We start from the raw sequence: 72,089 nt of genomic DNA, 5'->3' as shown, positions 1-72,089 counted from the left end.
CCCTCAAAGAAACTGCGTTTCACAGGCCTTTGTAAGAGATGTTCCCTGTAGGCTGTTAGAGAACTGTGCAGAGCGAGTTGTTTCTTAGCTTCCCAAGGAGCTGGAAGCAAGATGCTTTTGGGGCCATCTGCCCTTAAGGAAAGAAGGCAGCACATTGTGCCTTGCATCTCTAGGGCAATGTAGCACACCCAGAGCAGTTGTTCTACTTCTGCCAGGTCAGGCCTGCAAAGCAACTGCGTTTCACAGGCCTTTGTAAGAGATGTTCCCAGTAGGCTGTTAGAGCTCTGTGCAGAGCGACTTGTTTCTTAGCTTCCCAAAGAGCTGGAAGCAAGATGCTTTGGGGCCTTTCTCACCCTTTGGAAAGAAGGCAGCACTTTGTGCCTTGCAGCTCTAGGGCAATGTAGCACACCCAGAGCCGAAGTTCTACTTCAGCTAGATCAGAGCTGCAAAGAAACTTCGTTTCACAGGCCTTTGTAAGAGATGTTCCCTGTAGGGTGTAAGAGCACTGTGCAGAGCGACTAGTTTCTTAGCTTCCCAGAGAGCTGAAAGCAAGATGCTTTGGGGCCCATCTGCCCCTATGGAAATAACGCAGCACTTTGTGCCTTGCAGCTCTAGGGCAATGCAGCACACCCCGAGCAGAAGTTCTACTTCAGCCAGATCAGGCCTGCAAAGAAACTGCGTTTCACAGGCCTTTGTAAGAGCTGTTCCCGGTAGGCTGTTAGAGCACTGTGCAGAGCCAGTTGTTTCTTAGCTTCCCAGAGAGCTGGAAGCAAGATGCTTTGGGGCCCGTTAATTTTATACCCTGCTACTTTGCTGTAGTTGTTGATTATTTCTAATAGTTTTTCTGTGGATTCTTTGGGGTTTTCTATGTATAAGGTCATGTCGTCTGCAAACAACGCGAGTTTTACTTCTTCGTTACCTATTTGGATTCCTTTTATTTTTTTTTCCTGCCGAATTGCTCTGGCCAGCACCTCCAGTACTATGTTGAATAGGAGTGGTGAAAGTGGGCACCCTTGTCTTGTTCCTGTCCTCAGAGGGATGGCTTTCAGCTTTTGTCCATTGAGTATGCTGTTGGCTGTGGGTCTATCATATATGGCCTTTATTATGTTGAGGTACTTTCCTTCTATACCCATTTTACTGAGGGTTTTTATCATAAATGGGTGTTGGATCTTGTCGAATGCTTTCTCTGCGTCTATTGAGATGATCATGTGGTTTTTGTTTTTCATTTTGTTGATGTAGTGTATCACGTTGATTGACTTGCGGGTGTTGAACCATCCCTGTGTCCCTGGTATAAATCCCACTTGATCATGGTGTATAATCTTTTTGATGTATTGCTGTAATCGGTTTGCCAAAATTTTGTTGAGGATTTTTGCATCTATGTTCATCAGTGATATCGGCCTGTAGTTCTCCTTCTTTGTGTTGTCCTTGTCAGGTTGGGGGATCAGAGTGATGTTGGCTTCATAGAATGTGTTAGGGAGTTCTCCATCTTTCTCAATTTTCTGGAACAGTTTGAGGAGAATAGGTACAAAGAACTCACACTGCTTAACAACAAAAAAACAAACAACCCGATCAAAAAATGGGCAGAGGACATGAACAGACATTTCTCCAAAGAAGATATGAATATGGCCAATAGACACATGAAAAGATGTTCATCATCGCTAATCATCAGGGAAATGCAAATCAAAACTACACTAAGATATCACCTTACCCCCGTTAGATTGGCAAAAACATCCAAAACCAAGAACGACGAATGTTGGAGAGGTTGTGGAGAAAGAGGAACCCTCATACACTGTTGGTGGGAATGCAAACTGGTACAGCCACTATGGAAAACAGTATGGAGATTTCTCAAAAAGTTAAAAATAGAAATACCCTATGACCCAGCCATCCCATTACTGGGTATCTATCCTAAGAACCTGATATCAGATATCTCAAGAGTCCGTTGCACCCCTATGTTCATCGCAGCATTATTTACAATAGCCAAGACGTGGAACCAGCCTACATGCCCAGAAACTGATGATTGGATAAAGAAGATGTGGTATATATACACAATGGAATACTACTCAGCCATAAAAAAAGACGACATTGGCCCCTTCACAACAATGTGGATGGACCTCGAGAGCATTATGTTAAGCGAAATAAGTCAGTCAGAGAAAGACGAACTCTATATGACTCCACTCATAGGTGGAAATTAGCATATTGAGAAGGAGATCTGATCGGTGGTTACCAGGGAAAAGGGGGGGTGGCGGGAGGGCACGGAGGGGGAAGTGGTGTTCCCACAACATGACTAACAAAAATGTACAACTGAAATTTCACAAGCTTGTAATCCATCATAACATTAATAAACAAAAAAAAAAAAAAAGAAGCTATGGGGACCATCTGCCCCTATGGAAACAACGCAGCACTTTCAGCCTTCCAGCTCTAAGGCAATGTAGCACACCCAGAGCAGAAGTTCTACTTCAGCCAGATCAGGCCCGCAAAGAAACTGCGTTTCACAGGCCTTTGTAAGAGATGTTCCCGGTAGGCTGTTATAGCACTGTGCAGAGCGAGTTTTTTCTTAGGTTCCCAAACAGCCGGAAGCAAGATGCTTTGGGGCCCTTCTCACCCTTTGGAAAGAAGGCAGCACTTTGTGCCTTGCAGCTCTAGGGCAATGTAGCACACCCAGAGCAGAAGTTGTACTTCAGCCAGATCAGGCCTGCAAAGAAACTGCGTTTCACAGGCCTTTGTAAGAGATGTTACCGGTAGGCTGTAAGAGCACTGTGCAGAGCGACTAGTTTCTTAGCTTCCCAGAGAGCTGGAAGCAAGATGATTTGGGGCCATTCTCACCCTTTGGAAAGAAGGCAGCACTTTGTGCCTTGCAGCTCTAGGGCAATGTAGCACACCCAAAGCAGAAGTTCTACTTCAGCCAGATCAGACCTGCAAAGAAACTGCGTTTCACAGGCCTTTGTAAGAGATGTTCCCTGTAGGCTGTTAGAGAACTGTGCAGAGCGATTTGTTTCTTAGCTTCCCAAGGAGCTGGAAGCAAGATGCTTTAGGGGCCATCTGCCCTTAAGGAAAGAAGGCAGCACTTTGTGCCTTGCATCTCTAGGGCAATGTAGCACACCCAGAGCAGTTGTTCTCCTTCTGCCAGGTCAGGCCTGCAAAGAAACTTCGTTTCACAGGCCTTTGTAAGAGAGTTCCCGGTAGGCTGTTAGAGCACTGTGCAGAGCGACTTGTTTCTTAGCTTCCCAAAGAGCTGGAAGCAAGATGCTTTGGGGCCCTTCTCACCCTTTGGAAAGAAGGCAGCACTTTGTGCCTTGCAGCTCTAGGGCAATGTAGCACACCCAGAGCCGAAGTTCTACTTCAGCCAGATCAGGCCCTCAAAGAAACTGCGTTTCACAGGCCTTTGTAAGAGATGTTCCCGGTAGGCTGTTAGAGAACTGTGCAGAGCGAGTTGTTTCTTAGCTTCCCAAGGAGCTGGAAGCAAGATGCTTTTGGGGCCATCTGCCCTTAAGGAAAGAAGGCAGCACATTGTGCCTTGCATCTCTAGGGCAATGTAGCACACCCAGAGCAGTTGTTCTACTTCTGCCAGGTCAGGCCTGCAAAGCAACTGCGTTTCACAGGCCTTTGTAAGAGATGTTCCCAGTAGGCTGTTAGAGCTCTGTGCAGAGCGACTTGTTTCTTAGCTTCCCAAAGAGCTGGAAGCAAGATGCTTTGGGGCCTTTCTCACCCTTTGGAAAGAAGGCAGCACTTTGTGCCTTGCAGCTCTAGGGCAATGTAGCACACCCAGAGCCGAAGTTCTACTTCAGCTAGATCAGAGCTGCAAAGAAACTTCGTTTCACAGGCCTTTGTAAGAGATGTTCCCTGTAGGGTGTAAGAGCACTGTGCAGAGCGACTAGTTTCTTAGCTTCCCAGAGAGCTGAAAGCAAGATGCTTTGGGGCCCATCTGCCCCTATGGAAAGAACGCAGCACTTTGTGCCTTGCAGCTCTAGGGCAATGTAGCACACCCAGAGCAGAAGTTCTACTTCAGCCAGATCAGACCTGCAAAGAAACTGCGTTTCACAGGACTTTGTAAGAGATGTTCCCCGTAGACTGTTAGAGCACTGTGCACAGCGAGTTGTTTCTTAGTTTCCCAAAGAGCTGGAAGCAAGATGCTTTAGGGGCCATCTGCCCTTAAGGAAAGAAGGCAGCACTTTGTGCCTTTCCGCTCTAGGGCAATGTAGCACATCCAGAGCAGTTGTTCTACTTCTGCCAGGTCAGGCCTGCAAAGAAACTTCGTTTCACAGGCCTTTGTAAGAGATGTTCGCGGTAGGCTGTTAGAGCACTGTGGAGAGCGAGTTGTTTCCTAGCTTCCCAAAGAGCCGGAAGCAAGATGCTTTGGGGCCCTTCTCACCCTTTGGAAAGAAGGCAGCACTTTGTGCCTTGCAGCTCTAGGGCAATGTAGCACACCCAGAGCCGAAGTTCTACTTCAGCTAGATCAGACCTGCAAAGAAACTTCGTTTCACAGGCCTTTGTAAGAGATGTTCCCGGTAGGCTGTAAGAGCACTGTGCAGAGCGACTAGTTTCTTAGCTTCCCAGATTGCTGGAAGCAGGATGCTTTGGGGCCCATCTGCCCCTATGGAAAGAACGCAGCACTTTGTGCCTTGCAGCTCTAGGGCAATGTAGCACACCCAGAGCAGAAGTTCTACTTCAGCCAGATCAGGCCTGCAAAGAAACTGCGTTTCACAGGCCTTTGTAAGAGATGTTCCCGGTAGGCTGTTAGAGCACTGTGCAGAGCGAGTTGTTTCTTAGCTTCCCAGAGAGCTGGAAGCAAGATGCTTTGGGGCCCGTTAATTTTATACCCTGCTACTTTGCTGTAGTTGTTGGTTATTTCTAATAGTTTTTCTGTGGATTCTTTGGGGTTTTCTATGTATAAGATCATGTCGTCTGCAAACAACGCGAGTTTTACTTCTTCGTTACCTATTTGGATTCCTTTTATTTTTTTTTCCTGCCGAATTGCTCTGGCCAGCACCTCCAGTACTATGTTGAATAGGAGTGGTGAAAGTGGGCACCCTTGTCTTGTTCCTGTCCTCAGAGGGATGGCTTTCAGCTTTTGTCCATTGAGTATGATTTTGGCTGTGGGTCTATCATATATGGCCTTTATTATGTTGAGGTACTTTCCTTCTATACCCATTTTACTGAGGGTTTTTATCATAAATGGGTGTTGGATCTTGTCGAATGCTTTCTCTGCGTCTATTGAGATGATCATGTGGTTTTTGTTTTTCATTTTGTTGATGTAGTGTATCACGTTGATTGACTTGCGGGTGTTGAACCATCCCTGTGTCCCTGGTATAAATCCCACTTGATCATGGTGTATAATCTTTTTGATGTATTGCTGTAATCGGTTTGCCAAAATTTTGTTGAGGATTTTTGCATCTATGTTCATCAGTGATATCGGCCTGTAGTTCTCCTTCTTTGTGTTGTCCTTGTCAGGTTGGGGGATCAGAGTGATGTTGGCTTCATAGAATGTGATAGGGAGTTCTCCATCTTTCTCAATTTTCTGGAACAATTTGAGGAGAATAGGTACAAAGAACTCACACTGCTTAACAACAAAAAAACAAACAACCCGATCAAAAAATGGGCAGAGGACATGAACAGACATTTCTCCAAAGAAGATATGAATATGGCCAATAGACACATGAAAAGATGTTCATCATCGCTAATCATCAGGGAAATGCAAATCAAAACTACACTAAGATATCACCTTACCCCCGTTTGATTGGCAAAAACATCCAAAACCAAGAAAGACGAATGTTGGAGAGGTTGTGGAGAAAGTGGAACCCTCATACACTGTTGGTGGGAATGCAAACTGGTACAGCCACTATGGAAAACAGTATGGAGATTTCTCAAAAAGTTAAAAATAGAAATACCCTATGACCCAGCCATCCCATTACTGGGTATCTATCCTAAGAACCTGATATCAGATATCTCAAGAGTCCGTTGCACCCCTATGTTCATTGCAGAGTTATTTACAATAGCCAAGACGTGGAACCAGCCTACATGCCCAGAAACTGATGATTGGATAAAGAAGATGTGGTATATATACACAATGGAATACTACTCAGCCATAAAAAAAGACGACATTGGCCCCTTCAGAACAATGTGGATGGACCTCGAGGGCATTATGTTAAGCGAAATAAGTCAGTCAGAGAAAGACGAACTCTATATGACTCCACTCATAGGTGGAAATTAGTATATTGAGAAGGAGATCTGATCGGTGGTTACCAGGGAAAAGGGGGGGTGGGGGGAGGGCACGGAGTGGGAAGTGGTGTTCCCACAACATGACTAACAAAAATGTACAACTGAAATTTCACAAGCTTGTAATCCATCATAACATTAATAACCCAAAAAAAAAAAAGATGCTTTGGGGCCCATCTGCCCCTATGTAAAGAACGCAGCACTTTGTGCCTTGCAGCTCTAGGGCAATGCAGCACACCCCGAGCAGAAGTTCTACTTCAGCCAGATCAGGCCTGCAAAGAAACTGCGTTTCACAGGCCTTTGTAAGAGATGTTCCCTGTAGGCTGTTAGAGCACTGTGCAGAGCAAGTTGTTTCCTAGCTTCCCAAAGAGCTGGAAGCAAGATGCTTTGGGGCCCTCTCACCCTCTGGAAAGAAGGCAGCACTTTGTGCCTTGCAGCTCTAGGGCAATGTAGCACACCCAAAGCAGAAGTTCTACTTCAGCCCCATCAGACCTGCAAAGAAACTGCGTTTCACAGGCCTTTGTAAGAGATGTTCCCTGTAGGCTGTTAGAGAACTGTGCAGAGCGAGTTGTTTCTTAGCTTCCCAAGGAGCTGGAAGCAAGATGCTTTAGGGACCATCTGCCCTTAAGGAAAGAAGGCAGCACTTTGTGCCTTGCAGCTGTAGGGCAATGTAGCACACCCAGAGAAGTTGTTCTACTTCTGCCAGGTCAGGCCTGCAAAGAAACTTCGTTTCACAGGCCTTTGTAAGAGATGTTCCCAGTAGGCTGTTAGAGCACTGTGCAGAGCGACTTGTTTCTTAGCTTCCCAAAGAGCTGGAAGCAAGATGCTTTGGGGCCCTCTCACCCTTTGGAAAGAAGGCAGCACTTTGTGCCTTGCAGCTCTAGGGCAATGTAGCACACCCAGAGCAGAAGTTCTACTTCAGCTAGATCAGACCTGCAAAGACACTGCGTTTCACAGGCCTTTGTAAGAGATGTTCCCGGTAGGCTGTTAGAGCACTGTGCAGAGCGAGTTGTTTCTTAGCTTCCCAGAGAGCTGGAAGCAAGATGCTTTGGGGACCGTTAATTGTATCCCCTGCTACTTTGCTGTAGTTGTTGATTATTTCTAATAGTTTTTCTGTGGATTCTTTGGGGTTTTCTATGTATAAGATCATGTCGTCTGCAAACAACGCGAGTTTTACTTCTTCGTTACCTATTTGGATTCCTTTTATTTTTTTTTCCTGCCGAATTGCTCTGGCCAGCACCTCCAGTACTATGTTGAATAGGAGTGGTGAAAGTGGGCACCCTTGTCTTGTTCCTGTCCTCAGAGGGATGGCTTTCAGCTTTTGTCCATTGAGTATGATGTTGGCTGTGGGTCTATCATATATGGCCTTTATTATGTTGAGGTACTTTCCTTCTATACCCATTTTACTGAGGGTTTTTATCATAAATGGGTGTTGGATCTTGTCGAATGCTTTCTCTGCGTCTATTGAGATGATCATGTGGTTTTTGTTTTTCATTTTGTTGATGTAGTGTATCACGTTGATTGACTTGCGGGTGTTGAACCATCCCTGTGTCCCTGGTATAAATCCCACTTGATCATGGTGTATAATCTTTTTGATGTATTGCTGTAATCGGTTTGCCAAAATTTTGTTGAGGATTTTTGCATCTATGTTCATCAGTGATATCGGCCTGTAGTTCTCCTTCTTTGTGTTGTCCTTGTCAGGTTGGAGGATCAGAGTGATGTTGGCTTCATAGAATGTGTTAGGGAGTTCTCCATCTTTCTCAATTTTCTGGAACAGTTTGAGGAGAATAGGTATAAAGAACTCACACTGCTTAACAACAAAAAAACAAACAACCCGATCAAAAAATGGGCAGAGGACATGAACAGACATTTCTCCAAAGAAGATATGAATATGGCCAATAGACACATGAAAAGATGTTCATCATCGCTAATCATCAGGGAAATGCAAATCAAAACTACACTAAGATATCACCTTACCCCCGTTAGATTGGCAAAAACATCCAAAACCAAGAACGACGAATGTTGGAGAGGTTGTGGAGAAAGAGGAACCCTCATACACTGTTGGTGGGAATGCAAACTGGTACAGCCACTATGGAAAACAGTATGGAGATTTCTCAAAAAGTTAAAAATAGAAATACCCTATGACCCAGCCATCCCATTACTGGGTATCTATCCTAAGAACCTGATATCAGATATCTCAAGAGTCCGTTGCACCCCTATGTTCATCGCAGCATTATTTACAATAGCCAAGACGTGGAACCAGCCTACATGCCCAGAAACTGATGATTGGATAAAGAAGATGTGGTATATATACACAATGGAATACTACTCAGCCATAAAAAAAGACGAAATTGGCCCCTTCACAACAATGTGGATGGACCTCGAGGGCATTATGTTAAGCGAAATAAGTCAGTCAGAGAAAGACGAACTCTATATGACTCCACTCATAGGTGGAAATTAGTATATTGAGAAGGAGATCTGATCGGTGGTTACCAGGGAAAAGGGGGGGTGGGGGGAGGGCACGGAGGGGGAAGTGGTGTTCCCACAACATGACTAACCAAAATGTACAACTGAAATTTCACAAGCTTGTAATCCATCATAACATCAATAAACAAAAAAAAAAAAAAAAAGATGCTTTGGGGCCCATCTGCCCCTATGGAAAGAAGGCAGCACTTTGTGCCTTGCAGCTCTAGGGCAATGTAGCACACCCAGAGCAGAAGTTGTACTTCAGCCAGATCAGGCCTGCAAAGAAACTGCGTTTCACAGGCCTTTGTAAGAGATGTTCGCGGTAGGCTTTTAGAGCACTGTGGAGAGCGAGTTGTTTCCTAGCTTCCCAAAGAGCCGGAAGCAAGATGCTTTGGGGCCATTCTCACCCTTTGGAAAGAAGGCAGCACTTTGTGCCTTGCAGCTCTAGGGCAATGTAGCACACCCAGAGCAGAAGTTCTACTTCAGCCAGATCAGACCTGCAAAGAAACTGCGTTTCACAGGCCTTTGTAAGAGATGTTCCCCGTAGGCTGTTAGAGCACTGTGCACAGCGAGTTGTTTCTTAGCTTCCCAAAGAGCTGGAAGCAAGATGCTTTAGGGGCCATCTGCCCTTAAGGAAAGAAGGCAGCACTTTGTGCCTTTCCGCTCTAGGGCAATGTAGCACACCCAGAGCAGTTGTTCTACTTCTGCCAGGTCAGGCCTGCAAAGAAACTTCGTTTCACAGGCCTTTGTAAGAGATGTTCGCGGTAGGCTGTTAGAGCACTGTGGAGAGCGAGTTGTTTCCTAGCTTCCCAAAGAGCCGGAAGCAAGATGCTTTGAGGCCCTTCTCACCCTTTGGAAAGAAGGCAGCACTTTGTGCCTTGCAGCTCTAGGGCAATGTAGCACACCCAGAGCCGAAGTTCTACTTCAGCTAGATCAGACCTGCAAAGAAACTTCGTTTCACAGGCCTTTGTAAGAGATGTTCCCGGTAGGCTGTAAGAGCACTGTGCAGAGCGACTAGTTTCTTAGCTTCCCAGATTGCTGGAAGCAGGATGCTTTGGGGCCCATCTGCCCCTATGGAAAGAACGCAGCACTTTGTGCCTTGCAGCTCTAGGGCAATGTAGCACACCCAGAGCAGAAGTTCTACTTCAGCCAGATCAGGCCCGCAAAGAAACTGCGTTTCACAGGCCTTTGTAAGAGATGTTCCCGGTAGGCTGTTAGAGCACTGTGCAGAGCGAGTTGTTTCTTAGATTCCCAGAGAGCTGGAAGCAAGATGCTTTGGGGCCCGTTAATTTTATACCCTGCTACTTTGCTGTAGTTGTTGGTTATTTCTAATAGTTTTTCTGTGGATTCTTTGGGGTTTTCTATGTATAAGATCATGTCGTCTGCAAACAACGCGAGTTTTACTTCTTCGTTACCTATTTGGATTCCTTTTATTTTTTTTTCCTGCCGAATTGCTCTGGCCAGCACCTCCAGTACTATGTTGAATAGGAGTGGTGAAAGTGGGCACCCTTGTCTTGTTCCTGTCCTCAGAGGGATGGCTTTCAGCTTTTGTCCATTGAGTATGATGTTGGCTGTGGGTCTATCATATATGGCCTTTATTATGTTGAGGTACTTTCCTTCTATAGCCATTTTACTGAGGGTTGTTATCATAAATGGGTGTTGGATCTTGTCGAATGCTTTCTCTGCGTCTATTGAGATGATCATGTGGTTTTTGTTTTTCATTTTGTTGATGTAGTGTATCACGTTGATTGACTTGCGGGTGTTGAACCATCCCTGTGTCCCTGGTATAAATCCCACTTGATCATGGTGTATAATCTTTTTGATGTATTGCTGTAATTGGTTTGCCAAAATTTTGTTGAGGATTTTTGCATCTATGTTCATCAGTGATATCGGCCTGTAGTTCTCCTTCTTTGTGTTGTCCTTGTCAGGTTTGGGGATCAGAGTGATGTTGGCTTCATAGAATGTGTTAGGGAGTTCTCCATCTTTCTCAATTTTCTGGAACAGTTTGAGGAGAATAGGTACAAAGAACTCACACTGCTTAACAACAAAAAAACAAACAACCCGATCAAAAAATGGGCAGAGGACATGAACAGACATTTCTCCAAAGAAGATATGAATATGGCCAATAGACACATGAAAAGATGTTCATCATCGCTAATCATCAGGGAAATGCAAATCAAAACTACACTAAGATATCACCTTACCCCCGTTAGATTGGCAAAAACATCCAAAACCAAGAACGACGAATGTTGGAGAGGTTGTGGAGAAAGAGGAACCCTCATACACTGTTGGTGGGAATGCAAACTGGTACAGCCACTATGGAAAACAGTATGGAGATTTCTCAAAAAGTTAAAAATAGAAATACCCTATGACCCAGCCATCCCATTACTGGGTATCTATCCTAAGAACCTGATATCAGATATCTCAAGAGTCCGTTGCACCCCTATGTTCATCGCAGCATTATTTACAATAGCCAAGACGTGGAACCAGCCTACATGCCCAGAAACTGATGATTGGATAAAGAAGATGTGGTATATATACACAATGGAATACTACTCAGCCATAAAAAAAGACGACATTGGCCCCTTCACAACAATGTGGATGGACCTCGAGGGCATTATGTTAAGCGAAATAAGTCAGTCAGAGAAAGACAGACTCTATATGACTCCACTCATAGGTGGAAATTAGTATATTGAGAAGGAGATCTGATCGGTGGTTACCAGGGAAAAGGGGGGGTGGGGGGAGGGCACGGAGGGGGAAGTGGTGTTCCCACAACATGACTAACAAAAATGTACAACTGAAATTTCACAAGCTTGTAATCCATCATAACATCAATAAACAAAAAACAAAACAAAAAAAAAGATGCTTTGGGGCCCATCTGCCCCTATGGAAAGAACGCAGCACTTTGTGCCTTGCAGCTCTAGGGCAATGTAGCACACCCAGAGCAGAAGTTGTACTTCAGCCAGATCAGGCCTGCAAAGAAACTGCGTTTCACAGGCCTTTGTAAGAGATGTTCGCGGTAGGCTGTTAGAGCACTGTGGAGAGCGAGTTGTTTCCTAGCTTCCCAAAGGGCCGGAAGCAAGATGCTGTGGGGCCCTTCTCACCCTTTGGAAAGAAGGCAGCACTTTGTGCCTTGCAGCTCTAGGGCAATGTAGCACACCCAGAGCAGAAGTTCTACTTCAGCCATATCAGACCTGCAAAGAAACTGCGTTTCACAGGCCTTTGTAAGAGATGTTCCCTGTAGGCTGTTAGAGCACTGTGCAGAGCGAGTTGTTTCTTAGCTTCCCAAAGAGCTGGAAGCAAGATGCTTTAGGGGCCATCTGCCCTTAAGGAAAGAAGGCAGCACTTTGTGCCTTTCAGCTCTAGGGCAATGTAGCACACCCAGAGCTGTTGTTCTACTTCTGCCTGGTCAGGCCTGCAAAGAAACTTCGTTTCACAGGCCTTTGTAAGAGATGTTCCCGGTAGGCTGTTAGAGCACTGTGCAGAGCGACTTGTTTCTTAGCTTCCCAAAGAGCTGGAAGCAAGATGCTTTGGGGCCTTTCTCACCCTTTGGAAAGAAGGCAGCACTTTGTGCCTTGCAGCTCTAGGGCAATGTAGCACACCCAGAGCCGAAGTTCTACTTCAGCTAGGTCAGACCTGCAAAGAAACTGCGTTTCACAGGCCTTTGTAAGAGATGTTCCCGGTAGGCTGTAAGAGCACTGTGCAGAGCGACTAGTTTCTTAGCTTCCCAGAGAGCTGGAAGCAAGATGCTTTGGGGCCCATCTGCCCCTATGGAAAGAACGCAGCACTTTGTGCCTTGCAGCTCTAGGGCAATGTAGCACACCCCGAGCAGAAGGTCTACTTCAGCCAGATCAGGCCTGCAAAGAAACTGCGTTTCACAGGCCTATGTAAGAGATGTTCCCGGTAGGCTGTTAGAGCACTGTGCAGAGCGAGTTGTTTCTTAGCTTCCCAGAGAGCTGGAAGCAAGATCCTTTGGGGCCCGTTAATTTTATACCCTGCTACTTTGCTGTAGTTGTTGATTATTTCTAATAGTTTTTCTGTGGATTCTTTGGGGTTTTCTATGTATAAGATCATGTCATCTGCAGACAACGCGAGTTTTACTTCTTCGTTACCTATTTGGATTCCTTTTATTTTTTTTTCCTGCCGAATTGCTCTGGCCAGCACCTCCAGTACTATGTTGAATAGGAGTGGTGAAAGTGGGCACCCTTGTCTTGTTCCTGTCCTCAGAGGGATGGCTTTCAGCTTTTGTCCATTGAGTATGATTTTGGCTGTGGGTCTATCATATATGGCCTTTATTATGTTGAGGTACTTTCCTTCTATACCCATTTTACTGAGGGTTTTTATCATAAATGGGTGTTGGATCTTGTCGAATGCTTTCTCTGCGTCTATTGAGATGATCATGTGGTTTTTGTTTTTCATTTTGTTGATGTAGTGTATCACGTTGATTGACTTGCGGGTGTTGAACCATCCCTGTGTCCCTGGTATAAATCCCACTTGATCATGGTGTATAATCTTTTTGATGTATTGCTGTAATCGGTTTGCCAAAATTTTGTTGAGGATTTTTGCATCTATGTTCATCAGTGATATCGGCCTGTAGTTCTCCTTCTTTGTGTTGTCCTTGTCAGGTTGGAGGATCAGAGTGATGTTGGCTTCATAGAATGTGTTAGGGAGTTCTCCATCTTTCTCAATTTTCTGGAACAGTTTGAGGAGAATAGGTATAAAGAACTCACACTGCTTAACAACAAAAAAACAAACAACCCGATCAAAAAATGGGCAGAGGACATGAACAGACATTTCTCCAAAGAAGATATGAATATGGCCAATAGACACATGAAAAGATGTTCATCATCGCTAATCATCAGGGAAATGCAAATCAAAACTAGACTAAGATATCACCTTACCCCCGTTAGATTGGCAAAAACATCCAAAACCAAGAACGACGAATGTTGGAGAGGTTGTGGAGAAAGAGGAACCCTCATACACTGTTGGTGGGAATGCAAACTGGTACAGCCACTATGGAAAACAGTATGGAGATTTCTCAAAAAGTTAAAAATAGAAATACCCTATGACCCAGCCATCCCATTACTGGGTATCTATCCTAAGAACCTGATATCAGATATCTCAAGAGTCCGTTGCACCCCTATGTTCATCGCAGCATTATTTACAATAGCCAAGACGTGGAACCAGCCTACATGCCCAGAAACTGATGATTGGATAAAGAAGATGTGGTATATATACACAATGGAATACTACTCAGCCATAAAAAAAGACGAAATTGGCCCCTTCACAACAATGTGGATGGACCTCGAGGGCATTATGTTAAGCGAAATAAGTCAGTCAGAGAAAGACGAACTCTATATGACTCCACTCATAGGTGGAAATTAGTATATTGAGAAGGAGATCTGATCGGTGGTTACCAGGGAAAAGGGGGGGTGGGGGGAGGGCACGGAGGGGGAAGTGGTGTTCCCACAACATGACTAACCAAAATGTACAACTGAAATTTCACAAGCTTGTAATCCATCATAACATCAATAAACAAAAAAAAAAAAAAAAGATGCTTTGGGGCCCATCTGCCCCTATGGAAAGAAGGCAGCACTTTGTGCCTTGCAGCTCTAGGGCAATGTAGCACACCCAGAGCAGAAGTTGTACTTCAGCCAGATCAGGCCTGCAAAGAAACTGCGTTTCACAGGCCTTTGTAAGAGATGTTCGCGGTAGGCTGTTAGAGCACTGTGGAGAGCGAGTTGTTTCCTAGCTTCCCAAAGAGCCGGAAGCAAGATGCTTTGGGGCCATTCTCACCCTTTGGAAAGAAGGCAGCACTTTGTGCCTTGCAGCTCTAGGGCAATGTAGCACACCCAGAGCAGAAGTTCTACTTCAGCCAGATCAGACCTGCAAAGAAACTGCGTTTCACAGGCCTTTGTAAGAGATGTTCCCCGTAGGCTGTTAGAGCACTGTGCACAGCGAGTTGTTTCTTAGCTTCCCAAAGAGCTGGAAGCAAGATGCTTTAGGGGCCATCTGCCCTTAAGGAAAGAAGGCAGCACTTTGTGCCTTTCCGCTCTAGGGCAATGTAGCACACCCAGAGCAGTTGTTCTACTTCTGCCAGGTCAGGCCTGCAAAGAAACTTCGTTTCACAGGCCTTTGTAAGAGATGTTCGCGGTAGGCTGTTAGAGCACTGTGGAGAGCGAGTTGTTTCCTAGCTTCCCAAAGAGCCGGAAGCAAGATGCTTTGAGGCCCTTCTCACCCTTTGGAAAGAAGGCAGCACTTTGTGCCTTGCAGCTCTAGGGCAATGTAGCACACCCAGAGCCGAAGTTCTACTTCAGCTAGATCAGACCTGCAAAGAAACTTCGTTTCACAGGCCTTTGTAAGAGATGTTCCCGGTAGGCTGTAAGAGCACTGTGCAGAGCGACTAGTTTCTTAGCTTCCCAGATTGCTGGAAGCAGGATGCTTTGGGGCCCATCTGCCCCTATGGAAAGAACGCAGCACTTTGTGCCTTGCAGCTCTAGGGCAATGTAGCACACCCAGAGCAGAAGTTCTACTTCAGCCAGATCAGGCCCGCAAAGAAACTGCGTTTCACAGGCCTTTGTAAGAGATGTTCCCGGTAGGCTGTTAGAGCACTGTGCAGAGCGAGTTGTTTCTTAGATTCCCAGAGAGCTGGAAGCAAGATGCTTTGGGGCCCGTTAATTTTATACCCTGCTACTTTGCTGTAGTTGTTGGTTATTTCTAATAGTTTTTCTGTGGATTCTTTGGGGTTTTCTATGTATAAGATCATGTCGTCTGCAAACAACGCGAGTTTTACTTCTTCGTTACCTATTTGGATTCCTTTTATTTTTTTTTCCTGCCGAATTGCTCTGGCCAGCACCTCCAGTACTATGTTGAATAGGAGTGGTGAAAGTGGGCACCCTTGTCTTGTTCCTGTCCTCAGAGGGATGGCTTTCAGCTTTTGTCCATTGAGTATGATGTTGGCTGTGGGTCTATCATATATGGCCTTTATTATGTTGAGGTACTTTCCTTCTATAGCCATTTTACTGAGGGTTGTTATCATAAATGGGTGTTGGATCTTGTCGAATGCTTTCTCTGCGTCTATTGAGATGATCATGTGGTTTTTGTTTTTCATTTTGTTGATGTAGTGTATCACGTTGATTGACTTGCGGGTGTTGAACCATCCCTGTGTCCCTGGTATAAATCCCACTTGATCATGGTGTATAATCTTTTTGATGTATTGCTGTAATTGGTTTGCCAAAATTTTGTTGAGGATTTTTGCATCTATGTTCATCAGTGATATCGGCCTGTAGTTCTCCTTCTTTGTGTTGTCCTTGTCAGGTTTGGGGATCAGAGTGATGTTGGCTTCATAGAATGTGTTAGGGAGTTCTCCATCTTTCTCAATTTTCTGGAACAGTTTGAGGAGAATAGGTACAAAGAACTCACACTGCTTAACAACAAAAAAACAAACAACCCGATCAAAAAATGGGCAGAGGACATGAACAGACATTTCTCCAAAGAAGATATGAATATGGCCAATAGACACATGAAAAGATGTTCATCATCGCTAATCATCAGGGAAATGCAAATCAAAACTACACTAAGATATCACCTTACCCCCGTTAGATTGGCAAAAACATCCAAAACCAAGAACGACGAATGTTGGAGAGGTTGTGGAGAAAGAGGAACCCTCATACACTGTTGGTGGGAATGCAAACTGGTACAGCCACTATGGAAAACAGTATGGAGATTTCTCAAAAAGTTAAAAATAGAAATACCCTATGACCCAGCCATCCCATTACTGGGTATCTATCCTAAGAACCTGATATCAGATATCTCAAGAGTCCGTTGCACCCCTATGTTCATCGCAGCATTATTTACAATAGCCAAGACGTGGAACCAGCCTACATGCCCAGAAACTGATGATTGGATAAAGAAGATGTGGTATATATACACAATGGAATACTACTCAGCCATAAAAAAAGACGACATTGGCCCCTTCACAACAATGTGGATGGACCTCGAGGGCATTATGTTAAGCGAAATAAGTCAGTCAGAGAAAGACAGACTCTATATGACTCCACTCATAGGTGGAAATTAGTATATTGAGAAGGAGATCTGATCGGTGGTTACCAGGGAAAAGGGGGGGTGGGGGGAGGGCACGGAGGGGGAAGTGGTGTTCCCACAACATGACTAACAAAAATGTACAACTGAAATTTCACAAGCTTGTAATCCATCATAACATCAATAAACAAAAAACAAAACAAAAAAAAAGATGCTTTGGGGCCCATCTGCCCCTATGGAAAGAACGCAGCACTTTGTGCCTTGCAGCTCTAGGGCAATGTAGCACACCCAGAGCAGAAGTTGTACTTCAGCCAGATCAGGCGTGCAAAGAAACTGCGTTTCACAGGCCTTTGTAAGAGATGTTCGCGGTAGGCTGTTAGAGCACTGTGGAGAGCGAGTTGTTTCCTAGCTTCCCAAAGGGCCGGAAGCAAGATGCTGTGGGGCCCTTCTCACCCTTTGGAAAGAAGGCAGCACTTTGTGCCTTGCAGCTCTAGGGCAATGTAGCACACCCAGAGCAGAAGTTCTACTTCAGCCATATCAGACCTGCAAAGAAACTGCGTTTCACAGGCCTTTGTAAGAGATGTTCCCTGTAGGCTGTTAGAGCACTGTGCAGAGCGAGTTGTTTCTTAGCTTCCCAGAGAGCTGGAAGCAAGATGCTTTGGGGCCCGTTAATTTTATACCCTGCTACTTTGCTGTAGTTGTTGATTATTTCTAATAGTTTTTCTGTGGATTCTTTGGGGTTTTCTATGTATAAGATCATGTCGTCTGCAGACAACGCGAGTTTTACTTCTTCGTTACCTATTTCGATTCCTTTTATTTTTTTTTCCTGCCGAATTGCTCTGGCCAGCACCTCCAGTACTATGTTGAATAGGAGTGGTGAAAGTGGGCACCCTTGTCTTGTTCCTGTCCTCAGAGGGATGGCTTTCAGCTTTTGTCCATTGAGTATGCTGTTGGCTGTGGGTCTATCATATATGGCCTTTATTATGTTGAGGTACTTTCCTTCTATACCCATTTTACTGAGGGTTTTTATCATAAATGGGTGTTGGATCTTGTCGAATGCTTTCTCTGCGTCTATTGAGATGATCATGTGGTTTTTGTTTTTCATTTTGTTGATGTAGTGTATCACGTTGATTGACTTGCGGGTGTTGAACCATCCCTGTGTCCCTGGTATAAATCCCACTTGATCATGGTGTATAATCTTTTTGATGTTTTGCTGTAATCGGTTTGCCAAAATTTGGTTGAGGATTTTTGCATCTATGTTCATCAGTGATATCGGCCTGTAGTTCTCCTTCTTTGTGTTGTCCTTGTCAGGTTTGGGGATCAGAGTGATGTTGGCTTCATAGAATGTGTTAGGGAGTTCTCCATCTTTCTCAATTTTCTGGAACAGTTTGAGGAGAATAGGTACAAAGAACTCACACTGCTTAACAACAAATAAACAAACAACCCGATCAAAAAATGGGCAGAGGACATGAACAGACATTTCTCCAAAGAAGATATGAATATGGCCAATAGACACATGAAAAGATGTTCATCATCGCTAATCATCAGGGAAATGCAAATCAAAACTACACTAAGATATCACCTTACCCCCGTTAGATTGGCAAAAACATCCAAAACCAAGAACGACAAATGTTGGAGAGGTTGTGGAGAAAGAGGAACCCTCATACACTGTTGGTGGGAATGCAAACTGGTACAGCCACTATGGAAAACAGTATGGAGATTTCTCAAAAAGTTAAAAATAGAAATACCCTATGACCCAGCCATCCCATTACTGGGTATCTATCCTAAGAACCTGATATCAGATATCTCAAGAGTCCGTTGCACCCCTATGTTCATCGCAGCATTATTTACAATAGCCAAGACGTGGAACCAGCCTACATGCCCAGAAACTGATGATTGGATAAAGAAGATGTGGTATATATACACAATGGAATACTACTCAGCCATAAAAAAAGACGACATTGACCCCTTCACAACAATGTGGATGGACCTCGAGGGCATTATGTTAAGCGAAATAAGTCAGTCAGAGAAAGACGAACTCTATATGACTCCACTCATAGGTGGAAATTAGTATATTGAGAAGGAGATCTGATCGGTGGTTACCAGGGAAAAGGGGGGGTGGGGGAATGGAACGGAGGGGGAAGTGGTGTTCCCACAACATGACTAACAAAAATGTACAACTGAAATTTCACAAGCTTGTAATCCATCATAACATTAATAAAGAAAAAAAAAAAAAAGATGCTTTGGGGCCCATCTGCCCCTATGGAAAGAACGCAGCACTTTGTGCCTTGCAGCTCTAGGGCAATGTAGCACACCAAGAGCAGAAGTTGTACTTCAGCCAGATCAAGCCCGCAAAGAAACTGCGTTTCACAGGCCTTTGTAAGAGATGTTCCCGGTAGGCTGTTAGAGCACTGTGCAGAGCGAGTTGTTTCTTAGCTTCCCAAAGAGCTGGAAGCAAGATGCTTTGGGGCCCTTCTCACCCTTTGGAAAGAAGGCAGCACTTTGTGCCTTGCAGCTCTAGGGCAATGTAGCACACCCAGAGCAGAAGTTCTACTTCAGCTAGATCAGACCTGCAAAGAAACTTCGTTTCACAGGCCTTTGTAAGAGATGTTCCCGGTAGGCTGTAAGAGCACTGTGCAGAGCGACTAGTTTCTTAGCTTCCCAGAGAGCTGGAAGCAAGATGCTTTGGGGCCCATCTGCCCCTATGGAAATAACGCAGCACTTTGTGCCTTGCAGCTCTAGGGCAATGCAGCCCACCCCGAGCAGAAGTTCTACTTCAGCCAGATCAGGCCTGCAAAGAAACTGCGTTTCACAGGCCTTTGTAAGAGATGTTCCCGGTAGGCTGTTAGAGCACTGTGCAGAGCGAGTTGTTTCTTAGCTTCCCAGAGAGCTGGAAGCAAGATGCTTTGGGGCCCGTTAATTTTATACCCTGCTACTTTGCTGTAGTTGTTGATTATTTCTAATAGTTTTTCTGTGGATTCTTTGGGGTTTTCTATGTATAAGATCATGTCGTCTGCAAACAACGCGAGTTTTACTTCTTCGTTACCTATTTGGATTCCTTTTATTTTTTTTTCCTGCCGAATTGCTCTGGCCAGCACCTCCAGTACTATGTTGAATAGGAGTGGTGAAAGTGGGCACCCTTGTCTTGTTCCTGTCCTCAGAGGGATGGCTTTCAGCTTTTGTCCATTGAGTCTGATGTTGGCTGTGGGTCTATCATATATGGCCTTTATTATGTTGAGGTACTTTCCTTCTATACCCATTTTACTGAGGGTTTTTATCATAAATGGGTGTTGGATCTTGTCGAATGCTTTCTCTGCGTCTATTGAGATGATCATGTGGTTTTTGTTTTTCATTTTGTTGATGTAGTGTATCACGTTGATTGACTTGCGTGTGTTGAACCATCCCTGTGTCCCTGGTATAAATCCCACTTGATCATGGTGTATAATCTTTTTGATGTATTGCTGTAATCGGTTTGCCAAAATTTTGTTGAGGATTTTTCATCTATGTTCATCAGTGATATCGGCCTGTAGTTCTCCTTCTTTGTGTTGTCATTGTCAGGTTGGGGGATCAGAGTGATGTTGGCTTCATAGAATGTGTTAGGGAGTTCTCCATCTTTCTCAATTTTCTGGAACAGTTTGAGGAGAATAGGTACAAAGAACTCACACTGCTTAACAACATAAAAACAAACAACCCGATCAAAAAATGGGCAGAGGACATGAACAGACATTTCTCCAAAGAAGATATGAACATGGCCAATAGACACATGAAAAGATGTTCATCATCGCTAATCATCAGGGAAATGCAAATCAAAACTAGACTAAGATATCACCTTACCCCCGTTAGATTGGCAAAAACATCCAAAACCAAGAACGACAAATGTTGGAGAGGTTGTGGAGAAAGAGGAACCCTCATACACTGTTGGTGGGAATGCAAACTGGTACAGCCACTATGGAAAACAGTTTGGAGATTTCTCAAAAAGTTAAAAATAGAAATACCCTATGACCCAGCCATCCCATTACTGGGCATCTATCCTAAGAACCTGATATCAGATATCTCAAGAGTCCGTTGCACCCCTATGTTCATGGCAGCATTATTTACAATAGCCAAGACGTGGAACCAGCCTACATGCCCAGAAACTGATGATTGGATAAAGAAGATGTGGTATATATACACAATGGAATACTACTCAGCCATAAATAAAGACGACATTGGCCCCTTCACAACAATGTGGATGGACCTCGAGGGCATTATGTTAAGCGAAATAAGTCAGTCAGAGAAAGACGAACGCTATATGACTCCACTCATAGGTGGAAATTAGTATATTGAGAAGGAGATCTGATCGGTGGTTACCAGGGAAAAGGGGGGGTGGGGGGAGGGCACGGAGGGGGAAGTGGTGTTCCCACAACATGACTAACAAAAATGTACAACTGAAATTTCACAAGCTTGTAATCCATCATAACATTAATAAACAAAAAAAAAAAAAAATAAGATGCTTTGGGGCCCATCTGCCCCTATGGAAAGAACGCAGCACTTTGTGCCTTGCAGCTCTAGGGCAATGTAGCACATGCAGAGCAGAAGTTCTACTTCAGCCAGATCAGGCCTGCAAAGAAACGGCGTTTCACAGGCCTGTGTAAGAGATGTTCCCTGTAGGCTGTTAGAGCACTGTGCAGAGCTAGTTGTTTCTTAGCTTCCCAAGGAGCTGGAAGCAAGATGCTTTGGGGCCCTTCTCACCCTTTGGAAAGAAGGCAGCACTTTGTGCCTTGCAGCTCTAGGGCAATGTAACACACCCAGAGCCGAAGTTCTACTTCAGCTAGATCAGACCTGCAAAGAAACTTCGTTTCACAAGCCTTTGTAAGAGATCTTCCCGGTAGGCTGTTAGAGCACTGTGCAGAGCGAGTTGTTTCTTATCTTCACAGAGAGCTGGAAGCAAGGTGCTTTGGGGCCCGTTAATTTTATACCCTGCTACTTTGCTGTACTTGTTGATTATTTCTAATAGTTTTTCTGTGGATTCTTTGGTGTTTTCTATGTATAAGATCATGTCGTCTGCAAACAACGCGAGTTTTACTTCTTCGTTACCTATTTGGATTCCTTTTATTTTTTTTTCCTGCCGAATTGCTCTGGCCAGCACCTCCAGTACTATGTTGAATAGGAGTGGTGAAAGTGGGCACCCTTGTCTTGTTCCTGTCCTCAGAGGGATGGCTTTCAGCTTTTGTCCATTGAGTATGCTGTTGGCTGTGGGTCTATCATATATGGCCTTTATTATGTTGAGGTACTTTCCTTCTATACCCATTTTACTGAGGGTTTTTATCATAAATGGGTGTTGGATCTTGTCGAATGCTTTCTCTGCGTCTATTGAGATGATCATGTGGTTTTTGTTTTTCATTTTGTTGATGTAGTGTATCACGTTGATTGACTTGCGGGTGTTGAACCATCCCTGTGTCCCTGGTATAAATCCCACTTGATCATGGTGTATAATCTTTTTGATGTATTGCTGTAATCGGTTTGCCAAAATTTTGTTGAGGATTTTTGCATCTATGTTCATCAGTGATATCGGCCTGTAGTTCTCCTTCTTTGTTTTGTCCTTGTCAGGTTGGGGGATCAGAGTGATGTTGGCTTCATAGAATGTGTTAGGGAGTTCTCCATCATTCTCAATTTTCTGGAACAGTTTGAGGAGAATAGGTACAAAGAACTCACACTGCTTAACAACAAAAAAACAAACAACCCGATCAAAAAATGGGCAGAGGACATGAACAGACATTTCTCCAAAGAAGATATGAATATGGCCAATAGACACATGAAAAGATGTTCATCATCGCTAATCATCAGGGAAATGCAAATCAAAACTACACTAAGATATCACCTTACCCCCGTTAGATTGGCAAAAACATCCAAAACCAAGAACGACGAATGTTGGAGAGGTTGTGGAGAAAGAGGAACCCTCATACACTGTTGGTGGGAATGCAAACTGGTACAGCCACTATGGAAAACAGTATGGAGATTTCTCAAAAAGTTAAAAATAGAAATACCCTATGACCCAGCCATCCCATTACTGGGTATCTATCCTAAGAACCTGATATCAGATATCTCAAGAGTCCGTTGCACCCCTATGTTCATCGCAGCATTATTTACAATAGCCAAGACGTGGAACCAGCCTACATGCCCAGAAACTGATGATTGGATAAAGAAGATGTGGTATATATACACAATGGAATACTACTCAGCCATAAAAAAAGACGACATTGGCCCCTTCACAACAATGTGGATGGACCTCGAGGGCATTATGTTAAGCGAAATAAGTCAGTCAGAGAAAGACGAACTCTATATGACTCCACTCATAGGTGGAAATTAGTATATTGAGAAGGAGATCTGATCGGTGGTTACCAGGGAAAAGGGGGGGTGGGGGAATGGAACGGAGGGGGAAGTGGTGTTACCACAACATGACTAACAAAAATGTACAACTGAAATTTCACAAGCTTGTAATCCATCATAACATTAATAAAGAAATAAAAAAAAAAAGATGCTTTGGGGCCCATCTGCCCCTATGGAAAGAACGCAGCACTTTGTGCCTTGCAGCTCTAGGGCAATGTAGCACATGCAGAGCAGAAGTTCTACTTCAGCCAGATCAGGCCTGCAAAGAAACGGCGTTTCACAGGCCTTTGTAAGAGATGTTCCCTGTAGGCTGTTAGAGCACTGTGCAGAGCGAGTTCTTTCTTAGCTTCCCAAGGAGCTGGAAGCAAGATGATTTGGGGCCCTTCTCACCCTTTGGAAAGAAGGCAGCACTTTGTGCCTTGCAGCTCTAGGGCAATGTAGCACACCCAGAGCCGAAGTTCTACTTCAGCTAGGTCAGACCTGCAAAGAAACTTCGTTTCACAAGCTTTGTAAGAGATCTTCCCAGTAGGCTGTTAGAGCACTGTGCAGAGCGAGTTGTTTCTTAGCTTAACAGAGAGCTGGAAGCAAGGTGCTTTGGGGCCCGTTAATTTTATACCCTGCTACTTTGCTGTAGTTGTTGATTATTTCTAATAGTTTTTCTGTGGATTCTTTGGGGTTTTCTATGTGTAAGATCATGTCGTCTGCAAACAACGCGAGTTTTACTTCTTCGTTACCTATTTGGATTCCTTTTATTTTTTTTTCCTGCCGAATTGCTCTGGCCAGCACCTCCAGTACTATGTTGAATAGGAGTGGTGAAAGTGGGCACCCTTGTCTTTTTCCTGTCCTCAGAGGGATGGCTTTCAGCTTTTGTCCATTGAGTATGCTGTTGGCTGTGGGTCTATCATATATGGCCTTTATTATGTTGAGGTACTTTCCTTCTATACCCATTTTACTGAGGGTTTTTATCATAAATGGGTGTTGGATCTTGTCGAATGCTTTCTCTGCGTCTATTGAGATGATCATGTGGTTTTTGTTTTTCATTTTGTTGATGTAGTGTATCACGTTGATTGACTTGCGGGTGTTGAACCATCCCTGTGTCCCTGGTATAAATCCCACTTGATCATGGTGTATAATCTTTTTGATGTATTGCTGTAATCGGTTTGCCAAAATTTGGTTGAGGATTTTTGCATCTATGTTCATCAGTGATATCGGCCTGTAGTTCTCCTTCTTTGTGTTGTCCTTGTCAGGTTGGGGGATCAGAGTGATGTTGGCTTCATAGAATGTGTTAGGGAGTTCTCCATCTTTCTCAATTTTCTGGAACGGTTTGAGGAGAATAGGTACAAAGAACTCACACTGCTTAACAACAAAAAAACAAACAACCCGATCAAAAAATGGGCAGAGGACATGAACAGACATTTCTCCAAAGAAGATATGAATATGGCCAATAGACACATGAAAAGATGTTCATCATCGCTAATCATCAGGGAAATGCAAATCAAAACTACACTAAGATATCACCTTACCCCCGTTAGATTGGCAAAAACATCCAAAACCAAGAACGACGAATGTTTCAGAGGTTGTGGAGAAAGAGGAACCCTCATACACTGTTGGTGGGAATGCAAACTGGTACAGCCACTATGGAAAACAGTATGGAGATTTCTCAAAAAGTTAAAAATAGAAATACCCTATGACCCAGCCATCCCATTACTGGGTATCTATCCTAAGAACCTGATATCAGATATCTCAAGAGTCCGTTGCACCCCTATGTTCATCGCAGCATTATTTACAATAGCCAAGACGTGGAACCAGCCTACATGCCCAGAAACTGATGATTGGATAAAGAAGATGTGGTATATATACACAATGGAATACTACTCAGCCATAAAAAAAGACGACATTGGCCCCTTCACAACAATGTGGATGGACCTCGAGGGCATTATGTTAAGCGAAATAAGTCAGTCAGAGAAAGACGAACTCTATATGACTCCACTCATAGGTGGAAATTAGTATATTGAGAAGGAGATCTGATCGGTGGTTACCAGGGAAAAGGGGGGGTGGGGGAATGGAACGGAGGGGGAAGTGGTGTTACCACAACATGACTAACAAAAATGTACAACTGAAATTTCACAAGCTTGTAATCCATCATAACATTAATAAAGAAAAAAAAAAAAAAAAGATGCTTTGGGGCCCATCTGCCTGTATGGAAAGAACGCAGCACTTTGTGCCTTGCAGCTCTAGGGCAATGTAGCACACACAGAGCAGAAGTTCTACTTCAGCCAGATCAGGCCTGCAAAGAAACTGCGTTTCACAGGCCTTTGTAAGAGATGTTCCCTGTAGGCTGTTAGAGCACTGTGCAGAGCTAGTTGTTTCTTAGCTTCCCAAGGAGCTGGAAGCAAGATGCTTTGGGGCCCATCTGCCCCTATGGAAAGAACGCAGCACTTTGTGCCTTGCAGCTCTAGGGCAATGCAGCACACCCCGAGCAGAAGTTCTACTTCAGCCAGATCAGGCCTGCAAAGAAACTGCGTTTCACAGGCCTTTGTAAGAGATGTTCCCGGTAGGCTGTTAGAGCACTGTGCAGAGCGAGTTGTTTCTTAGCTTCCCAGAGAGCTGGAAGCAAGATGCTTTGTGGCCCGTTATTTGTATACCCTGCTACATTGCTGTAGTTGTTGATTATTTCTAATAGTTTTTCTGTGGATTCTTTGGGGTTTTCTATGTATAAGATCATGTCGTCTGCAAACAACGCGAGTTTTACTTCTTCGTTACCTCTTTGGATTCCTTCCATTTTTTTTTCCTGCCGAATTGCTCTGGCCAGCACCTCCAGTACTATGTTGAATAGGAGTGGTGAAAGTGGGCACCCTTATCTTGTTCCTGTCCTCAGAGGGATGGCTTTCAGCTTTTGTCCATTGAGTATGCTGTTGGCTGTGGGTCTATCATATATGGCCTTTATTATGTTGAGGTACTTTCCTTCTATACCCATTTTACTGAGGGTTTTTATCATAAATGGGTGTTGGATCTTGTCGAATGCTTTCTCTGCGTCTATTGAGATGATCATGTGGTTTTTGTTTTTCATTTTGTTGATGTAGTGTATCACGTTGATTGACTTGCGTGTGTTGAACCATCCCTGTGTCCCTGGTATAAATCCCACTTGATCATGGTGTATAATCTTTTTGATGTATTGCTGTAATCGGTTTGCCAAAATTTTGTTGGGGATTTTTGCATCTATGTTCATCAGTGATATCGGCCTGTAGGTCTCCTTCTTTGTGTTGTCCTTGTCAGGTTGGGGGATCAGAGTGATGTTGGCTTCATAGAATGTGTTAGGGAGTTCTCCATCTTTCTCAATTTTCTGGAACAGTTTGAGGAGAATAGGTACAAAGAACTCACACTGCTTAACAACAAAAAAACAAACAACCCGATCAAAAAATGGGCAGAGGACATGAAAAGACATTTCTCCAAAGAAGATATGAATATGGCCAATAGACACATGAAAAGATGTTCATCATCGCTAATCATCAGGGAAATGCAAATCAAAACTACACTAAGATATCACCTTACCCCCGTTAGATTGGCAAAAACATCCAAAACCAAGAACGACGAATGTTGGAGAGGTTGTGGAGAAAGAGGAACCCTCATACACTGTTGGTGGGAATGCAAACTGGTACAGCCACTATGGAAAACAGTATGGAGATTTCTCAAAAAGTTAAAAATAGAAATACCCTATGACCCAGCCATCCCATTACTGGGTATCTATCCTAAGAACCTGATATCAGATATCTCAAGAGTCCGTTGCACCCCTATGTTCATCGCAGCATTATTTACAATAGCCAAGACGTGGAACCAGCCTACATGCCCAGAAACTGATGATTGGATAAAGAAGATGTGGTATATATACACAATGGAATACTACTCAGCCATAAAAAAAGACGACATTGGCCCCTTCACAACAATGTGGATGGACCTCGAGGGCATTATGTTAAGCGAAATAAATCAGTCAGAGAAAGACGAACTCTATATGACTCCACTCATAGGTGGAAATTAGTATATTGAGAAGGAGATCTGATCGGTGGTTACCAGGGAAAAGGGGGGGTGGGGGGAGGGCACGGAGGGGGAAGTCGTGTTCCCACAACAAGACTAACAAAAATGTACAACTGAAATTTCACAAGCTTGTAATCCATCATAACATTAATAAACAAAAAAAAAAAAAGATGCTTTGGGGCCCATCTGCCCCTATGGAAAGAACGCAGCACTTTGTGCCTTGCAGCTCTAGGGCCATGTAGCACACCCGGAGCAGAAGTTCTACTTCAGCCAGATCAGGCCTGCAAAGAAACTGCGTTTCACAGGCCTTTGTAAGAGATGTTCCCGGTAGGCTGTTAGAGCACTGTGCAGAGCGAGTTGTTTCTCAGCTTCCCAAACAGCCGGAAGCAAGATGCTTTGAGGGCCATCTGCACTTAAGGAAAGAAGGCAGCACTTTGTGCCTTGCAGCTCTAGGGCAATGCAGCACACCCAGAGCAGAAGTTCTACTTCAGCCAGATCAGGCCTGCAAAGAAACTGCGTTTCACAGGCCTTTGTAAGAGATGTTCCCGGTAGGCTGTTAGAGCACTGTGCAGAGCGAGTTGTTTCTCAGCTTCCCAAACAGCCGGAAGCAAGATGCTTTGGGGGCCATTTGCCCTTAAGGTAAGAAGGCAGCACTTTGTGCCTTGCAGCTCTAGGGCAATGCAGCACACCCCGAGCAGAAGTTCTACTTCAGCCAGATCAGGCCTGCAAAGAAACTGCGTTACACAGGCCTTTGTAAGAGATGTTCCCGGTAGGCTGTTAGAGCACTGTGCAGAGCGAGTTGTTTCTTAGCTTCCCAGAGAGCTGGAAGCAAGATGCTTTGGGGACCGTTAATTTTATACCCTGCTACTTTGCTGTAGTTGTTGATTATTTCTAATAGTTTTTCTGTGGATTCTTTGGGGTTTTCTATGTATAAGATCATGTCGTCTGCAAACAACGCGAGTTTTATTTCTTCGTTACCTATTTCGATTCCTTTTATTTATTTTTCCTGCCGAATTGCTCTGGCCAGCACCTCCAGTACTATGTTGAATAGGAGTGGTGAAAGTGGGCACCCTTGCCTTGTTCCTGTCCTCAGAGGGATGGCTTTCAGCTTTTGTCCATTGAGTATGATTTTGGCTGTGGGTCTATCATATATGGCCTTTATTATGTTGAGGTACTTTCCTTCTATACCCATTTTACTGAGGGTTTTTATCATAAATGGGTGTTGGATCTTGTCGAATGCTTTCTCTGCGTCTATTGAGATGATCATGTGGTTTTTGTTTTTCATTTTGTTGATGTAGTGTATCACGTTGATTGACTTGCGGGTGTTGAACCATCCCTGTGTCCCTGGTATAAATCCCACTTGATCATGGTGTATAATCTTTTTGATGTATTGCTGTAATCGGTTTGCCAAAATTTTGTTGAGGATTTTTGCATCTATGTTCATCAGTGATATCGGCCTGTAGTTCTCCTTCTTTGTGTTGTCCTTGTCAGGTTGGGGGATCAGAGTGATGTTGGCTTCATAGAATGTGTTAGGGAGTTCTCCATCTTTCTCAATTATCTGGAACAGTTTGAGGAGAATAGGTACAAAGAACTCACACTGCTTAACAACAAAAAAACAAACAACCCGATCAAAAAATGGGCAGAGGACATGAACAGACATTTCTCCAAAGAAGATATGAATATGGCCAATAGACACATGAAAAGATGTTCATCATCGCTACTCATCAGGGAAATGCAAATCAAAACTACACTAAGATATCACCTTACCCCCGTTAGATTGGCAAAAACATCCAAAACCAAGAACGACAAATGTTGGAGAGGTTGTGGAGAAAGAGGAACCCTCATACACTGTTGGTGGTAATGCAAACTGGTACAGCCACTATGGAAAACAGTATGGAGATTTCTCAAAAAGTTAAAAATAGAAATACCCTATGACCCAGCCATCCCATTACTGGGTATCTATCCTAAGAACCTGATATCAGATATCTCAAGAGTCCGTTGCACCCCTATGTTCATCGCAGCATTATTTACAATAGCCAAGACGTGGAACCAGCCTACATGCCCAGAAACTGATGATTGGATAAAGAAGATGTGGTATATATACACAATGGAATACTACTCAGCCATAAAAAAAGACGACATTGGCCCCTTCACAACAATGTGGATGGACCTCGAGGGCATTATGTTAAGCGAAATAAGTCAGTCAGAGAAAGACGAACTCTATATGACTCCACTCATAGGTGGAAATTAGTATATTGAGAAGGAGATCTGATCGGTGGTTACCAGGGAAAAGGGGGGGTGGGGGGAGGGCACGGAGGGGGAAGTCGTGTTCCCACAACAAGACTAACAAAAATGTACAACTGAAATTTCACAAGCTTGTAATCCATCATAACATTAATAAACAAAAAAAAAAAAAAAGATGCTTTGGGGCCCATCTGCCCCTATGGAAAGAACGCAGCACTTTGTGCCTTGCAGCTCTAGGGCAATGTAGCACACCCAGAGCAGAAGTTCTACTTCAGCCAAATCAGGCCCGCAAAGAAACTGCGTTTCACAGGCCTTTGTAAGAGATGTTCCCGGTAGGCTGTTAGAGCACTGTGCAGAGCGAGTTGTTTCTTAGCTTCCCAAACAGCTGGAAGCAAGGTGCTTTGGGGCCCTACTCACCCCTTGGAAAGAAGTCAGCACTTTGTGCCTTGCAGCTCTAGGGCAATGTAGCACACCCAGAGCAGATGTTCTACTTCTGCCAGGTCAGGCCTGCAAAGAAACTGCGTTTCACAGGCCTTTGTAAGAGATGTTCCCGGTAGGCTGTTAGAGCACTGTGCAGAGCGAGTTGTTTCCTAGCTTCCCAAAGAGCCGGAAGCAAGATGCTTTGGGGCCCTTCTCACCCTTTGGAAAGAAGGCAGCACTTTGTGCCTTGCAGCTCTAGGGCAATGTAGCACACCCAGAGCAGAAGTTCTACTTCAGCTAGATCAGACCTGCAAAGAAACTTCGTTTCACAGGCCTTTGTAAGAGATGTTCCCTGTAGGCTGTAAGAGCACTGTGCAGAGCGACTAGTTTCTTAGCTTCCCAGATTGCTGGAAGCAGGATGCTTTGGGGCCCATCTGCCCCTATGGAAAGAACACAGCACTTTGTGCCTTGCAGCTCTAGGGCAATGTAGCACACCCAGAGCAGAAGTTCTACTTCAGCCAGATCAGGCCTGCAAAGAAACTGCGTTTCACAGGCCTTTGTAAGAGATGTTCCCGGTAGGCTGTTAGAGCACTGTGCAGAGCGAGTTGTTTCTTAGCTTCCCAGAGAGCTGGAAGCAAGATGCTTTGGGGCCCGTTAATTTTATACCCTGCTACTTTGCTGTAGTTGTTGGTTATTTCTAATAGTTTTTCTGTGGATTCTTTGGGGTTTTCTATGTATAAGATCATGTCGTCTGCAAACAACGCGAGTTTTACTTCTTCGTTACCTATTTGGATTCCTTTTATTTTTTTTTCCTGCCGAATTGCTCTGGCCAGCACCTCCAGTACTATGTTGAATAGGAGTGGTGAAAGTGGGCACCCTTGTCTTGTTCCTGTCCTCAGAGGGATGGCTTTCAGCTTTTGTCCATTGAGTATGATGTTGGCTGTGGGTCTATCATATATGGCCTTTATTATGTTGAGGTACTTTCCTTCTATAGCCATTTTACTGAGGGTTTTTATCATAAATGGGTGTTGGATCTTGTCGAATGCTTTCTCTGCGTCTATTGAGATGATCATGTGGTTTTTGTTTTTCATTTTGTTGATGTAGTGTATCACGTTGATTGACTTGCGGGTGTTGAACCATCCCTGTGTCCCTGGTATAAATCCCACTTGATCATGGTGTATAATCTTTTTGATGTATTGCTGTAATCGGTTTGCCAAAATTTTGTTGAGGATTTTTGCATCTATGTTCATCAGTGATATCGGCCTGTAGTCCTCCTTCTTTGTGTTGTCCTTGTCAGGTTTGGGGATCAGAGTGATGTTGGCTTCATAGAATGTGTTAGGGAGTTCTCCATCTTTCTCAATTTTCTGGAACAGTTTGAGGAGAATAGGTACAAAGAACTCACACTGATTAGCAACAAAAAAACAAACAACCCGATCAAAAAATGGGCAGAGGATATGAACAGACATTTCTCCAAAGAAGATATGAATATGGCCAATAGACACATGAAAAGATGTTCATCATCGCTAATCATCAGGGAAATGCAAATCAAAACTACACTAAGATATCACCTTACCCCCGTTAGATTGGCAAAAACATCCAAAACCAAGAACGACAAATGTTGGAGAGGTTGTGGAGAAAGAGGAACCCTCATACACTGTTGGTGGGAATGCAAACTGGTACAGCCACTATGGAAAACAGTATGGAGATTTCTCAAAAAGTTAAAAATAGAAATACCCTATGACCCAGCCATCCCATTACTGTGTATCTATCCTAAGAACCTGATATCAGATATCTCAAGAGTCCGTTGCTCCCCTATGTTCATCGCAGCATTATTTACAATAGCCAAGACGTGGAACCAGCCTACATGCCCAGAAACTGATGATTGGATAAAGAAGATGTGGTATATATACACAATGGAATACTACTCAGCCATAAAAAAAGACGACATTGGCCCATTCACAACAATGTGGATGGACCTCGAGGGCATTATGTTAAGCGAAATAAGTCAGTCAGAGAAAGACGAACTCTATATGACTCCACTCATAGGTGGAAATTAGTATATTGAGAAGGAGATCTGATCGGTGGTTACCAGGGAAAAGGGGGGGTGGGGGGAGGGCACGGAGGGGGAAGTGGTGTTCCCACAACATGACTAACAAAAATGTACAACTGAAATTTCACAAGCTTGTAATCCATCATAACATCAATAAACAAACAAACAAACAAAAAAGATGCTTTGGGGCCCATCTGCCCCTATGGAAAGAACGCAGCACTTTGTGCGTTTCAGCTCTAGGGCAATGTAGCACACCCAGAGCAGATGTTCTACTTCTGCCAGGTCAGGCCTGCAAAGAAACTGCGTTTCACAGGCCTTTGTAAGAGATGTTCCCAGAAGGCTGTAAGAGCACTGTGCAGAGCGACTAGTTTAATAGCTTCCCAGAGAGCTGGAAGCAAGATGCTTTGGGGCCCATCTACCCCTATGGAAAGAACGCAGCACTTTGTGCCTTGCAGCTCTAGGGCAATGCAGCACACCCCGAGCAGAAGTTCTACTTCAGCCAGATCAGGCCCGCAAAGAAACTGCGTTTCACAGGCCTTTGTAAGAGATGTTCCTGGTAGGCTGTTAGAGCACTGTGCAGAGCGAGTAGTTTCTTAGCTTCCCAAAGAGCTGGAAGCAAGATGCTTTGGGGCCCTTCTCACCCTTTGGCAAGAAGGCAGCACTTTGTGCCTTGCAGCTCTAAGGCAATGTAGCACACCCAGAGCAGAAGTTCTACTTCAGCCAGATCAGGCATGCAAAGAAACTGCGTTTCACAGGCCTTAGTAAGAGATGTTCGCGGTAGGCTGTTAGAGCACTGTGCAGAGCGAGTTGTTTCCCAGCTTCCCAAAGAGCCGGAAGCAAGATGCTTTGGGGCCCTTCTCACCCTTTGGAAAGAAGGCAGCACTTTGTGCCTTGCAGCTCTAGGGCAATGTAGCACACCCAGAGCAGAAGTTCTACTTCAGCCAGATCAGGACCGCAAAGAAACTGCATTTCACAGGCCTTTGTAAGAGATGTTCCCCGTAGGCTGTTAGAGCACTGTGCAGAGCGAGTTGTTTCTTAGCTTCCCAAACAGCTGGAAGCAAGATGCTTTGGGGCCCTACTCACCCTTTGGAAAGAAGGCAGCACTTTGTGCCTTGCAGCTCTAGGGCAATGTAGCACACCCAGAGCAGATGTTCTACTTCTGCCAGGTCAGGCCTGCAAAGAAACTGCGTTTCACAGGCCTTTGTAAGAGATGTTCCCGGTAGGCTGTTAGAGCACTGTGCAGAGCGAGTTGTTTCTCAGCTTCCCAAACAGCCGGAAGCAAGATGCTTTGAGGGCCATCTGCCCTTAAGGAAAGAAGGCAGCACTTTATGCCTTGCAGCTCTAGGGCAATGCAGCACACCCAGAGCAGAAGTTCTACTTCAGCCAGATCAGGCCTGCAAAGAAACTGCGTTTCACAGGCCTTTGTAAGAGATGTTCCCGGTAGGCTGTTAGAGCACTGTGCAGAGCGAGTTGTTTCTCAGCTTCCCAAACAGCCGGAAGCAAGATGCTCTGGGGGCCATCTGCCCTTAAGGTAAGAAGGCAGCACTTTGTGCCTTGCAGCTCTAGGGCACTGCGGCACACCCCGAGCAGAAGTTCTACTTCAGCCAGATCAGGCCTGCAAAGAAACTGCGTTACACAGGCCTTTGTAAGAGATGTTCCCGGTAGGCTGTTAGAGCACTGTGCAGAGCGAGTTGTTTCTTAGCTTCCCAGAGAGCTGGAAGCAAGATGCTTTGGGGCCCGTTAATTGTATCCCCTGCTACTTTGCTGTAGTTGTTGATTATATCTAATAGTTTTTCTGTGGATTCTTTGGGGTTTTCTATGTATAAGATCATGTCGTCTGCAAACAACGCGAGTTTTACTTCTTCGTTAACTATTTGGATTCCTTTTATTTTTTTTTCCTGCCGAATTGCTCTGGCCAGCACCTCCAGTACTATGTTGAATAGGAGTGGTGAAAGTGGACACCCTTGTCTTGTTCCTGTCCTCCGAGGGATGGCTTTCAGCTTTTGTCCATTGAGTATGATGTTGGCTGTGGGTCTATCATATATGGCCTTTATTATGTTGAGGTACTTTCCTTCTATACCCATTTTACTGAGGGTTTTTATCATAAATCGGTGTTGGATCTTGTCGAATGCTTTCTCTGCGTCTATTGAGATGATCATGTGGTTTTTGTTTTTCATTTTGTTGATGTAGTGTATCACGTTGATTGACTTGCGGGTGTTGAACCATCCCTGTGTCCCTGGTATAAATCCCACTTGATCATGGTGTATAATCTTTTTGATGTATTGCTGTAATCGGTTTGCCAAAATTTGGTTGAGGATTTTTGCATCTATGTTCATCAGTGATATCGGCCTGTAGTTCTCCTTCTTTGTGTTGTCCTTGTCAGGTTTGGGGATCAGAGTGATGTTGGCTTCATAGAATGTGTTAGGGAGTTCTCCATCTTTCTCAATTTTCTGGAACAGTTTGAGGAGAATAGGTACAAAGAACTCACACTGCTTAACAACAAAAAAACAAACAACCCGATCAAAAAATGGGCAGAGGACATGAACAGACATTTCTCCAAAGAAGATATGAATATGGCCAATAGACACATGAAAAGATGTTCATCATCGCTAATCATCAGGGAAATGCAAATCAAAACTACACTAAGATATCACCTTACCCCCGTTAGATTGGCAAAAACATCCAAAACCAAGAACGACGAATGCTGGAGAGGTTGTGGAGAAAGAGGAACCCTCATACACTGTTGGTGGGAATGCAAACTGGTACAGCCACTATCGAAAACAGTATGGAGATTTCTCAAAAAGTTAAAAATAGAAATACCCTATGACCCAGCCATCCCATTACTGGGTATCTATCCTAAGAACCTGATATCAGATATCTCAAGAGTCCGTTGCACCCCTATGTTCATCGCAGCATTATTTACAATAGCCAAGACATGGAACCAGCCTACATGCCCAGAAACTGATGATTGGATAAAGAAGATGTGGTATATATACACAATGGAATACTACTCAGACATAAAAAAAGACGACATTGGCCCCTTCACAACAATGTGGATGGACCTCGAGGGCATTATGCTAAGCGAAATAAGTCAGTCAGAGAAAGACGAACTCTATATGACTCCACTCATAGGTGGAAATTAGTATATTGAGAAGGAGATCTGATCGGTGGTTACCAGGGAAAAGGGGGGGTGGGGGGAGGGCACGAAGGGGGAAGTGGTGTTCCCACAACATGACTAACAAAAATGTACAACTGAAATTTCACAAGCTTGTAATCCATCATAACATTAATAAACAAAACTAAAAAAAAAACGTTGCTTTGGGGCCCATCTGCCCCTATGGAAAGAACGCAGCACTTTGTGCCTTGCAGCTCTAGGGCAATGTAGCACACCCAGAGCAGAAGTTCTACTTCAGCCAGATCAGGCCCGCAAAGAAACTGCGTTTCACAGGCCTTTGTAAGAGATGTTCCCGGTAGGCTGTTAGAGCACTGTGCAGAGCGAGTTGTTTCTTAGCTTCCCAACGAGCTGGAAGCAAGATGCTTTGGGGCCCTTCTCACCCTTTGGCAAGAAGGCAGCACTTTGTGCCTTGCAGCTCTAAGGCAATGTAGCACACCCAGAGCAGAAGTTCTACTTCAGCCAGATCAGGCCTGCAAAGAAACTGCGTTTCCCAGGCCTTTGTAAGAGATGTTCCCGGTAGGCTGTTAGAGCACTGTGCAGAGCGAGTTGTTTCTCAGCTTCCAAAAGAGTTGGAAGCAAGATGCTTTGGGGCTCATCTGCCCCTTTGAAATGAAGGCAGCACTTTGTGCCTTGCAGCTCTAGGGCAATGTAGCACACCCAGAGCAGAAGTTGTACTTCAGCCAGATCAGGCCTGCAAAGAAACTGCATTTCACAGGCCTTTGTAAGGGATGTTCCCGGTAGGCTGTTAGAGCACTGTGCAGAGCGAGTTGTTTCTTAGCTTCCCAGAGAGCTGGAAGCAAGATGCTTTGGGGCCCGTTAATTGTATCCCCTGCTACTTTGCTGTAGTTGTTGATTATATCTAATAGTTTTTCTGTGGATTCTTTGGGGTTTTCTATGTATAAGATCATGTCGTCTGCAAACAACGCGAGTTTTACTTCTTCGTTAACTATTTGGATTCCTTTTATTTTTTTTTCCTGCCGAATTGCTCTGGCCAGCACCTCCAGTACTATGTTGAATAGGAGTGGTGAAAGTGGACACCCTTGTCTTGTTCCTGTCCTCCGAGGGATGGCTTTCAGCTTTTGTCCATTGAGTATGATGTTGGCTGTGGGTCTATCATATATGGCCTTTATTATGTTGAGGTACTTTCCTTCTATACCCATTTTACTGAGGGTTTTTATCATAAATGGGTGTTGGATCTTGTCGAATGCTTTCTCTGCGTCTATTGAGATGATCATGTGGTTTTTGTTTTTCATTTTGTTGATGTAGTGTATCACGTTGATTGACTTGCGGGTGTTGAACCATCCCTGTGTCCCTGGTATAAATCCCACTTGATCATGGTGTATAATCTTTTTGATGTATTGCTGTAATCGGTTTGCCAAAATTTGGTTGAGGATTTTTGCATCTATGTTCATCAGTGATATCGGCCTGTAGTTCTCCTTCTTTGTGTTGTCCTTATCAGATTTGGGGATCAGAGTGATCTTGGCTTCATAGAATGTGTTAGGGGGTTCTCCATCTTTCTCAATTTTCTGGAACAGTTTGAGGAGAATAGGTACAAAGAACTCACACTGCTTAACAACAAAAAAACAAACAACCCGATCAAAAAATGGGCAGAGGACATGAACAGACATTTCTCCAAAGAAGATATGAATATGGCCAATAGACACATGAAAAGATGTTCATCATCGCTAATCATCAGGGAAATGCAAATCAAAACTACACTAAGATATCACCTTACCCCCGTTAGATTGGCAAAAACATCCAAAACCAAGAACGACGAATGTTGGAGAGGTTGTGGAGAAAGAGGAACCCTCATACACTGTTGGTGGGAATGCAAACTGGTACAGCCACTATGGAAAACAGTATGGAGATTTCTCAAAAAGTTAAAAATAGAAATACCCTATGACCCAGCCATCCCATTACTGGGTATCTATCCTAAGAACCTGATATCAGATATCTCAAGAGTCCGTTGCACCCCTATGTTCATCGCAGCATTATTTACAATAGCCAAGACGTGGAACCAGCCTACATGCCCAGAAACTGATGATTGGATAAAGAAGATGTGGTATATATACACAATGGAATACTACTCAGACATAAAAAAAGACGACATTGGCCCCTTCACAACAATGTGGATGGACCTCGAGGGCATTATGCTAAGCGAAATAAGTCAGTCAGAGAAAGACGAACTGTATATGACTCCACTCATAGGTGGAAATTAGTATATTGAGAAGGAGATCTGATCGGTGGTTACCAGGGAAAAGGGGGGGTGGGGGGAGGGCACGGAGGGGGAAGTGGTGTTCCCACAACATGACTAACAAAAATGTACAACTGAAATTTCACAAGCTTGTAATCCATCATAACATTAATAAACAAAACTAAAAAAAAAAAGTTGCTTTGGGGCCCATCTGCCCCTATGGAAAGAACGCAGCACTTTGTGCCTTGCAGCTCTAAGGCAATGTAGCACACCCAGAGCAGAAGTTCTACTTCAGCCAGATCAGGCCCGCAAAGAAACTGCGTTTCACAGGCCTTTGTAAGAGATGTTCCCGGTAGGCTGTTAGAGCACTGTGCAGAGCGAGTTGTTTCTTAGCTTCCCAACGAGCTGGAAGCAAGATGCTTTGGGGCCCTTCTCACCCTTTGGCAAGAAGGCAGCACTTTGTGCCTTGCAGCTCTAAGGCAATGTAGCACACCCAGAGCAGAAGTTCTACTTCAGCCAGATCAGGCCTGCAAAGAAACTGCGTTTCCCAGGCCTTTGTAAGAGATGTTCCCGGTAGGCTGTTAGAGCACTGTGCAGAGCGAGTTGTTTCTCAGCTTCCAAAAGAGTTGGAAGCAAGATGCTTTGGGGCTCATCTGCCCCTTTGAAATGAAGGCAGCACTTTGTGCCTTGCAGCTCTAGGGCAATGTAGCACACCCAGAGCAGAAGTTGTACTTCAGCCAGATCAGGCCTGCAAAGAAACTGCATTTCACAGGCCTTTGTAAGGGATGTTCCCGGTAGGCTGTTAGAGCACTGTGCAGAGCGAGTTGTTTCTTAGCTTCCCAGAGAGCTGGAAGCAAGATGCTTTGGGGCCCGTTAATTGTATCCCCTGCTACTTTGCTGTAGTTGTTGATTATATCTAATAGTTTTTCTGTGGATTCTTTGGGGTTTTCTATGTATAAGATCATGTCGTCTGCAAACAACGCGAGTTTTACTTCTTCGTTAACTATTTGGATTCCTTTTATTTTTTTTTCCTGCCGAATTGCTCTGGCCAGCACCTCCAGTACTATGTTGAATAGGAGTGGTGAAAGTGGACACCCTTGTCTTGTTCCTGTCCTCCGAGGGATGGCTTTCAGCTTTTGTCCATTGAGTATGATGTTGGCTGTGGGTCTATCATATATGGCCTTTCTTATGTTGAGGTACTTTCCTTCTATACCCATTTTACTGAGGGTTTTTATCATAAATGGGTGTTGGATCTTGTCGAATGCTTTCTCTGCGTCTATTGAGATGATCATGTGGTTTTTGTTTTTCATTTTGTTGATGTAGTGTATCACGTTGATTGACTTGCGGGTGTTGAACCATCCCTGTGTCCCTGGTATAAATCCCACTTGATCATGGTGTATAATCTTTTTGATGTATTGCTGTAATCGGTTTGCCAAAATTTTGTTGAGGATTTTTGCATCTATGTTCATCAGTGATATCGGCCTGTAGTTCTCCTTCTTTGTGTTGTCCTTATCAGATTTGGGGATCAGAGTGATCTTGGCTTCATAGAATGTGTTAGGGGGTTCTCCATCTTTCTCAATTTTCTGGAACAGTTTGAGGAGAATAGGTACAAAGAACTCACACTGCTTAACAACAAAAAAACAAACAACCCGATCAAAAAATGGGCAGAGGACATGAACAGACATTTCTCCAAAGAAGATATGAATATGGCCAATAGACACATGAAAAGATGTTCATCATCGCTAATCATCAGGGAAATGCAAATCAAAACTACACTAAGATATCACCTTACCCCCGTTAGATTGGCAAAAACATCCAAAACCAAGAACGACGAATGTTGGAGAGGTTGTGGAGAAAGAGGAACCCTCATACACTGTTGGTGGGAATGCAAACTGGTACAGCCACTATGGAAAACAGTATGGAGATTTCTCAAAAAGTTAAAAATAGAAATACCCTATGACCCAGCCATCCCATTACTGGGTATCTATCCTAAGAACCTGATATCAGATATCTCAAGAGTCCGTTGCACCCCTATGTTCATCGCAGCATTATTTACAATAGCCAAGACGTGGAACCAGCCTACATGCCCAGAAACTGATGATTGGATAAAGAAGATGTGGTATATATACACAATGGAATACTACTCAGACATAAAAAAAGACGACATTGGCCCCTTCACAACAATGTGGATGGACCTCGAGGGCATTATGCTAAGCGAAATAAGTCAGTCAGAGAAAGACGAACTCTATATGACTCCACTCATAGGTGGAAATTAGTATATTGAGAAGGAGATCTGATCGGTGGTTACCAGGGAAAAGGGGGGGTGGGGGGAGGGCACGGAGGGGGAAGTGGTGTTCCCACAACATGACTAACAAAAATGTACAACTGAAATTTCACAAGCTTGTAATCCATCATAACATTAATAAACAAAACTAAAAAAAAAAAGTTGCTTTGGGGCCCATCTGCCCCTATGGAAAGAACGCAGCACTTTGTGCCTTGCAGCTCTAAGGCAATGTAGCACACCCAGAGCAGAAGTTCTACTTCAGCCAGATCAGGCCCGCAAAGAAACTGCGTTTCACAGGCCTTTGTAAGAGATGTTCCCGGTAGGCTGTTAGAGCACTGTGCAGAGCGAGTTGTTTCTTAGCTTCCCAACGAGCTGGAAGCAAGATGCTTTGGGGCCCTTCTCACCCTTTGGCAAGAAGGCAGCACTTTGTGCCTTGCAGCTCTAAGGCAATGTAGCACACCCAGAGCAGAAGTTCTACTTCAGCCAGATCAGGCCTGCAAAGAAACTGCGTTTCATAGGCCTTTGTAAGAGATGTTCCCGGTAGGCTGTTAGAGCACTGTGCAGAGCGAGTTGTTTCTCAGCTTCCAAAAGAGTTGGAAGCAAGATGCTTTGGGGCTCATCTGCCCCTTTGAAATGAAGGCAGCACTTTGTGCCTTGCAGCTCTAGGGCAATGTAGCAGACCCAGAGCAGAAGTTCTACTTCAGCCAGATCAGGCCTGCAAAGAAACTGCGTTTCACAGGCCTTTGTAAGAGATGTTCCCGGTAGGCTGTTAGAGCACTGTGCAGAGCGAGTTGTTTCTTAGCTTCCCAGAGAGCTGGAAGCAAGATGCTTAGGGGCCCGTTAATTGTATACCCTGCTACTTTGCTGTAGTTGTTGATTATTTCTAATAGTTTTTCTGTGGATTCTTTGGGGTTTTATATGTATAAGATCATGTCGTCTGCAAACAACGCGAGTTTTACTTCTTCGTTACCTATTTGGATTCCTTTTATTTTTTGTTCCTGCCGAATTGCTCTGGCCAGCACCTCCAGTACTATGTTGAATAGGAGTGGTGAAAGTGGGCACCCTTGTCTTGTTCCTGTCCTCAGAGGGATGGCTTTCAGGTTTTGTCCATTGAGTATGCTGTTGGCTGTGGGTCTATCATATATGGCCTTTATTATGTTGAGGTACTTTCCTTCTATACCCATTTTACTGAGGGTTTTTATCATAAATCGGTGTTGGATCTTGTCCAATGCTTTCTCTGCGTCTATTGAGATGATCATGTGGTTTTTGTTTTTCATTTTGTTGATGTAGTGTATCACGTTGATTGACTTGCGGGTGTTGAACCATCCCTGTGTCGCTGGAATAAATCCCACTTGATCATGGTGTATAATCTTTTTGATGTATTGCTGTAATCGGTTTGCCAAAATTTTGTTGAGGATTTTTGCATCTATGTTCATCAGTGATATCGGCCTGTAGTTCTCCTTCTTTGTGTTGTCCTTGTCAGGTTGGGGGATCAGAGTGATGTTGGCTTCATAGAATGTGTTAGGGAGTTCTCCATCTTTCTCAATTTTCTGGAACAGTTTGAGGAGAATAGGTACAAAGAACTCACACTGCTTAACAACAAAAAAACAAACAACCCGATCAAAAAATGGGCAGAGGACATGAACAGACATTTCTCCAAAGAAGATATGAATATGGCCAATAGACACATGAAAAGATGTTCATCATCGCTAATCATCAGGGAAATGCAAATCAAAACTACACTAAGATATCACCTTACCCCCGTTAGATTGGCAAAAACATCCAAAACCAAGAACGACGAATGTTGGAGAGGTTGTGGAGAAAGAGGAACCCTCATACACTGTTGGTGGGAATGCAAACTGGTACAGCCACTATGGAAAACAGTATGGAGATTTCTCAAAAAGTTAAAAATAGAAATACCCTATGACCCAGCCATCCCATTACTGGGTATCTATCCTAAGAACCTGATATCAGATATCTCAAGAGTCCGTTGCACCCCTATGTTCATCGCAGCATTATTTACAATAGCCAAGACGTGGAACCAGCCTACATGCCCAGAAACTGATGATTGGATAAAGAAGATGTGGTATATATACACAATGGAATACTACTCAGACATAAAAAAAGACGACATTGGCCCCTTCACAACAATGTGGATGGACCTCGAGGGCATTATGCTAAGCGAAATAAGTCAGTCAGAGAAAGACGAACTCTATATGACTCCACTCATAGGTGGAAATTAGTATATTGAGAAGGAGATCTGATCGGTGGTTACCAGGGAAAAGGGGGGGTGGGGGGAGGGCACGGAGGGGGAAGTGGTGTTCCCACAACATGACTAACAAAAATGTACAACTGAAATTTCACAAGCTTGTAATCCATCATAACATTAATAAACAAAACTAAAAAAAAAAAGTTGCTTTGGGGCCCATCTGCCCCTATGGAAAGAACGCAGCACTTTGTGCCTTGCAGCTCTAAGGCAATGTAGCACACCCAGAGCAGAAGTTCTACTTCAGCCAGATCAGGCCCGCAAAGAAACTGCGTTTCACAGGCCTTTGTAAGAGATGTTCCCGGTAGGCTGTTAGAGCACTGTGCAGAGCGAGTTGTTTCTTAGCTTCCCAACGAGCTGGAAGCAAGATGCTTTGGGGCCCTTCTCACCCTTTGGCAAGAAGGCAGCACTTTGTGCCTTGCAGCTCTAAGGCAATGTAGCACACCCAGAGCAGAAGTTCTACTTCAGCCAGATCAGGCCTGCAAAGAAACTGCGTTTCATAGGCCTTTGTAAGAGATGTTCCCGGTAGGCTGTTAGAGCACTGTGCAGAGCGAGTTGTTTCTCAGCTTCCAAAAGAGTTGGAAGCAAGATGCTTTGGGGCTCATCTGCCCCTTTGAAATGAAGGCAGCACTTTGTGCCTTGCAGCTCTAGGGCAATGTAGCAGACCCAGAGCAGAAGTTCTACTTCAGCCAGATCAGGCCTGCAAAGAAACTGCGTTTCACAGGCCTTTGTAAGAGATGTTCCCGGTAGGCTGTTAGAGCACTGTGCAGAGCGAGTTGTTTCTTAGCTTCCCAGAGAGCTGGAAGCAAGATGCTTAGGGGCCCGTTAATTGTATACCCTGCTACTTTGCTGTAGTTGTTGATTATTTCTAATAGTTTTTCTGTGGATTCTTTGGGGTTTTATATGTATAAGATCATGTCGTCTGCAAACAACGCGAGTTTTACTTCTTCGTTACCTATTTGGATTCCTTTTATTTTTTGTTCCTGCCGAATTGCTCTGGCCAGCACCTCCAGTACTATGTTGAATAGGAGTGGTGAAAGTGGGCACCCTTGTCTTGTTCCTGTCCTCAGAGGGATGGCTTTCAGGTTTTGTCCATTGAGTATGCTGTTGGCTGTGGGTCTATCATATATGGCCTTTATTATGTTGAGGTACTTTCCTTCTATACCCATTTTACTGAGGGTTTTTATCATAAATCGGTGTTGGATCTTGTCCAATGCTTTCTCTGCGTCTATTGAGATGATCATGTGGTTTTTGTTTTTCATTTTGTTGATGTAGTGTATCACGTTGATTGACTTGCGGGTGTTGAACCATCCCTGTGTCGCTGGAATAAATCCCACTTGATCATGGTGTATAATCTTTTTGATGTATTGCTGTAATCGGTTTGCCAAAATTTTGTTGAGGATTTTTGCATCTATGTTCATCAGTGATATCGGCCTGTAGTTCTCCTTCTTTGTGTTGTCCTTGTCAGGTTGGGGGATCAGAGTGATGTTGGCTTCATAGAATGTGTTAGGGAGTTCTCCATCTTTCTCAATTTTCTGGAACAGTTTGAGGAGAATAGGTACAAAGAACTCACACTGCTTAACAACAAAAAAACAAACAACCCGATCAAAAAATGGGCAGAGGACATGAACAGACATTTCTCCAAAGAAGATATGAATATGGCCAATAGACACATGAAAAGATGTTCATCATCGCTAATCATCAGGGAAATGCAAATCAAAACTACACTAAGATATCACCTTACCCCCGTTAGATTGGCAAAAACATCCAAAACCAAGAACGACGAATGTTGGAGAGGTTGTGGAGAAAGAGGAACCCTCATACACTGTTGGTGGGAATGCAAACTGGTACAGCCACTATGGAAAACAGTATGGAGATTTCTCAAAAAGTTAAAAATAGAAATACCCTATGACCCAGCCATCCCATTACTGGGTATCTATCCTAAGAACCTGATATCAGATATCTCAAGAGTCCGTTGCACCCCTATGTTCATCGCAGCATTATTTACAATAGCCAAGACGTGGAACCAGCCTACATGCCCAGAAACTGATGATTGGATAAAGAAGATGTGGTATATATACACAATGGAATACTACTCAGACATAAAAAAAGACGACATTGGCCCCTTCACAACAATGTGGATGGACCTCGAGGGCATTATGCTAAGCGAAATAAGTCAGTCAGAGAAAGACGAACTCTATATGACTCCACTCATAGGTGGAAATTAGTATATTGAGAAGGAGATCTGATCGGTGGTTACCAGGGAAAAGGGGGGGTGGGGGGAGGGCACGGAGGGGGAAGTGGTGTTCCCACAACATGACTAACAAAAATGTACAACTGAAATTTCACAAGCTTGTAATCCATCATAACATTAATAAACAAAACTAAAAAAAAAAAGTTGCTTTGGGGCCCATCTGCCCCTATGGAAAGAACGCAGCACTTTGTGCCTTGCAGCTCTAAGGCAATGTAGCACACCCAGAGCAGAAGTTCTACTTCAGCCAGATCAGGCCCGCAAAGAAACTGCGTTTCACAGGCCTTTGTAAGAGATGTTCCCGGTAGGCTGTTAGAGCACTGTGCAGAGCGAGTTGTTTCTTAGCTTCCCAACGAGCTGGAAGCAAGATGCTTTGGGGCCCTTCTCACCCTTTGGCAAGAAGGCAGCACTTTGTGCCTTGCAGCTCTAAGGCAATGTAGCACACCCAGAGCAGAAGTTCTACTTCAGCCAGATCAGGCCTGCAAAGAAACTGCGTTTCATAGGCCTTTGTAAGAGATGTTCCCGGTAGGCTGTTAGAGCACTGTGCAGAGCGAGTTGTTTCTCAGCTTCCAAAAGAGTTGGAAGCAAGATGCTTTGGGGCTCATCTGCCCCTTTGAAATGAAGGCAGCACTTTGTGCCTTGCAGCTCTAGGGCAATGTAGCAGACCCAGAGCAGAAGTTCTACTTCAGCCAGATCAGGCCTGCAAAGAAACTGCGTTTCACAGGCCTTTGTAAGAGATGTTCCCGGTAGGCTGTTAGAGCACTGTGCAGAGCGAGTTGTTTCTTAGCTTCCCAGAGAGCTGGAAGCAAGATGCTTAGGGGCCCGTTAATTGTATACCCTGCTACTTTGCTGTAGTTGTTGATTATTTCTAATAGTTTTTCTGTGGATTCTTTGGGGTTTTATATGTATAAGATCATGTCGTCTGCAAACAACGCGAGTTTTACTTCTTCGTTACCTATTTGGATTCCTTTTATTTTTTGTTCCTGCCGAATTGCTCTGGCCAGCACCTCCAGTACTATGTTGAATAGGAGTGGTGAAAGTGGGCACCCTTGTCTTGTTCCTGTCCTCAGAGGGATGGCTTTCAGGTTTTGTCCATTGAGTATGCTGTTGGCTGTGGGTCTATCATATATGGCCTTTATTATGTTGAGGTACTTTCCTTCTATACCCATTTTACTGAGGGTTTTTATCATAAATCGGTGTTGGATCTTGTCCAATGCTTTCTCTGCGTCTATTGAGATGATCATGTGGTTTTTGTTTTTCATTTTGTTGATGTAGTGTATCACGTTGATTGACTTGCGGGTGTTGAACCATCCCTGTGTCGCTGGAATAAATCCCACTTGATCATGGTGTATAATCTTTTTGATGTATTGCTGTAATCGGTTTGCCAAAATTTTGTTGAGGATTTTTGCATCTATGTTCATCAGTGATATCGGCCTGTAGTTCTCCTTCTTTGTGTTGTCCTTGTCAGGTTGGGGGATCAGAGTGATGTTGGCTTCATAGAATGTGTTAGGGAGTTCTCCATCTTTCTCAATTTTCTGGAACAGTTTGAGGAGAATAGGTACAAAGAACTCACACTGCTTAACAACAAAAAAACAAACAACCCGATCAAAAAATGGGCAGAGGACATGAACAGACATTTCTCCAAAGAAGATATGAATATGGCCAATAGACACATGAAAAGATGTTCATCATCGCTAATCATCAGGGAAATGCAAATCAAAACTACACTAAGATATCACCTTACCCCCGTTAGATTGGCAAAAACATCCAAAACCAAGAACGACAAATGTTGGAGAGGTTGTGGAGAAAGAGGAACCCTCATACACTGTTGGTGGGAATGCAAACTGGTACAGCCACTATGGAAAACAGTATGGAGATTTCTCAAAAAGTTAAAAATAGAAATACCCTATGACCCAGCCATCCCATTACTGGGTATCTATCCTAAGAACCTGATATCAGATATCTCAAGAGTCCGTTGCACCCCTATGTTCATCGCAGCATTATTTACAATAGCCAAGACGTGGAACCAGCCTACATGCCCAGAAACTGATGATTGGATAAAGAAGATGTGGTATATATACACAATGGAATACTACTCAGACATAAAAAAAGACGACATTGGCCCCTTCACAACAATGTGGATGGACCTCGAGGGCATTATGCTAAGCGAAATAAGTCAGTCAGAGAAAGACGAACTCTATATGACTCCACTCATAGGTGGAAATTAGTATATTGAGAAGGAGATCTGATCGGTGGTTACCAGGGAAAAGGGGGGGTGGGGGGAGGGCACGGAGGGGGAAGTGGTGTTCCCACAACATGACTAACAAAAATGTACAACTGAAATTTCACAAGCTTGTAATCCATCATAACATTAATAAACAAAACTAAAAAAAAAAAGTTGCTTTGGGGCCCATCTGCCCCTATGGAAAGAACGCAGCACTTTGTGCCTTGCAGCTCTAGGGCAATGTAGCACACCCAGAGCAGAAGTTCTACTTCAGCCAGATCAGGCCCGCAAAGAAACTGCGTTTCACAGGCCTTTGTAAGAGATGTTCCCGGTAGGCTGTTAGAGCACTGTGCAGAGCGAGTTGTTTCTTAGCTTCCCAACGAGCTGGAAGCAAGATGCTTTGGGGCCCTTCTCACCCTTTGGCAAGAAGGCAGCACTTTGTGCCTTGCAGCTCTAAGGCAATGTAGCACACCCAGAGCAGAAGTTCTACTTCAGCCAGATCAGGCCTGCAAAGAAACTGCGTTTCCCAGGCCTTTGTAAGAGATGTTCCCGGTAGGCTGTTAGAGCACTGTGCAGAGCGAGTTGTTTCTCAGCTTCCAAAAGAGTTGGAAGCAAGATGCTTTGGGGCTCATCTGCCCCTTTGAAATGAAGGCAGCACTTTGTGCCTTGCAGCTCTAGGGCAATGTAGCACACCCAGAGCAGAAGTTGTACATCAGCCAGATCAGGCCTGCAAAGAAACTGCATTTCACAGGCCTTTGTAAGGGATGTTCCCGGTAGGCTGTTAGAGCACTGTGCAGAGCGAGTTGTTTCTTAGCTTACCAAAGAGCTGGAAGCAAGATGCTTTGGGGGCCATCTTCCCTTAAGGAAAGAAGGCAGCACTTTGTGACTTGCAGCTCTAGTGCAATGTAGCACACACAGAGCAAATGTTCTACTTCTGCCACGTCAGCCCTGCAAAGAAACTGCGTTTCACAGGCCTTTGTAAGAGATGTTCCCCGTAGGCTCTTAGAGCACTGTGTAGAGCGAGTTGTTTCTCAGCTTCCCAAACAGCTGAAAGCAAGATGCTTTGGGGCCCTTCTCACCCTTTGGAAAGAAGGCAGCACTTTGTGCCTTGCAGCTCTAGGGCAATGTAGCACACCCACAGCAGAAGTTCTACTTCAGCAAGATCAGGCCCGCAAAGAAACTTCGTTTCACAGGCCTTTGTAAGAGATGTTCCCGGTAGGCTGATAGAGCACTGTGCAGAGCGAGTTGTTTCTTAGCTTCCCAAAGAGCTGGAAGCAAGATGCTTTAGGGGCCATCTGCCCTTAAGGAAAGAAGGCAGCACTTTGTGCCTTGCAGCTCTAGGGCAATGCAGCACACCCCGAGCAGAAGTTCTACTTCAGCCAGATCAGGCCTTCAAAGAAACTGCGTTTCACAGGCCTTTGTAAGAGATGTTCCCGGTAGGCTGTTAGAGCACTGTGCAGAGCGAGTTGTTCCTTAGCTTCCCAGAGAGCTGGAAGCAAGATGCTTTGGGGCCCGTTAATTGTATCCCCTGCTGCTTTGCTGTAGTTGTTGATTATTTCTAATAGTTTTTCTGTGGATTCTTTGTTGTTTTCTATGTATAAGATCATGTCGTCTGCAAACAACGCGAGTTTTACTTCTTCGTTACCTATTTCGATTCCTTTTATTTTTTTTTCCTGCCGAATTGGTCTGGCCAGCACCTCCAGTACTATGTTGAATAGGAGTGGTGAAAGTGGGCACCCTTGTCTTGTTCCTGTCCTCAGAGGGATGGCTTTCAGCTTTTGTCCATTGAGTATGCTGTTGGCTGTGGGTCTATCATATATGGCCTTTATTATGTTGAGGTACTTTCCTTCTATACCCATTTTACTGAGGGTTTTTATCATAAATGGGTGTTGGATCTTGTCGAATGCTTTCTCTGCGTCTATTGAGATGATCATGTGGTTTTTGTTTTTCATTTTGTTGATGTAGTGTATCACGTTGATTGACTTGCGGGTGTTGAACCATCCCTGTGTCCCTGGTATAAATCCCACTTGATCATGGTGTATAATCTTTTTGATGTATTGCTGTAATCGGTTTGCCAAAATTTTGTTGAGGATTTTTGCATCTATGTTCATCAGTGATATCGGCCTGTAGTTCTCCTTCTTTGTGTTGTCCTTGTCAGGTTTGGGGATCAGAGTGATGTTGGCTTCATAGAATGTGTTAGGGAGTTCTCCATCTTTCTCAATTTTCTGGAACAGTTTGAGGAGAATAGGTACAAAGAACTCACACTGCTTAACAACAAAAAAACAAACAACCCGATCAAAAAATGGGCAGAGGACATGAACAGACAGTTCTCAAAAGAAGATATGAATATGGCCAATAGACACATGAAAAGATGTTCATCATCGCTAATCATCAGGGAAATGCAAATCAAAACTACACTAAGATATCACCTTACCCCCGTTAGATTGGCAAATACATCCAAAACCAAGAACGACAAATGTTGGAGAGGTTGTGGAGAAAGAGGAACCCTCATACACTGTTGGTGGGAATGCAAACTGGTACAGCCACTATGGAAAACAGTATGGAGATTTCTCAAAAAGTTAAAAATAGAAATACCCTATGACCCAGCCATCCCATTACTGGGTATCTATCCTAAGAACCTGATATCAGATATCTCAAGAGTCCGTTGCACCCCTATGTTCATCGCAGCATTATTTACAATAGCCAAGACGTGGAACCAGCCTACATGTCCAGAAACTGATGATTGGATAAAGAAGATGTGGTATATATACACAATGGAATACTACTCAGCCATAAAAAAAGACGACATTGGCCCCTTCACAACAATGTGGATGGACCTCGAGGGCATTATGTTAAGCGAAATAAGTCAGTCAGAGAAAGACGAACTCTATATGACTCCACTCATAGGTGGAAATTAGTATATTGAGAAGGAGATCTGATCGGTGGTTACCAGGGAAAAGGGGGGGTGGGGGGAGGGCACGGAGGGGGAAGTGGTGTCCCCACAACATGACTAACAAAAATGTACAACTGAAATTTCACAAGCTTGTAATCCATCATAACATTAATAACCAAAAAAAAAAAAAAAAAAGGTGCTTTGGGGCCCATCTGCCCCTATGGAAAGAACGCAGCACTTTGTGCCTTGCAGCTCTAGGGCAATGTAGCACACCCAGAGCAGAAGTTCTACTTCAGCCAGATCAGGCCCGCAAAGAAACTGCGTTTCACAGGCCTTTGTAAGAGATGTTCCCGGTAGGCTGTTAGAGCACTGTGCAGAGCAAGTTGTTTCTTAGCTTCCGAAAGAGCTGGAAGCAAGATGCTTTGGGGCCCTTCTCACCCTTTGGCAAGAAGGCAGCACTATGTGCCTTGCAGCTCTAAGGCAATGTAGCACACCCAGAGCAGAAGTTCTACTTCAGCCAGATCAGGCCTGCAAAGAAACTGCGTTTCACAGGCCTTTGTAAGAGATGTTCGCGGTAGGCTGTTAGAGCACTGTGCAGAGCGAGTTGTTTCTCAGCTTCCAAAAGAGTTGGAAGCAAGATGCTTTGGGGCTCATCTGCCCCTTTGAAATGAAGACAGCACTTTGTGCCTTGCAGCTCTAGGGCAATGTGGCACACCCAGAGCAGAAGTTCTACTTCAGCCAGATCAGGCCTGCAAAGAAACTGCGTTTCACAGGCCTTTGTAAGAGATGTTCCCGGTAGGCTGTTAGAGCACTGTGCAGAGCGAGTTGTTTCTTAGCTTCCCAGAGAGCTGGAAGCAAGATGCTTTGGGGCCCGTTAATTGTATACCCTGCTACTTTGCTGTAGTTGTTGATTATTTCTAATAGTTTTTCTGTGGATTCTTTGGGGTTTTCTATGTATAAGATCATGTCGTCTGCAAACAACGCGAGTTTTACTTCTTCGTTACCTATTTGGATTCCTTTTATTTTTTTTCCTGCCGAATTGCTCTGGCCAGCACCTCCAGTACTATGTTGAATAGGAGTGGTGAAAGTGGGCACCCTTGTCTTGTTCCTGTCCTCAGAGGGATGGCTTTCAGCTTTTGTCCATTGAGTATGATGTTGGCTGTGGGTCTATCATATATGGCCTTTATTAGGTTGAGGTACTTTCCTTCTATACCCATTTTACTGAGGGTTGTTATCATAAATGGGTGTTGGATCTTGTCGAATGCTTTCTCTGCGTCTATTGAGATGATCATGTGGTTTTTGTTTTTCATTTTGTTGATGTAGTGTATCACGTTGATTGACTTGCGGGTGTTGAACCATCCCTGTGTCCCTGGTATAAATCCCACTTGATCATGGTGTATAATCTTTTTGATGTATTGCTGTAATCGGTTTGCCAAAATTTGGTTGAGGATTTTTGCATCTATGTTCATCAGTGATATCGGCCTGTAGTTCTCCTTCTTTGTGTTGTCCTTGTCAGGTTTGGGGATCAGAGTGATGTTGGCTTCATAGAATGTGTTAGGGAGTTCTCCATCTTTCTCAATTTTCTGGAACAGTTTGAGGAGAATAGGTACAAAGAACTCACACTGCTTAACAACAAATAAACAAACAACCCGATCAAAAAATGGGCAGAGGACATGAACAGACATTTCTCCAAAGAAGATATGAATATGGCCAATAGACACATGAAAAGATGTTCATCATCGCTAATCATCAGGGAAATGCAAATCAAAACTACACTGAGATATCACCTTACCCCCGTTAGATTGGCAAAAACATCCAAAACCAAGAACGACGAATGTTGGAGAGGTTGTGGAGAAAGAGGAACCCTCATACACTGTTGGTGGGAATGCAAACTGGTACAGCCACTATGGAAAACAGTATGGAGATTTCTCAAAAAGTTAAAAATAGAAATACCCTATGACCCAGCCATCCCATTACTGGGTATCTATCCTAAGAACCTGATATCAGATATCTCAAGAGTCCGTTGCACCCCTATGTTCATCGCAGCATTATTTACAATAGCCAAGACGTGGAACCAGCCTACATGCCCAGAAACTGATGATTGGATAAAGAAGATGTGGTATATATACACAATGGAATACTACTCAGACATAAAAAAAGACGACATTGGCCCCTTCACAACAATGTGGATGGACCTCGAGGGCATTATGTTAAGCGAAATAAGTCAGTCAGAGAAAGACAGACTCTATATGACTCCACTCATAGGTGGAAATTAGTATATTGAGAAGGAGATCTGATCGGTGGTTACCAGGGAAAAGGGGGGGTGGGCGGAGGGCACGGAGGGGGAAGTGGTGTTCCCACAACATGACTAACAAAAATGTACAACTGAAATTTCACAAGCTTGTAATCCATCATAACATTAATAAACAAAAAAAAAAAAGATGCTTTGGGGCCCATCTGCCCCTATGGAAAGAAGGCAGCACTTTGTGCCTTGCATCTCTAGGGCAATGTAGCACACCCAGAGCAGTTGTTCTACTTCAGCCAGATCAGGCCCGCAAAGAAACTTCGTTTCACAGGCCTTTGTAAGAGATGTTCCCGGTAGGCTGTTAGAGCACTGTGCAGAGCGAGTTGTTTCGTAGCTTCCCAAAGAGCTGGAAGCAAGATGCTTTGGGGACAATCTGCCCCTATGGAAAGAACGCAGCACTTTGTGCCTTGCAGCTCTAGGGTAATGCAGCACACCCCGAGCAGAAGTTGTACTTCAGCCAGATCAGTCCTGCAACGAAACTGCGTTTCACAGGCCTTTGTAAGAGATGTTCCCGGTAGGCTGTTAGAGCACTGTGCAGAGCGAATTTTTTCCTAGCTTCCCAAAGAGCTGGAAGCAAGATGCTTTAGGGGCCATCTGCCCTTAAGGAAAGAAGGCAGGACTTTGTGCCTTGCATCTCTAGGGCAATGTAGCACACCCAGAGCAGTTGTTCTACTTCTGCCAGGTCAGGCCTGCAAAGAAACTGCGTTTCACAGGCCTTTGCAAGAGATGTTTCCGGTAGGCTGTTAGAGCACTGTGCAGAGCGACTTGTTTCTTAGCTTCCCAAAGAGCTGGAAGCAAGATGCTTTGGGGCCCTCTCACCCTTTGGAAAGAAGGCAGCACTTTGTGCCTTGCAGCTCTAGGGCAATGTAGCACACCCAGAGCCGAAGTTCTACTTCAGCTAGATCAGACCTGCAAAGAAACTTCGTTTCACAGGCCTTTGTAAGAGATGTTCCCGGTAGGCTGTAAGAGCACTGTGCAGAGCGACTAGTTTCTTAGCTTCCCAGAGAGCTGGAAGCAAGATGCTTTGGGGCCCATCTGCCCCTATGGAAAGAACGCAGCACTTTGTGCCTTGCAGCTCTAGGGCAATGCAGCACACCCCGAGCAGAAGTTCTACTTCAGCCAGATCAGGCCTGCAAAGAAACTGCGTTTCACAGGCCTTTGTAAGAGATCTTCCCGGTAGGCTGTTAGAGCACTGTGCAGAGCGAGTTGTTTCTTAGCTTCCCAGAGAGCTGGAAGCAAGATGCTTTGGGGCCCGTTAATTTTATACCCTGCTACTTTGCTGTAGTTGTTGATTATTTCTAATAGTTTTTCTGTGGATTCTTTGGGGTTTTCTATGTATAAGGTCATGTCGTCTGCAAACAACGCGAGTTTTACTTCTTCGTTACCTATTTGGATTCCTTTTATTTTTTTTTCCTGCCGAATTGCTCTGGCCAGCACCTCCAGTACTATGTTGAATAGGAGTGGTGAAAGTGGTCACCCTTGTCTTGTTCCTGTCCTCAGAGGGATGGCTTTCAGCTTTTGTCCATTGCGTATGATGTTGGCTGTGGGTCTATCATATATGGCCTTTATTATGTTGAGGTACTTTCCTTCTATACCCATTTTACTGAGGATTTTTATCATAAATGGGTGTTGGATCTTGTCGAATGCTTTCTCTGCGTCTATTGAGATGATCATGTGGTTTTTGTTTTTCATTTTGTTGATGTAGTGTATCACGTTGATTGACTTGCGGGTGTTGAACCATCCCTGTGTCCCTGGTATAAATCCCACTTGATCATGGTGTATAATCTTTTTGATGTATTGCTGTAATCGGTTTGCCAAAATTTTGTTGAGGATTTTTGCATCTATGTTCATCAGTGATATCGGCCTGTAGTTCTCCTTCTTTGTGTTGTCCTTGTCAGGTTTGGGGATCAGAGTGATGTTGGCTTCATAGAATGTGTTAGGGAGTTCTCCATCTTTCTCAATTTTCTGGAACAGTTTGAGGAGAATAGGTACAAAGAACTCACACTGCTTAACAACAAAAAAACAAACAACCCGATCAAAAAATGGGCAGAGGACATGAACAGACAGTTCTCAAAAGAAGATATGAATATGGCCAATAGACACATGAAAAGATGTTCATCATCGCTAATCATCAGGGAAATGCAAATCAAAACTACACTAAGATATCACCTTACCCCCGTTAGATTGGCAAAAACATCCAAAACCAAGAACGACGAATGTTGGAGAGGTTGTGGAGAAAGAGGAACCCTCATACACTGTTGGTGGGAATGCAAACTGGTACAGCCACTATGAAAAACAGTATGGAGATTTCTCAAAAAGTTAAAAATAGAAATACCCTATGACCCAGCCATCCCATTACTGGGTATCTATCCTAAGAACCTGATATCAGATATCTCAAGAGTCCGTTTCACCCCTATGTTCATCGCAGCATTATTTACAATAGCCAAGACGTGGAACCAGCCTACATGCCCAGAAACTGATGATTGGATAAAGAAGATGTGGTATATATACACAATGGAATACTACTCAGCCATAAAAAAAGACGACATTGGCCCATTCACAACAATGTGGATGGACCTCGAGGGCATTATCTTAAGCGAAATAAGTCAGTCAGAGAAAGACGAACTCTATATGACTCCACTCATAGGTGGAAATTAGTATATTGAGAAGGAGATCTGATCAGTGGTTACCAGGGAAAAGGGGGGGTGGGTGGAGGCCACGGAGTGGGAAGTGGTGTTCCCACAACATGACTAACAATAATGTACAACTGAAATTTCACAGGCTTGTAATCCATCATAACATTAATAAACACCAAAAAAAAAAAGATGCTTTGGGGCCCATCTGCCCCTATGGAAAGAACGCAGCACTTTGTGCCTTGCAGCTCTAGGGCAATGTAGCACACCCAGAGCAGAAGTTCTACTTCATCCAGATCAGGCCTGCAAAGAAACTGCGTTTCACAGGCCTTTGTAAGAGATGTTCCTGGTAGGCTGTTAGAGCACTGTGCAGAGCGAGTTGTTTATTAGCTTCCCAGAGAGCTGGAAGCAAGATGCTTTGGGGCCCTTCTCACCCTTTGGCAAGAAGGCAGCACTTTGTGAATTGTAGCTCTAGGGCAATGTAGCACACGCAGAGCAGAAGTTCTACTTCACCCAGACCAGGCCTGCAAAGAAACTGCGTTTCACAGGCCTTTGTAAGAGATGTTCGCGGTAGGCTGTTAGAGCACTGTGCAGAGAGAGTTGTTTCTTAGCTTCCCAAAGAGCTGGAAGCAAGATGCTTTGGGGCCCTTCTCACCCTTTGGCAAGAAGGCAGCACTTTGTGCCTTGCAGCTCTAGGGCAATGTAGCACACCCAGAGCAGAAGTTCTACTTCAGCCAGATCAGGCCTGCAAAGAAACTGCGTTTCACAGGCCTTTGTAAGAAATGATCGCGGTAGGCTGTTAGAGCACTGTGCAGAGCGAGTTGTTTCTCAGCTTCCAAAAGAGTTGGAAGCAAGATGCTTTGGGGCTCATCTGCCCCTTCGAAAAGAAGGCAGCACTTTGTGCCTTGCAGCTCTAGGGCAATGTAGCACACCCAGAGCAGAAGTTCTACTTCAGCCAGATCAGGCCCGCAAAGAAACTGCATTTCACAGGCCTTTGTAAGAGATGTTCCCGGTAGGCTGTTAGAGCACTGTGCAGAGCGAGTTGTTTCTTAGCTTCCCAAACAGCTGGAAGCAAGATGCTTTGGTGCCCTACTCACCCTTTGGAAAGAAGGCAGCACTTTGTGCCTTGCAGCTCTAGGGCAATGTAGCACACCCAGAGCAGAAGTTGTACTTCAGCCAGATCAGGCCTGCAAAGAAACTGCGTTTCACAGGCCTTTGTAAGAGATGTTCCCGGTAGGCTGTTAGAGCACTGTGCAGAGCGAGTTGTTTCTTAGCTTCCCAAAGAGCTGGAAGCAAGATGATTTAGGGGCCATCTGCCCTTAAGGAAAGAAGGCAGCACTTTGTGCCTTGCATCTCTAGGGCAATGTAGCACACCCAGAGCAGTTGTTCTACTTCTGCCAGGTCAGGCCTGCAAAGAAACTGCGTTTCACAGGCCTTTCTAAGAGATGTTCCCGGTAGGCAGTAAGAGCACTGTGCAGAGCGACTAGTTTCTTAGCTTCCCAGAGACCCGGAAGCAAGATGCTTTGTGGCCCATGTGCCCCTATGGAAAGAACGCAGCACTTTGTGCCTTGCAGCTCTAGGGCAATGCAGCACACCCAGAGCAGAAGTTCTACTTCAGCCAGATCAGGCCTGCAAAGAAACTGCGTTTCACAGGCCTTTGTAAGAGATGTTCCCGGTAGGCTGTTAGAGCACTGTGCAGAGCGAGTTGTTTCTTAGCTTCCCAGAGAGCTGGAAGCAAGATGCTTTGGGGCCCGTTAATTTTATACCCTGCTACTTTGCTGTAGTTTTGATTATTTCTAATAGTTTTTCTGTGGATTCTTTGGGGTTTTCTATGTATAAGATCATGTCGTCTGCAAACAGCGCGAGTTTTACTTCTTCGTTACCTATTTGGATTCCTTTTATTTTTTTTTCCTGCCGAATTGCTCTGGCCAGCACCTCCAGTACTATGTTGAATAGGAGTGGTGAAAGTGGGCACCCTTGTCTTGTTCCTGTCCTCAGAGGGATGGCTTTCAGCTTTTGTCCATTGAGTATGATGTTGGCTGTGGGTCTATCATATATGGCCTTTATTATGTTGAGGTACTTTCCTTCTACACCCATTTTCCCGAGGGTTTTTATCATAAATGGGTGTTGGATCTTGTCGAATGCTTTCTCTGCGTCTATTGAGATGATCATGTGGTTTTTGTTTTTCATTTTGTTGATGTAGTGTATCACGTTGATTGACTTGCGGGTGTTGAACCATCCCTGTGTCCCTGGTATAAATCCCACTTGATCATGGTGTATAATCTTTTTGATGTATTGCTGTAATCGGTTTGCCAAAATTTGGTTGAGGATTTTTGCATCTATGTTCATCAGTGATATCGGCCTGTAGTTCTCCTTCTTTGTGTTGTCCTTGTCAGGTTTGGGGATCAGAGTGATGTTGGCTTCATAGAATGTGTTAGGGAGTTCTCCATCTTTCTCAATTTTCTGGAACAGTTTGAGGAGAATAGGTACAAAGAACTCACACTGCTTAACAACAAAAAAACAAACAACCCGATCAAAAAATGGGCAGAGGACATGAACAGACATTTCTCCAAAGAAGATAGGAATATGGCCAATAGACACATGAAAAGATGTTCATCATCGCTAATCATCAGGGAAATGCAAATCAAAACTACACTAAGATATCAGCTTACCCCCGTTAGATTGGCAAAAACATCCAAAACCAAGAACGACAAATGTTGGAGAGGTTGTGGAGAAAGAGGAACCCTCATACACTGTTGGTGGGAATGCAAACTGGTACAGCCACTATGGAAAACAGTATGGAGATTTCTCAAAAAGTTAAAAATAGAAATACCCTATGACCCAGCCATCCCATTACTGGGTATCTATCCTAAGAACCTGATATCAGATATCTCAAGAGTCCGTTGCACCCCTATGTTCATCGCAGCATTATTTACAATAGCCAAGACGTGGAACCAGCCTACATGCCCAGAAACTGATGATTGGATAAAGAAGCTGTGGTATATATACACAATGGAATACTACTCAGCCATAAAAAAAGACGAAATTGGCCCATTCACAACAATGTGGATGGACCTCGAGGGCATTATTTTAAGCGAAATAAGTCAGTCAGAGAAAGACGAACTCTATATGACTCCACTCATAGGTGGAAATTAGTATATTGAGAAGGAGATCTGATCGGTGGTTACCAGGGAAAAGGGGGGGTGGGGGGAGGGCACGGAGGGGGAAGTGGTGTTCCCACAACATGACTAACAAAAATGTACAACTGAAATTTCACAAGCTTGTAATCCATCATAACATTAATAAACAAAAAAAAAATAAAAAAAAATAAAGATGATTTGGGGCCCATCTGCCCCTATGGAAAGAACGCAGCACTTTGTGCCTTGCAGCTCTAGGGCAATGTAGCACACCCAGAGCAGAAGTTCTACTTCATCCAGATCAGGCCTGCAAAGAAACTGCGTTTCACAGGCCTTTGTAAGAGATGTTCCTGGTAGGCTGTTAGAGCACTGTGCAGAGCGAGTTGTTTATTAGCTTCCCAGAGAGCTGGAAGCAAGATGCTTTGGGGCCCTTCTCACCCTTTGGCCAGAAGGCAGCACTTTGTGAATTGTAGCTCTAGGGCAATGTAGCACACGCAGAGCAGAAGTTCTACTTCACCCAGACCTGGCCTGCAAAGAAACTGCGTTTCACAGGCCTTTGTAAGTGATGTTCGCGGTAGGCTGTTAGAGCACTGTGCAGAGCGAGTTGTTTCTTAGCTTCCCAAAGAGCTGGAAGCAAGATGCTTTGGGGCCCTTCTCACCCTTTGGCAAGAAGGCAGCACTTTGTGCCTTGCAGCTCTAGGGCAATGTAGCACACCCAGAGCAGAAGTTCTACTTCAGCCAGATCAGGCCTGCAAAGAAACTGCGTTTCACAGGCCTTTGTAAGAGATGTTCCCGGTAGGCTGTTAGAGCACTGTGCAGAGCGAGTTGTTTCTTAGCTTCCCAAAGAGCTGGAAGCAAGATGATTTAGGGGCCATCTGCCCTTAAGGAAAGAAGGCAGCACTTTGTGCCTTGCATCTCTAGGGCAATGTAGCACACCCAGAGCAGTTGTTCTACTTCTGCCAGGTCAGGCCTGCAAAGAAACTGCGTTTCACAGGCCTGTGTAAGAGATGTTCCCGGTAGGCTGTTAGAGCACTGTGCAGAGCGACTTGTTTCTTAGCTTCCCAAAGAGCTGGAAGCAAGATGCTTTAGGGCCCTACTCACCCTTTGCAAAGAAGGCAGCACTTTGTGCCTTGCAGCTCTAGGGCAATGTAGCACACCCAGAGCCGAAGTTCTACTTCAGCTAGATCAGACCTGCAAAGAAACTTCGTTTCACAGGCCTTTCTAAGAGATGTTCCCGGTAGGCAGTAAGAGCACTGTGCAGAGCGACTAGTTTCTTAGCTTCCCAGAGACCCGGAAGCAAGATGCTTTGGGGCCCATGTGCCCCTATGGAAAGAACGCAGCACTTTGTGCCTTGCAGCTCTAGGGCAATGCAGCACACCCAGAGCAGAAGTTCTACTTCAGCCAGATCAGGCCTGCAAAGAAACTGCGTTTCACAGGCCTTTGTAAGAGATGTTCCCGGTAGGCTGTTAGAGCACTGTGCAGAGCGAGTTGTTTCTTAGCTTCCCAGAGAGCTGGAAGCAAGATGCTTTGGGGCCCGTTAATTTTATACCCTGCTACTTTGCTGTAGTTTTGATTATTTCTAATAGTTTTTCTGTGGATTCTTTGGGGTTTTCTATGTATAAGATCATGTCGTCTGCAAACAACGCGAGTTTTACTTCTTCTTACCTTTTTGGATTCCTTTTATTATTTTTTCCTGCCGAATTGCTCTGGCCAGCACCTCCAGTACTATGTTGAATAGGAGTGGTGAAAGTGGGCACCCTTGTCTTGTTCCTGTCCTCAGAGGGATGGCTTTCAGCTTTTGTCCATTGAGTATGATGTTGGCTGTGGGTCTATCATATATGGCCTTTATTATGTTGAGGTACTTTCCTTCTACACCCATTTTCCCGAGGGTTTTTATCATAAATGGGTGTTGGATCTTGTCGAATGCTTTCTCTGCGTCTATTGAGATGATCATGTGGTTTTTGTTTTTCATTTTGTTGATGTAGTGTATCACGTTGATTGACTTGCGGGTGTTGAACCATCCCTGTGTCCCTGGTATAAATCCCACTTGATCATGGTGTATAATCTTTTTGATGTATTGCTGTAATCGGTTTGCCAAAATTTGGTTGAGGATTTTTGCATCTATGTTCATCAGTGATATCGGCCTGTAGTTCTCCTTCTTTGTGTTGTCCTTGTCAGGTTTGGGGATCAGAGTGATGTTGGCTTCATAGAATGTGTTAGGGAGTTCTCCATCTTTCTCAATTTTCTGGAACAGTTTGAGGAGAATAGGTACAAAGAACTCACACTGCGTAACAACAAAAAAACAAACAACCCGATCAAAAAATGGGCAGAGGACATGAACAGACATTTCTCAAAAGAAGATAGGAATATGGCCAATAGACACATGAAAAGATGTTCATCATCGCTAATCATCAGGGAAATGCAAATCAAAACTACACTAAGATATCACCTTACCCCCGTTAGATTGGCAAAAACATCCAAAACCAAGAACGACAAATGTTGGAGAGGTTGTGGAGAAAGAGGAACCCTCATACACTGTTGGTGGGAATGCAAACTGGTACAGCCACTATGGAAAACAGTATGGAGATTTCTCAAAAAGTTAAAAATAGAAATACCCTATGACCCAGCCATCCCATTACTGGGTATCTATCCTAAGAACCTGATATCAGATATCTCAAGAGTCCGTTGCACCCCTATGTTCATCGCAGCATTATTTACAATAGCCAAGACGTGGAACCAGCCTACATGCCCAGAAACTGATGATTGGATAAAGAAGATGTGGTATATATACACAATGGAATACTACTCAGCCATAAAAAAAGACGAAATTGGCCCATTCACAACAATGTGGATGGACCTCGAGGGCATTATTTTAAGCGAAATAAGTCAGTCAGAGAAAGACGAACTCTATATGACTCCACTCATAGGTGGAAATTAGTATATTGAGAAGGAGATCTGATCGGTGGTTACCAGGGAAAAGGGGGGCTGGGGGGAGGGCACGGAGGGGGAAGTGGTGTTCCCACAACATGACTAACAAAAATGTACAACTGAAATTTCACAAGCTTGTAATCCATAATAACATTAATAAACAAAAAAAAAATAAAAAAAAATAAAGATGATTTGGGGCCCATCTGCCCCTATGGAAAGAACGCAGCACTTTGTGCCTTGCAGCTCTAGGGCAATGTAGCACACCCAGAGCAGAAGTTCTACTTCAGCCAGATCAGGCCTGCAAAGAAACTGCGTTTCACAGGCCTTTGTAAGAGATGTTCGCGGTAGGCTGTTAGAGCACTGTGCAGAGCGAGTTGTTTCTTAGCTTCCCAAAGAGCTGGAAGCAAGATGCTTTGGGGCCCTTCTCACCCTTTGGCAAGAAGGCAGCACTTTGTGCCTTGCAGCTCTAGGGCAATGTAGCACACCCAGAGCAGAAGTTCTACTTCAGCCAGATCAGGCCTGCAAAGAAACTGCGTTTCACAGGCCTTTGTAAGAGATGATCGCGGTAGGCTGTTAGAGCACTGTGCAGAGCGAGTTGTTTCTCAGCTTCCAAAAGAGTTGGAAGCAAGATGCTTTGGGGCTCATCTGCCCCTTCGAAAAGAAGGCAGCACTTTGTGCCTTGCAGCTCTAGGGCAATGTAGCACACCCAGAGCAGAAGTTCTACTTCAGCCAGATCAGGCCCGCAAAGAAACTGCATTTCACAGGCCTTTGTAAGAGATGTTCCCGGTAGGCTGTTAGAGCACTGTGCAGAGCGAGTTGTTTCTTAGCTTCCCAAACAGCTGGAAGCAAGATGCTTTGGTGCCCTACTCACCCTTTGGAAAGAAGGCAGCACTTTGTGCCTTGCAGCTCTAGGGCAATGTAGCACACCCAGAGCAGAAGTTGTACTTCAGCCAGATCAGGGCTGCAAAGAAACTGCGTTTCACAGGCCTTTGTAAGAGATGTTCCCGGTAGGCTGTTAGAGCACTGTGCAGAGCGAGTTCTTTCTTAGCTTCCCAAAGACCTGGAAGCAAGATGCTTTGGGGGCCATCTGCCCCTAAGCAAAGAAGGCAGCAATTTGTGCCTTGCAGCTCTAGGGCAATGTAGCACACCCAGAGCAGTTGTTCTACTTCTGCAAGGTCAGGCCTGCAAAGAAACTGCGTTTCACAGGCCTTTGTAAGAGATGTTCCCGGTAGGCTGTTAGAGCACTGTGCAGAGCGAGTTGTTTCTTAGCTTCCCAAAGAGCTGGAAGCAAGATGCTTTAGGGGCCATCTGCCCTTAAGGAAAGAAGGCAGCACTTTGTGCCTGGCATCTCTAGGGCAATGTAGCACACCCAGAGCAGTTGTTCTACTTCTGCCAGGTCAGGCCTGCAAAGAAACTGCGTTTCACAGGCCTTTGTAAGAGATGTTCCCGGTAGGCTGTTAGAGCACTGTGCAGAGCGACTTGTTTCTTAGCTTCCCAAACAGCTGGAAGCAAGATGCTTTAGGGCCCTACTCACCCTTTGCAAAGAAGGCAGCACTTTGTGCCTTGCAGCTCTAGGGCAATGTAGCACATCCAGAGCCGAAGTTCTACTTCAGCTAGATCAGACCTGCAAAGAAACTTCGTTTCACAGGCCTTTCTAAGAGATGTTCCCGGTAGGCAGTAAGAGCACTGTGCAGAGCGACTACTTTCTTAGCTTCCCAGAGAGCCGGAAGCAAGATGCTTTGGGGCCCATGTGCCCCTATGGAAAGAACGCAGCACTTTGTGCCTTGCAGCTCTAGGGCAATGTAGCACACCCCGAGCAGAAGTTCTACTTCAGCCAGATCAGGCCTGCAAAGAAACTGCGTTTCACAGGCCTTTGTAAGAGATGTTCCCGGTAGGCTGTTAGAGCACTGTGCAGAGCGAGTTGTTTCTTAGCTTCCCAAAGAGCTGGAAGCAAAATGCTTTGGGGCCCGTTAATTTTATACCCTGGTACTTTGCTGTAGTTGTTGATTATTTCTAATAGTTTTTCTGTGGATTCTTTGGGGTTTTCTATGTATAAGATCATGTCGTCTGCAAACAACGCGAGTTTTACTTCTTCGTTACCTATTTGGATTTCTTTTATTTTTTTTTCCTGCCGAATTGCTCTGGCCAGCACCTCCAGTACTATGTTGAATAGGAGTGGTGAAAGTGGGCACCCTTGTCTTGTTCCTGTCCTCAGAGGGATGGCTTTCAGCTTTTGTCCATTGAGTATGCTGTTGGCTGTGGGTCTATCATATATGGCCTTTATTAGGTTGAGGTACTTTCCTTCTATACCCATTTTACTGAGGGTTTTTATCATAAATGGGTGTTGGATCTTGTCGAATGCTTTCTCTGCGTCTATTGAGATGATCATGTGGTTTTTGTTTTTCATTTTGTTGATGTAGTGTATCACGTTGATTGACTTGCGGGTGTTGAACCATCCCTGTGTCCCTGGTATAAATCCCACTTGATCATGGTGTATAATCTTTTTGATGTATTGCTGTAATCGGTTTGCCAAAATTTGGTTGAGGATTTTTGCATCTATGTTCATCAGTGATATCGGCCTGTAGTTCTCCTTCTTTGTGTTGTCCTTGTCAGGTTGGGGGATCAGAGTGATGTTGGCTTCATAGAATGTGTTAGGGAGTTCTCCATCTTTCTCAATTTTCTGGAACAGTTTGAGGAGAATAGGTACAAAGAACTCACACTGCTTAACAACAAAAAAACAAACAACCCGATCAAAAAATGGGCAGAGGACATGAACAGACATTTCTCCAAAGAAGATATGAATATGGCCAATAGACACAGGAAAAGATGTTCATCATCGCTAATCATCAGGGAAATGCAAATCAAAACTACACTAAGATATCACCTTACCCCCGTTAGATTGGCAAAAACATCCAAAACCAAGAACGACGAATGTTGGAGAGGTTGTGGAGAAAGAGGAACCCTCATACACTGTTGGTGGGAATGCAAACTGGTACAGCCACTATGGAAAACAGTATGGAGATTTCTCAAAAAGTTAAAAATAGAAATACCCTATGACCCAGCCATCCCATTACTGGGTATCTATCCTAAGAACCTGATATCAGATATCTCAAGAGTCCGTTGCACCCCTATGTTCATCGCAGCATTATTTACAATAGCCAAGACGTGGAACCAGCCTACATGCCCAGAAACTGATGATTGGATAAAGAAGCTGTTGTATATATACACAATGGAATACTACTCAGCCATAAAAAAAGACGACATTGGCCCCTTCACAACAATGTGGATGGACCTCGAGGGCATTATGTTAAGCGAAATAAGTCAGTCAGAGAAAGACAGACTCTATATGACTCCACTCATAGGTGGAAACTAGTATATTGAGAAGGAGATCTGATCGGTGGTTACCAGGGAAAAGGGGGGGTGGGGGGAGGGCACGGAGGGGGAAGTGGTGTTCCCACAACATGACGAACAAAAATGTACAACTGAAATATCACAAGCATGCAATCCATCATAACATTAATAACCAAAAAAAAAAAAAAAAAAGATGCTTTGGGGCCCATCTGCCCCTATGGAAAGAACGCAGCACTTTGTGCCTTGCAGCTCTAGGGCAATATAGCACACCCAGAGCAGAAGTTCTACTTCAGCCAGATCAGGCCCGCAAAGAAACTGCGTTTCACAGGCCTTTGTAAGAGATGTTCCCTGTAGGCTGTTAGAGCACTGTGCAGAGCGACTTGTTTCTTAGCTTCCCAACGAGCTGGAAGCAAGATGCTTTGGGGCCCTTCTCACCCTTTGGCAAGAAGGCAGCACTTTGTGCCTTGCAGCTCTAAGGCAATGTAGCACACCCAGAGCAGAAGTTCTACTTCAGCCAGATCAGGCCCGCAAAGAAACTGCGTTTCACAGGCCTTTGTAAGAGATGTTCGCGTTAGGCTGTTAGAGCATTTTGCAGAGCGAGTTGTTTCTCAGCTTCCTAAAGAGTTGGAAGCAAGATGCTTTGGGGCCCTTCTCACCCTTTGGAAAGAAGGCAGCACTTTGTGCCTTGCAGCTCTAGGGCAATGTAGCACACCCAGAGCCGAAGTTCTAGTTCAGCTAGATCAAACCTGCAAAGAAACTTCGCTTCACAGGCCTTTGTAAGAGATGTTCCCGGTAGGCTGTAAGAGCACTGTGCAGAGCGACTAGTTTCTTAGCTTCCCAGAGAGCCGGAAGCAAGATGCTTTGGGGCCCATGTGGCCCTATGGAAAGAACGCAGCACTTTGTGCCTTGCAGCTCTAGGGCAATGCAGCACACCCCGAGCAGAAGTTCTACTTCAGCCAGATCAGGCCTGCAAAGAAACTGCGTTTCACAGGCCTTTGTAAGCGATGTTCCCTTTAGGCTGTTAGAGCACTGTGCAGAGCGAGTTGTTTCTTAGCTTCCCAGAGAGCTGGAAGCAAGATGCTTTGGGGCCCGTTAATTTTATACCCTGCTACTTTGCTGTAGTTGTTGATTATTTCTAATAGTTTTTCTGTGGATTCTTTGGGGTTTTCTATGTATAAGATCATGTCGTCTGCAAACAAGCGAGTTTTAATTCTTCGTTACCTATTTCGATTCCTTTTATTTCTTTTTCCTGCCGTATTTCTCTGGCCAGCACCTCCAGTACTATGTTGAATAGGAGTGGTGAAAGTGGGCACCCTTGTCTTGTTCCTGTCCTCAGAGGGATGGCTTTCAGCTTTTGTCCATTGAGTATGCTGTTGGCTGTGGGTCTATCATATATGGCCTTTATTATGTTGAGGTACTTTCCTTCTACACCCATTTTCCCGAGGGTTTTTATCATAAATGGGTGTTGGATCTTGTCGAATGCTTTCTCTGCGTCTATTGAGATGATCATGTGGTTTTTGTTTTTCATTTTGTTGATGTAGTGTATCACGTTGATTGACTTGCGGGTGTTGAACCATCCCTGTGTCCCTGGTATAAATCCCACTTGATCATGGTGTATAATCTTTTTGATGTATTGCTGTAATCGGTTTGCCAAAATTTGGTTGAGGATTTTTGCATCTATGTTCATCAGTGATATCGGCCTGTAGTTCTCCTTCTTTGTGTTGTCCTTGTCAGGTTTGGGGATCAGAGTGATGTTGGCTTCATAGAATGTGTTAGGGAGTTCTCCATCTTTCTCAATTTTCTGGAACAGTTTGAGGAGAATAGGTACAAAGAACTCACACTGCTTAACAACAAAAAAACAAACAACCCGATCAAAAAATGGGCAGAGGACATGAACAGACATTTCTCCAAAGAAGATATGAATATGGCCAATAGACACAGGAAAAGATGTTCATCATCGCTAATCATCAGGGAAATGCAAATCAAAACTACACTAAGATATCACCTTACCCCCGTTAGATTGGCAAAAACATCCAAAACCAAGAACGACGAATGTTGGAGAGGTTGTGGAGAAAGAGGAACCCTCATACACTGTTGGTGGGAATGCAAACTGGTACAGCCACTATGGAAAACAGTATGGAGATTTCTCAAAAAGTTAAAAATAGAAATACCCTATGACCCAGCCATCCCATTACTGGGTATCTATCCTAAGAACCTGATATCAGATATCTCAAGAGTCCGTTGCACCCCTATGTTCATCGCAGCATTATTTACAATAGCCAAGACGTGGAACCAGCCTACATGCCCAGAAACTGATGATTGGATAAAGAAGCTGTTGTATATATACACAATGGAATACTACTCAGCCATAAAAAAAGACGACATTGGCCCCTTCACAACAATGTGGATGGACCTCGAGGGCATTATGTTAAGCGAAATAAGTCAGTCAGAGAAAGACAGACTCTATATGACTCCACTCATAGGTGGAAACTAGTATATTGAGAAGGAGATCTGATCGGTGGTTACCAGGGAAAAGGGGGGGTGGGGGGAGGGCACGGAGGGGGAAGTGGTGTTCCCACAACATGACGAACAAAAATGTACAACTGAAATATCACAAGCATGCAATCCATCATAACATTAATAACCAAAAAAAAAAAAAAAAAAGATGCTTTGGGGCCCATCTGCCCCTATGGAAAGAACGCAGCACTTTGTGCCTTGCAGCTCTAGGGCAATATAGCACACCCAGAGCAGAAGTTCTACTTCAGCCAGATCAGGCCCGCAAAGAAACTGCGTTTCACAGGCCTTTGTAAGAGATGTTCCCTGTAGGCTGTTAGAGCACTGTGCAGAGCGACTTGTTTCTTAGCTTCCCAACGAGCTGGAAGCAAGATGCTTTGGGGCCCTTCTCACCCTTTGGCAAGAAGGCAGCACTTTGTGCCTTGCAGCTCTAAGGCAATGTAGCACACCCAGAGCAGAAGTTCTACTTCAGCCAGATCAGGCCCGCAAAGAAACTGCGTTTCACAGGCCTTTGTAAGAGATGTTCGCGTTAGGCTGTTAGAGCATTTTGCAGAGCGAGTTGTTTCTCAGCTTCCTAAAGAGTTGGAAGCAAGATGCTTTGGGGCCCTTCTCACCCTTTGGAAAGAAGGCAGCACTTTGTGCCTTGCAGCTCTAGGGCAATGTAGCACACCCAGAGCCGAAGTTCTAGTTCAGCTAGATCAAACCTGCAAAGAAACTTCGCTTCACAGGCCTTTGTAAGAGATGTTCCCGGTAGGCTGTAAGAGCACTGTGCAGAGCGACTAGTTTCTTAGCTTCCCAGAGAGCCGGAAGCAAGATGCTTTGGGGCCCATGTGGCCCTATGGAAAGAACGCAGCACTTTGTGCCTTGCAGCTCTAGGGCAATGCAGCACACCCCGAGCAGAAGTTCTACTTCAGCCAGATCAGGCCTGCAAAGAAACTGCGTTTCACAGGCCTTTGTAAGCGATGTTCCCTTTAGGCTGTTAGAGCACTGTGCAGAGCGAGTTGTTTCTTAGCTTCCCAGAGAGCTGGAAGCAAGATGCTTTGGGGCCCGTTAATTTTATACCCTGCTACTTTGCTGTAGTTGTTGATTATTTCTAATAGTTTTTCTGTGGATTCTTTGGGGTTTTCTATGTATAAGATCATGTCGTCTGCAAACAAGCGAGTTTTAATTCTTCGTTACCTATTTCGATTCCTTTTATTTCTTTTTCCTGCCGTATTTCTCTGGCCAGCACCTCCAGTACTATGTTGAATAGGAGTGGTGAAAGTGGGCACCCTTGTCTTGTTCCTGTCCTCAGAGGGATGGCTTTCAGCTTTTGTCCATTGAGTATGCTGTTGGCTGTGGGTCTATCATATATGGCCTTTATTATGTTGAGGTACTTTCCTTCTACACCCATTTTCCCGAGGGTTTTTATCATAAATGGGTGTTGGATCTTGTCGAATGCTTTCTCTGCGTCTATTGAGATGATCATGTGGTTTTTGTTTTTCATTTTGTTGATGTAGTGTATCACGTTGATTGACTTGCGGGTGTTGAACCATCCCTGTGTCCCTGGTATAAATCCCACTTGATCATGGTGTATAATCTTTTTGATGTATTGCTGTAATCGGTTTGCCAAAATTTGGTTGAGGATTTTTGCATCTATGTTCATCAGTGATATCGGCCTGTAGTTCTCCTTCTTTGTGTTGTCCTTGTCAGGTTTGGGGATCAGAGTGATGTTGGCTTCATAGAATGTGTTAGGGAGTTCTCCATCTTTCTCAATTTTCTGGAACAGTTTGAGGAGAATAGGTACAAAGAACTCACACTGCTTAACAACAAAAAAACAAACAACCCGATCAAAAAATGGGCAGAGGACATGAACAGACATTTCTCCAAAGAAGATAGGAATATGGCCAATAGACACATGAAAAGATGTTCATCATCGCTAATCATCAGGGAAATGCAAATCAAAACTACACTAAGATATCAGCTTACCCCCGTTAGATTGGCAAAAACATCCAAAACCAAGAACGACAAATGTTGGAGAGGTTGTGGAGAAAGAGGAACCCTCATACACTGTTGGTGGGAATGCAAACTGGTACAGCCACTATGGAAAACAGTATGGAGATTTCTCAAAAAGTTAAAAATAGAAATACCCTATGACCCAGCCATCCCATTACTGGGTATCTATCCTAAGAACCTGATATCAGATATCTCAAGAGTCCGTTGCACCCCTATGTTCATCGCAGCATTATTTACAATAGCCAAGACGTGGAACCAGCCTACATGCCCAGAAACTGATGATTGGATAAAGAAGATGTGGTATATATACACAATGGAATACTACTCAGCCATAAAAAAAGACGAAATTGGCCCATTCACAACAATGTGGATGGACCTCGAGGGCATTATTTTAAGCGAAATAAGTCAGTCAGAGAAAGACGAACTCTATATGACTCCACTCATAGGTGGAAATTAGTATATTGAGAAGGAGATCTGATCGGTGGTTACCAGGGAAAAGGGGGGGTGGGGGGAGGGCACGGAGGGGGAAGTGGTGTTCCCACAACATGACTAACAAAAATGTACAACTGAAATTTCACAAGCTTGTAATCCATAATAACATTAATAAACAAAAAAAAAATAAAAAAAAATAAAGATGATTTGGGGCCCATCTGCCCCTATGGAAAGAACGCAGCACTTTGTGCCTTGCAGCTCTAGGGCAATGTAGCACACCCAGAGCAGAAGTTCTACTTCAGCCAGATCAGGCCTGCAAAGAAACTGCGTTTCACAGGCCTTTGTAAGAGATGTTCGCGGTAGGCTGTTAGAGCACTGTGCAGAGCGAGTTGTTTCTTAGCTTCCCAAAGAGCTGGAAGCAAGATGCTTTGGGGCCCTTCTCACCCTTTGGCAAGAAGGCAGCACTTTGTGCCTTGCAGCTCTAGGGCAATGTAGCACACCCAGAGCAGAAGTTCTACTTCAGCCAGATCAGGCCTGCAAAGAAACTGCGTTTCACAGGCCTTTGTAAGAGATGATCGCGGTAGGCTGTTAGAGCACTGTGCAGAGCGAGTTGTTTCTCAGCTTCCAAAAGAGTTGGAAGCAAGATGCTTTGGGGCTCATCTGCCCCTTCGAAAAGAAGGCAACACTTTGTGCCTTGCAGCTCTAGGGCAATGTAGCACACCCAGAGCAGAAGTTCTACTTCAGCCAGATCAGGCCCGCAAAGAAACTGCATTTCACAGGCCTTTGTAAGAGATGTTCCCGGTAGGCTGTTAGAGCACTGTGCAGAGCGAGTTGTTTCTTAGCTTCCCAAACAGCTGGAAGCAAGATGCTTTGGTGCCCTACTCACCCTTTGGAAAGAAGGCAGCACTTTGTGCCTTGCAGCTCTAGGGCAATGTAGCACACCCAGAGCAGAAGTTGTACTTCAGCCAGATCAGGGCTGCAAAGAAACTGCGTTTCACAGGCCTTTGTAAGAGATGTTCCCGGTAGGCTGTTAGAGCACTGTGCAGAGCGAGTTCTTTCTTAGCTTCCCAAAGACCTGGAAGCAAGATGCTTTGGGGGCCATCTGCCCCTAAGCAAAGAAGGCAGCAATTTGTGCCTTGCAGCTCTAGGGCAATGTAGCACACCCAGAGCAGTTGTTCTACTTCTGCAAGGTCAGGCCTGCAAAGAAACTGCGTTTCACAGGCCTTTGTAAGAGATGTTCCCGGTAGGCTGTTAGAGCACTGTGCAGAGCGAGTTGTTTCTTAGCTTCCCAAAGAGCTGGAAGCAAGATGCTTTAGGGGCCATCTGCCCTTAAGGAAAGAAGGCAGCACTTTGTGCCTGGCATCTCTAGGGCAATGTAGCACACCCAGAGCAGTTGTTCTACTTCTGCCAGGTCAGGCCTGCAAAGAAACTGCGTTTCACAGGCCTTTGTAAGAGATGTTCCCGGTAGGCTGTTAGAGCACTGTGCAGAGCGACTTGTTTCTTAGCTTCCCAAACAGCTGGAAGCAAGATGCTTTAGGGCCCTACTCACCCTTTGCAAAGAAGGCAGCACTTTGTGCCTTGCAGCTCTAGGGCAATGTAGCACACCCAGAGCCGAAGTTCTACTTCAGCTAGATCAGACCTGCAAAGAAACTTCGTTTCACAGGCCTTTCTAAGAGATGTTCCCGGTAGGCAGTAAGAGCACTGTGCAGAGCGACTACTTTCTTAGCTTCCCAGAGAGCCGGAAGCAAGATGCTTTGGGGCCCATGTGCCCCTATGGAAAGAACGCAGCACTTTGTGCCTTGCAGCTCTAGGGCAATGCAGCACACCCCGAGCAGAAGTTCTACTTCAGCCAGATCAGGCCTGCAAAGAAACTGCGTTTCACAGGCCTTTGTAAGAGATGTTCCCGGTAGGCTGTTAGAGCACTGTGCAGAGCGAGTTGTTTCTTAGCTTCCCAAAGAGCTGGAAGCAAAATGCTTTGGGGCCCGTTAATTTTATACCCTGGTACTTTGCTGTAGTTGTTGATTATTTCTAATAGTTTTTCTGTGGATTCTTTGGGGTTTTCTATGTATAAGATCATGTCGTCTGCAAACAACGCGAGTTTTACTTCTTCGTTACCTATTCGGATTCCATTTATTTTTTTTTCCTGCCGAATTGCTCTGGCCAGCACCTCCAGTACTATGTTGAATAGGAGTGGTGAAAGTGGGCACCCTTGTCTTGTTCCTGTCCTCAGAGGGATGGCTTTCAGCTTTTGTCCATTGAGTATGCTGTTGGCTGTGGGTCTATCATATATGGCCTTTATTAGGTTGAGGTACTTTCCTTCTATACCCATTTTACTGAGGGTTTTTATCATAAATGGGTGTTGGATCTTGTCGAATGCTTTCTCTGCGTCTATTGAGATGATCATGTGGTTTTTGTTTTTCATTTTGTTGATGTAGTGTATCACGTTGATTGACTTGCGGGTGTTGAACCATCTCTGTGTCCCTGGTATAAATCCCACTTGATCATGGTGTATAATCTTTTTGATGTATTGCTGTAATCGGTTTGCCAAAATTTTGTTGAGGATTTTTGCATCTATGTTCATCAGTGATATCGGCCTGTAGTTCTCCTTCTTTGTGTTGTCCTTGTCAGGTTGGGGGATCAGAGTGATGTTGGCTTCATAGAATGTGTTAGGGAGTTCTCCATCTTTCTCAATTTTCTGGAACAGTTTGAGGAGAATAGGTACAAAGAACTCACACTGCTTAACAACAAAAAAACAAACAACCCGATCAAAAAATGGGCAGAGGACATGAACAGACATTTCTCCAAAGAAGATATGAATATGGCCAATAGACACATGAAAAGATGTTCATCATCGCTAATCATCAGGGAAATGCAAATCAAAACTACACTAAGATATCACCTTACCCCCGTTAGATTGGCAAAAACATCCAAAACCAAGAACGACGAATGTTGGAGAGGTTGTGGAGAAAGAGGAACCCTCATACACTGTTGGTGGGAATGCAAACTGGTACAGCCACTATGGAAAACAGTATGGAGATTTCTCAAAAAGTTAAAAATAGAAATACCCTATGACCCAGCCATCCCATTACTGGGTATCTATCCTAAGAACCTGATATCAGATATCTCAAGCGTCCGTTGCACCCCTATGTTCATCGCAGCATTATTTACAATACCCAAGACGTGGAACCAGCCTACATGCCCAGAAACTGATGATTGGATAAAGAAGCTGTGGTATATATACACAATGGAATACTACTCAGCCATAAAAAAAGACGACATTTGCCCCTTCACAACAATGTGGATGGACCTCGAGGGCATTATGTTAAGCGAAATAAGTCAGTCAGAGAAAGACAGACTCTATATGACTCCACTCATAGGTGGAAACTAGTATATTGAGAAGGAGATCTGATCGGTGGTTACCAGGGAAAAGGGGGGGTGGGGGGAGGGCACGGAGGGGGAAGTGGTGTTCCCACAACATGACGAACAAAAATGTACAACTGAAATATCACAAGCATGCAATCCATCATAACATTAATAACCAAAAAAAAAAAAAAAAAGATGCTTTGGGGCCCATCTGCCCCTATGGAAAGAACGCAGCACTTTGTGCCTTGCAGCTCTAGGGCAATATAGCACACCCAGAGCAGAAGTTCTACTTCAGCCAGATCAGGCCCGC

Source organism: Equus asinus, chromosome 1, assembly GCF_041296235.1.
Source record: "Equus asinus isolate D_3611 breed Donkey chromosome 1, EquAss-T2T_v2, whole genome shotgun sequence".
Lineage (NCBI taxonomy): Eukaryota > Metazoa > Chordata > Mammalia > Perissodactyla > Equidae > Equus > Equus asinus.
The sequence above is the reverse complement of the archived record's forward strand: the minus strand, read 5'-3'. Positions refer to the sequence as shown.